The 72,089-nt window shown below is 38.0% G+C and overlaps 1 protein-coding gene across 1 annotated transcript; it reads left to right on the forward strand.

Moving 5' to 3' along the window:
* The first annotated feature begins 4,128 nt into the window (after positions 1-4,128).
* On the forward strand, positions 4,129-37,747 carry SLCO4C1 (solute carrier organic anion transporter family member 4C1). Its single transcript, XM_062513866.1, has 13 exons — positions 4,129-4,354; positions 15,810-16,073; positions 19,896-20,090; positions 22,661-22,757; positions 23,634-23,755; positions 24,579-24,694; positions 24,981-25,125; positions 27,009-27,204; positions 30,371-30,524; positions 32,042-32,229; positions 34,188-34,252; positions 35,972-36,109; positions 37,620-37,747. The coding sequence occupies exons 1-13, from the start codon at positions 4,129-4,131 to the stop codon at positions 37,745-37,747; spliced, it is 2,034 nt and encodes a 677-aa protein (XP_062369850.1).
* Positions 37,748-72,089: the final 34,342 nt, after the last annotated feature.

A 72,089-nucleotide genomic window follows, 5' to 3' on the forward strand; every position in this document is an offset into this window, starting at 1 on the left:
AGTGTTTCTGAAAAGAAATAATTCATTATTCTCTATTGATCTACTCATTAAATTTCAAGGGTAAGAAAAGTACATGGAACTTACTGTGTGAAAAATCATTTACTCTGATGGTATTAACTCTGAGTATGTTTACAGGTCAAACAACATGAAAGTTACAGAAAGCAGGTGAGGTTTGGCTGAACATAAAAGATTATGGCATTGAGGCAAAAACAGGAGAAGCCTTAAGTTTCCACCTTGAGGCATATTAGGCAGCTTAATAAATTATGGGAATAACTATAGGTATTAATTGTAGGGTATCACTTTAGCTTTCTTAGTACCACTAACCTAGTAATCAAACAAGCATAAAATTACATGTATTTAACTTCAGGATATGTTGGTTGGACGTCGCAAGAATTAAAATGGCATGCCTTAAAAAAGCTCATTATTCAAGAAAATACCTCCTTTGTCATATATTCAAAATAGGGGGAAGTTGATATTGATTCTTTAGGCCCATACTGGTGTCACAACTAGGCACAGTCCAAACTAAAAGCTATATTACTGTAATTTAAATAGATACAAAATTCTAAACAAGCACTACTGTGGTGACAAAAGAATGTGATTTCCCTGAGGTACAATGTAATTTAGAGATACCTTCTGCTAGTTAGATCCCACAGGAGAAGTGTACATAGCTGTAGGTTTGCTTTTTTAACTTTAAAAGATATTGATGTGTACAAAAGCAGACCAGAATTGATAATTTTTACATAAATAAGTAGAAAACCTCACATAGACAATAAAAATCCTGTTTTTACATTATTTCCAGAACAAACACACCATCAGGACTGAAACAGGATTAAGATCTTTCTAGTAATATAAAACAATGAAGATAGGCTAGAGAAAAAATAATTAATGCATGAAATTCCTAGTTCTACAAGCAAAAGGCAGGCTAATTTCTATTTTATTCTGATCTCTCTGCTAACTAACACTCCTCTTCAAAACAGAGAAATATGCTTGTTAAAAGTGCTAGTTGCATCTTTAAACAGCAAAAAGTATGTAAAAACTCAAGACCAATTTTCATAACTGGAAAAAAAATTAAAATAAAATACAAAAGGAGAGTCTTCATTTAAAAAAAAAAATAAGTAACATAGGCTTTCATAGTATTCTTTGCATGAATTCTGACCCAGCCAAAATAATGCAGAGACCTAGTAAATATGAAATAATGAAACAAGGAAGATTTTTGTTAGTGGCAAGGTATCAGAAATAAAATTGTGCAAACATTTGAAGTCTGAAACATGCAGTAAAAACTGAAAAGCTGTCTGGAAATTGTGTTCTAAGGGCTCCAGGTAATCTGCTTTGTGTTTTATTTTATAGCTGGCAGAGTCAAAGGGAATACTGCACTCGCAAAATCTTTTACTGAGAGATAATTTCTGGGAGATAATTTTCTTGCAACATGAAAGTGAGTCTGTGCTCCATTTGGCCCTTATATGAGAGGGGATTGCTTTGAGACCCTTGAAAAAAAAAAAAAAAAGAATATACATTTTCCCCCATCTGCCTTACCTGATTGCAAAAACACAATCACTCAAAATTCAGAGAATGGCAGTTCTGAAACTTTATGGTGCAACTCTATTTCTAAACAAAACCACAGCTATTATCTAGCATTCCCATGATTGCAAGAAATGTGACATGGTATGCAACTGGACAACAATGACTTGTGAGGCTGAAGACTCAATAGCTGATCAAACACAGTGAAGTTACAAGGGTCACAGTTTTATAATTCTTCCACAAATTTAGCATTTTTTTTCTTTAAAATAGTGTCTCTGCAAGGTATTCCAGTATTAATGTTGTTATATTCTTCTGTAATAAACATCCATTACTAGTTTGTTCCAAAAACTCATCTGGACTGAAGATTAAGAGCCTTCTAATGTCAAAGATAAAATTAATTTATTCAGTTTGCTCATTTGTTCTGAAAACTTCTGTTGCATTTTGTCTTTGTCCTTATGGTTGCATAAGTGGTACCATGCAAGGTATCACTTATAAGTGGTATAAGGTAAAAGGATAGAAGTGGTACACTATATAGAATAACAGAGAAAAGAAACTTTAGCAAGTACCTCTGACTGCAATACACGCATACACTCTTGGTCATATTAGCCCTTTTGATAAGCATCTTTGGTCAAGGCAAATACCTCACCAAATTCACCTCACAGCCTGTTACTAATTTTTATGTGAGATTTTAGATATTCCCTTAGAAACCACTTATATTTTGCCATTTTCAGGTAGGTTTTGTACCCAGTCTTAAATGCCAGGAACTTAAACTTCTATACTGTCTCAGAGTAAAGCAGTGTATAAAAACTGGTTAAATCTGCTGGATTTCTCTGCAAACAGTTTTTGGGGACATAACCAATGCAAAAACACATTTTATTCTCTGTCTCTCTCTTCCTGAACCTGTAGCTTTCTCCTAAAATCTGTACTCCACTAGCTTGGTATAAATTCTCAAAAATTCAATCCTATTTAATTTCCTTGATTATTCAATTCTCTATTTAATTACCAGATTAAACCTCCACTGGACACCATAATGCTACCCTCCTCCCCATTTCTCCCCAACAAAACTGTTGTTGGCTTCATCTGAACACACTTTTTTCCATACTAAGCTCCACTAGCTTCTCCTTTTGCCTTCCGTTCTGTCACCTTCCTGTGGTGATAAAACAAAACCACCAGTTGGGAGAGTGACAGCTAGATGAATACAACAACCAACCTAGCTGATCTGGCAGATCAAGGGAGGTTTTCATGTCTTCTTAGCAGTATAATAATTTAGCAATTTCATGGGTTTCTCTTATTATACAAGCATATAGGTACTTTAGCAAAGATCAGGATGTTATTTCAAATGGCATGTCCTACTTTACTATAATTAGGAGGATATAAAAGAAACCCAAAAAAATAAAAACACAAAAAGAATTTTCTACTATATTCTTCTTCTAAACAGACTGGTGTGCCAGCTGGTTTATACATATTCTTAGACCTCTCATGAAGCAGTTAACCGGGATACATCTTGATAGCCACTTGAGGAAACAACAAGATCTGGATTATAGCCTGAAATAATAATTAATTAGAGGGATTGGGATCATCACTGACCAACTTCACTGGGAAGCAGCTTTCTGCACTCCTGTGGGCTTGGGAAGGTCATTGCTAGCTGCGGGGGTGGGACAGCACCTAGGAGGGACCCTGAGATGGCCAAGAAGGAGGATGGAGAAAAGCCAGGGAAGTCCACAGCCCTCCAGGTCTAGCTACCACACACTGCCCCTGCAAGATGTCCCAGGAGCAGCAATAACAGCTGATTTTCCATTTTCAACCCTATTTGAATAAATAGCAACATATTCTCTCATCTAATGTACTTGTTTTCTTTTACAGAAAAATCTCTCAATTTAGTTTCTGTGTTGTCATATGAATATTGGAAAATGTATGCTTGTCTCTAAGGTCAGATGGTTGGGAATTCAAGATGATACCCTGGCTTTCACTGTGAAACCAAAGTCACTGCTGATGTTTCCTGTTTCAGTCCTCTTTCTCTTGACTCTAAAATGTCTTGAACTCTTTAAAGGGAAAAGACGTTTCAGGACTGTGTTGTACTGCCCAGATATGAACACCAGTGGTGACAGCTCTCCATCTGGATCCCCAGACTCTCTCGCAGGTACTCTTGGCAGAGGAGTCAAATAATTTATATTAAATGCCAGCAAACTCAGACTTTCTTATGCCCTTGACAAATTCTCATGATTGATGTCTGAAACTGGAGGTAGCATCTGCAAATGTCCAGAGTTTTTGTTGTGGGCAGATAATGTTGCCTGAAGTAGGAAACTACTATGTCAGGTACATTTTGCAATTTTTCTCTTTTAGCAACACTTGCACAGAATATATTAATTTTTTTTTCCAGTTTCTCAAAAGAAACATTCCTGATGACGTTTCTCAGGTACGTGATTTTTTTTTTATTACCTGCGGGGGTACGCCCGTGTGGGGCCGGCGGGGCAGGAGCGGGGCGGGCCGGGGAGGGGCGGGGGAAGCGCGGCCAGCGTGCCCGGCGGGGCCGTGCCGCCCTCGGGGCGTTTAGGGGAGCGTTGGGCGCGAGTGCCTTTGCAGCCGCGGCTGGCAACGGCCTTGGGCGCCATGAACAGCGGCGGCATCGAGAACCCGGCGTTCGAGGCGCCTTGCCCCGGCCCCGGCCGGCGCTGCCGCTCGGGCCCCGCCGGCGCAGGTGCTGCCCCCGCCGGGCCCGACCCCTGCCCCGAGGAAGGGCCCTGCGGGTGGGGCCCCTGCGCCCCCAGAGCTCTGCAGCTCTGCAACAATTCCGAGGGGTACTTGGCTGCCTACAGCCTGTTGGCCATCTTCCAAGGTAAGGTGTCCCTGCTGCCCCGGGAACGCGCTGTTTCCCGTCCCGGGGCTGAGGGGAACCGGGCGGGAGCCTGGTCTGGGCAAGGCGGGGAAGGAGTGGTGATGTTTTGGGTGGTGGGTGAGGAGAGAAAGGGCTCCTCTAGAGCTGTTGCTGAGCAGTAACTGTAATGGTTTGACTAGGGGAAGAAAGTACGCTTGTGCTCGGGACGTGGAAGTTGCACAGTATTACTCTTTGTACTTCACTCTGTTTCTCCTTTTTTCTCTTCCCACGTCCTTCATTGACCACCGCTGAGTCCACGGTCATGCCAGCTCTTTGCTTTGTGCACTTGTCAGTGCTGCATCCTCACTCACCACCGGGAAGTAGGGCTTCATGTGCACACACAGGCAGAGACTTACAAGCCAGGGATTAAATCACCAATATAAATATAAAACTGTAGTATCCCACTACTTTCTTAACTGCTTGCTAATTGAAACACTATTTTTGGGTGGAACTTTGGGTAATGATTTAAGCTGACACTGGGAGTAACCTAAAGTTTAGTTTGCCCTAAATTCGTGTTGTCCAGCTTCAGAGATGCTTGTCCATATTTTTGGGTTTCTGCAATGATTGGTTAGGGCCTTAGCAAGCCTTAGACTTAGAAAGTAGAAAGTGTTGACCAAGGGGAGGAGAAGAATTACTGTAAAAAATATTTAAAAAATTGAGGTTTTGGAACTTGGATACTGGTCTGCCAAAAGGAGTGGTTGGGTCCCTATTCATACCCTTTCAACTTTGTTTACTAGCTAGAGAAGAAAGGGTGTGTCCTGAACAATTTGCTTTAAAACTCCTTGTTGTTACTCAAAGGAATTTCTATAGAGGGGTGGGGGGAAACGTTGGGTATTCGGTATTGGATGAGAGAGTAGCCTACACCAAAGAAATGCAGGGTTTGGATGGATGGCTCCACTCCACCTAGAATCATACTGAGGTAACTGGACTGGTATGAGGAGAAGAGAATTGGAGGCTCTGCTTAAAACCTAGAACTACTACTAGAGCTGATTGTCATGCTTGGAGAGTCAGTGCATGAACTAGTGTCTTAGTAGGTGTTTCTGTGAACTTTTTCTGATTTTAGCCCCTTCAGATTATGATCTTGTTTCAGCATATAGGCTTACTGTTAGAAAAGAAGTATTTAGAAAGTTCTGGGACAAGCCTGTTGTTTCTTGCTTGATTTTGAAAGGTCATGCTACAGCTGGTAGGATCAGAAGATGATTGCTGTTGCAGTTGTCCTGCCAAATTTGTTTTCTCCATAAATAAAAGCAAGAAGGATGTGTCTGTGGAAGAACTTCTTGCATCATTAGATTTCAATACTATCTGAGTAGTAGAAGGCTTATATAAATTTTTTGAATGGCATAAGAATATGGATAGGCAATTAAAAATGCCCTGAATATGACACTGAAAAAACTGTTAAACTAAACGAAGTGTCCTGAATATTTTGAACATGTCTAAATTTCTTAAAATCAGTCCTGTTCTGATCTGATTGTTGAGCTGAATAACAAACTCAGCATACTTTAAAGTCTTGGTTGTAGTCTGGATAGGTTCCCAGCCATAAAAATAACTTGTATCATAAGAATCTCTGTCCCCTTAGCAGGCTACGGGTGTTGCTTGTGCCACTCAACCAGCTATTGCTTCTAATATTGTCATCTAACTGTATATGTATGCCAGGCACCTAATTAATCTAGTTCAGGTTTAGGGCCTTAAAGAAAGGAAAGTTATGATGTTTGTTTTGAAAGCTGGTGTAGGTATAGCTATTGCAGATCTTGTGACGTTTTGATGTGTTACCTGGATTTTCTGAGAGGATCCTTTCCTTAGGTTACAACATAGAGGAAACTGGGTGCTGAGGGCAAGCTGCAATTCTTTTTGAGATGTGGGAAAAACAAGGGTCATCAGCAAGAAATCCAGGCTTGTGCGTGGAACTTTGTGAAAATATTCAGGTCTTGCAGCTTCGGAGTTTAGATAAAAGCATACAAAACAGAACTAGGATTTTGAAGTTATGTGACCTAATACTGTACTCTAGTTTGGGTCTAATAATTTGATTTACCCACCAAATTACAGAAACCATCACTGAGGAAGATAAGATATATCTATTAAACTTACTTAATGCGCCTCTAGAAAAGATTATTTCTTAATGCGTTGAAGATTAATGAAGTAATCTGTAAGACACTTTTGATGAATATAAGTTATTACGCTAGACTTATTTTAAGTTAGTGAACATAGTGGATGATTATCTGCAGTGACCTTGTACGTTGTGAATCTTAACTGAAAGCATGTATTTGTCAAAAGATTTTCTAGCTGCTCTCTAAAATAGATTGTTATTATTAGCACCTGATGTGCTATATTGGAGCTTCATAGAAGATTTCAGGTGGAACTTGCTCTGTTTTCTGGCCTTTCTGAGTACCTGTGAAACCTGTATTTCAAGAATACGAAACACTTCTTTGCCTAGAACACTTTTTACATGACTAATACCTGCTTTCTGTATGGCCATTACAGTTGCTGAAATGTATGATTGCATCTAGTAACACAGTAACTAAATATGCTGTGGTAGTATGCATAGCTGTAGTAGAAAACCAGGTAGAGGTTATCTCACTGTTTTGAGTGCAAGAAGGACTGTTTATTTCTCATGTCATTAGTTATTTTAAGTCAATAAAACAACAGAACCACAGTTTGAGACTGGTCCAGTGTAATATACCCAAAATCTTTGAGTATCACTAATATTTTATACGCTGATCAGACCAGGTGCTTTTACCAAGACCTTTTAAATTGGTTTTATTTGGGTGCCTATTGTTAAAGCCACCATTCTTAAAACAACTACAAAACACATATTTTTGTTGAATGGATGAAAAAAAAATACCCTTGTGTTTAGTGATGGCAAATGCAGTTGGGGTTTATAATTAATCTGGATTTTATGTGTCAGTGCACACTGTACCTAAATCTCTAACAGATGTAGCAGGATGTCCTAGTTTGAAAGACAGGTGTTTGCTAAGGAAAGCAGAAGCTTCCCTTTGGACTGAAAAATGTGATCCTTCCTTCTTACAGATTATTATGATTTTAAAATTAAGGGAGCTCTCAGGCAAAGATATGGGGATAGGAATAACAGTTCTTTACTAGTATATCTAACAAGACAAACAAGAACAACAACAGCTATGAAATTACCCACAAACAGAACAGTAATTCAGTGTTTTTTGGCTGCAGGCACCTTTTCCCTGAGCTGCAGTTCCCGGTGCTGGGGGTAGGCAGGTCCCGCAGAGCTGCAGGAGGGCTGGGGGTGATGGCAGCGCTGTCCCAGGGGGAGAGAGAGATGGAGAGAGCCCTCCACTCACGGTGTCGGTCCTGGTGCTCAGCAGAGTGCTGGATGGTGGCAGGATAAGGCGAGAAGGCAGCAGTGCAGGGTCTGACAGCAGTTAGGATGGCTCCCGGGGCTGGCATGGCAGGGATGAGGCTGAGGCGGCGATCGTCCTCCTCCAAACCCCACGGGTGAAATGGGCCGAGCCAGAGCCTTCTGTTTCCTCTTCTGGCTGTTTGAATCTCATGGGTTTTCCCTCTCTTCTCTCCCCTCCCCCTTGCCACCATGGCCCAGTCAACAGGTATCTTAGCATGACAATGGGGAAAATTCCACAGAGGGAAAAGGGAAAGAGCCAACCCGCAACATTATCCACCCCGAATTTTCCCATACCATCATGCTACATCATATTAAAATCTTTAAATTATAGACATCCATACAGTTACAGATACAGGCACAGTATCATAGGTAGTTCACCCTAAAATGAGGTCTCCTTGGGGTATGCATCGGGTCTTTCCATCCCTTTGCTTCTCCCACAAGGTATGACCAGGTCCTTGAGCGGAAACCATCCCACGAATTGGATTGTCTTTGCTGGAGGCAGGGTTCACCCAAACAGTTTTTCCTAGCATACCTCTCATGTGCACCTTGGGAACCTTATCTCCATCTGGTGTTCTCAAGGGCTCAGACTGGGCAGGGCCTGCTCGATTAGTGGAACCTTGGGTGTTCACTAACCATGTTGCCTTTGGTAGATTAATCTCCCAGTTCTTGAAAGTTCCCCCACCCAGTGCCTTCAAAGTGGTTTAAGTAGTCCATTGCACCATTCCACTTTCCCAGCCGCTGGTGCGTGCTAAGGAATGTGGTACACCCACTCGATGCCGTGTTCTCTGGCCCAGGTGTTTATGAGGCTATTCTTGAAATGAGTCCCATTGTTTGACTCAGTTCTCTCAGGGGTACCATGTCTCCAAAGGACTTGCTTTTCCAGGTCCAGGATGGTGTTGCAGGCAGTGGCATGAGGCACAGGGTAGGTCTCCAACCATCCAGTGGTGGCTTCCACCATGGTCAGCACATAGCGCTTGCCTTGGCGTGTCTGAGGCAGTGTGATGTAGTCAATCTGCCAGGCCCCGCCATACTTATATTTGGACCACCGCTCCCCATACCAGAGGGGCTTCACTCACTTGGCTTGCTTGGTGGCAGCACACATCTCACAGTCATGGATAACCTGGGAAATACTGTCCATGGTGAGATCCACCACTTGGTCTCGTGCCCACTTATAGGCAGCATTTCTGCCTTGATGACCTGAGGCATCGTGGGCCCATCGAGCCAGGAACAACTCTCCCTTGTGTTGCCAGTCTATCTGTGACACCTCTATCCTTGCAGCCTGATCTACTTGCTCATTGTGTCGGTGCTCCTCATTAGCCCGACTCTTGGGGACATGGGCATCTACATGGGACTTTTACGGGTGGCTTCTCTACCTGACTGGCAATGTCTTTCCACTCATCAGCAGCCCAGATTGGTTTTCCCCTGCATTGCCATTTAGCTTTTTCCCATCTTTCCAGCCAACCCCACAGAGCATTGGCTACCATCCATGAATCAGTGTAAAGGTAGAGCTTTGGCCACTTCTCTCTTTTAGCAATGTCCAGGGCCAGCTGCACGGCTTTGAGTTCAGCAAGTTGACTTGATCCACCTTCACCTTTGGTAGCTTGTGCAACCTGTCATGTGGGGCTCCATACAGCTGCTTTTTACTTCCAGTTCATCCCCACCATGCGACAGGAACTGTCAGTGAAAAGAGTGTAGCGAGTTTCATCTGCTGGCAGTTGGTTGTATGGCAGGGCTTTATCAGCCCAGGTCATTTGTTCTTGCTCGTCTTCATCGGCAAGACCAAAATTTTCACCTTCTGGCCAGTTTGTAATTATTTCCAAAATCCCAGGGCGATTTGGGTTTCCGATACAGGTGCACTATGTGATGAGGGTGATCCACTTGCTCTATGTGGCATCGGTGGTGTGGTGGGTAGAGGGGACTTTCCCTTTAAACATCCACCACAGCACTGGTAGTCGGGGTGCCAGGAGGAGCTGTGCTTCTGTGCCAATCACCTCTGAGGCAGCTTGAACTCCCTTCATAAGCAGCCAAGATCTCCTTCTCTGTTGGGGTGTAGTTGGCTTCAGACCCTCTGTAACTTCGGCTCCAGAATCCCAGAGGTCGGCCTCGGGTCTCACCAGGTACCTTCTGCCAAAGGCTCCAGGACAAGCCCTTGTTCCCGGCTGCAGAGTAAAGCACATTCTTCACCTCTGGTCCCGTCCTGACTGGGCCAACGGCTACAGCATGAGCGATCTCCTGCTTGATCTGGGCAAAGGCTTGCTGCTGCTCAGGGCCCCAGTGCAATTCGTTCTTCTTCTGGGTGACCAGGTAGAGAGGGCTCACGATCTGGCTGTACTCAGGAATGTGCATTCTCCAAAAGCCTATGGCACCTAGGAAAGCTTGTGTTTCCTTCTTGTTGGTTGGTGGAGACATCGCGGTGATCTTACTGATGACCTCAGTGGGGATTTGGTGCCGCCCGTTTTGCCACTTTACTCCCAGGAACTGGATCTCTCGGGCAGGACCTTTGACTTTCCTCCTCTGGATGGCGAAACCGGCTCCCAGCAGAATCTGGAAGATCTCTCCTTTCTCAAATACTACCGCTGCCATGTTGCCCCACACAATGATGTCATCGATGTATTGCAGATGTTCTGGAGCTTCACCCTTTTCCAGTGCAGCCTGGATCAGTCCATGGCAGATGGTGGGGCTGTGTTTCCACCCCGGGGCAGTTGCTTCCAGGTGTACTGCACGCCCCTCCAGGTGAAAGCAAACTGGGGCCTGCACTCTGCTGCCAGAGGAATGGACAAAAATGCATTGGCAATGTCAGTGGTGGCGTACCACTTTGCTGCCTTGGACTCCAGCTTGTACTGGAGTTCCAGCATGTCTGGCACAGCAGCGCTCAGCGGTGGAGTCACTTCATTCAATGCACGATAGTCCACAGTCAATCTCCATTCTCCATCAGACTTGCGCACAGGCCAGATGGGGCTGTTGAAAGGTGATTGGGTTTTGCTGACCACCCCTTGGCCCTCCAGCTCACGGATCATCTTGTGGATAGGGATCACAGCATCTCGATTTGTCCTGTACTGCCGGTGGTGCACTGTCGAGGTTGCAATTGGCACTTGCTGCTCCTTCACCTTCAGGAGTCCCACGGCAGATGGGTTCTCTGACATTCCAAGCAAGGTGTTCAATTGCTTAATGCCTTCTGCCTCTACAGCAGCTATTCCAAAAGCCCACCTGAGTCCCTTTGGGTCTTTGTAATAGCCATTCCTGAGGAAATCTATGCCTAGAACACACGGTGCCTCTGTGCCAGTCACAATTGGAAGCTTCTGCCACTCCTTCTCAGTCTGGCTCACCTCAGCCTCCAGCAAAGTCAATTCCTGTGATCCCCCCGTCACCCCTGCAATAGAAACACGTTCTTCTCCCACATGTCTCGATGGTATTAGGGTGCACTGTGAAGCAGTATCAACTAATGCCCTATGTTTTTGTGGCTCTGATGTGCCAGGCCATCGGATCCACACCGTCCAAAAGACCCAGTTTTCCCGTACCTCTCCCTGGCTAGAGGCAGGGCCCCTCTAGCACTGGTTATTATTTCCTCACTGGGCATACATGTTGGAGGTTCCCTCAAGGGGATCTGACAAATCATCCTCCCTTTTGTAATACCCTGCTTCTTGGTTATGGGAAGTTGAGGCTACCTTCACTTTAGTGGAGCTCTCTTGGTTAGTGTTTCCCTCCCTGAGTTGACGCACCCGTGCTGCCAGGGCAGAAGTGGGTTTCCCTTCCCACCTTCTCATGTCTTCCCCATGGTCACGCAGAAAGAACCACAGATCAGCTCGTGGGGTGTATCCTCTCTCCCTAGCTGGGGGACATTGGGCTCCAACTCTGGAATCTGTGACTTGCACTGGTGCTGTATTGACCTTCCTCATCTCCTCCCTCACCCCTCTTATCTCCTGCTTAAACTCCTCTTTGAGTTCCCTAATCACAGCAGAGACCTGAGCCTGCATTGGGCCATTCATTATACTCTCAAAATTTCTGAGCTTATTGGCAACAGAACCCACTGTCTCTTGGCTGTTGTCAGCATTAATGGCTGCAATGAATGTGGTGTATTGAGATGGCCCCAGGTGTGCCAGATTCCACAACATCTGCCCTGTGCACCTGACCTTGTCGGGGTCATTGTCATGTTGTCCACCCCTCCCAAAGAGTACCTCCAGTACTGCCACTTCTCTCAGCTGTTGGATCCCCTCCTCAAGGGTCTTCCAGTGCATTCTATGCTGGTGCTCCTGCATTCTCTCTCTATGGACAAACCTCTCTCTTACACTCATTAAAAGACGCTCCCAGAGGGAACGGGGGCCTGGTTCCCTTACGAATATGTGATCCACACCTGAGTCCTGGGTCAGGGGTCCCAAATTCCTTTCCTCAGTACCATCCAGTTTACACCTGTACCTATAAGGTCCCAGACCCGCAGTAACCACGTTGTAAATGCCTCACGGCCCTGTCATACAACATCTTTACGCAGATTACGGAGACTCTCGTATGACAGGGACTCAGTGATGATCTCAACCTCTGGCTCCCCTGCTGGTTGTGAGGGCCCTGCTTTCTGATCCTTATTATCTAGGTGCTTTTGTTTTCACCCTAAACTTTATAGTTTTCACGGGGGCAACTGCTGCTGGCTGTGAGTGCCCTTGCAGTTTAGCTGGAACCTGGAGAGATGTAACCTTTGTGGGTTCCACTGTTGCACCATCAGATTCTCCCTCTTTAAGGCAAGGGGAGAGTTTCTCAAGAGCTGGGGAAAGGTACTCCTTCATTTGGCCCATCTCCTTTGCTAGAAACCCCACCCACTCTGGATGGTTCCTCTCTGAGGTGGGCTCTGGGGCAGAGTCAGGCTCAGGGGCAACATCCTTAGTCTCTGGGGCAGGGGCAGAGCCAGGCTCTGGGGCAGAATCCGTATTCCTTGGGGGACGTATCAGGGTTGTCATCCAAGTCAATCTCCCCTCATCTGTTAATGTTAAATAGAACAGGTTTACAAGGCCTATTAGCAATGTCAGCCACTGTATGATATCATTACCACTTAGAAGAGATTTGAACCCCTCAAAAACTGGTGGAGCAGACCCCAAAAACTGTGTAAGGGGTTGGGACAAAATTTTTCGCGGTGTCATATCGTCACAGTACGTACCATTATTTAAGTAACCCCAAAAACATACAGTTAGAGTGTGATAGCTCAGATAGAGCTATCATAAACATACAGATAGAGTGTGAATCCATGTGCCCACCTTCCAGAGGAAGTTAAAAATCCATGAATTTCTCATGTTATCAGCCCACAAAATGAACTGGATAACAGTTACAACAGCCTGAGTTATAGGACCCATGTTCAAGTAAGGGATTGCAAATGGGAGAGATAAAGCTGTGGCCACATGGAGCCCAAACCATGGTGAGCTGAACAACATGATGGCACCTAACACAAAACTGAGGTAACTCAAGAACTATTACTCCTTTTTCACCCTTTCCTCTCAATGCCCTCGGGCCTCATGTTGGGTGGCCATAATCTGTCCTGGTTTGAAAGACAGGTGTTTGCTAAGGAAAGCAGAAGCTTCCCTTTGGACTGAAAAATGTGATCCTTCCTTCCTACAGATTATTATGATTTTGAAATTAAGGGAGCTCTCAGGCAAAGATATGGGGATAGGAATAACAGTTCTTTACTAGTATATCTAACAAGACAAACAAGAACAACAACAGCTATGAAATTACCCACAAACAGAACAGTAACTCAGTCCCAGTGTTTTTTGGCTGCAGGCACCTTTTCCCTGAGCTGCAGTTCCCGGTGCTGGGGGTAGGCAGGTCCCGCAGAGCTGCAGGAGGGCTGGGGGTGATGGCAGCACTGTCCCAGGGGGAGAGAGAGATGGAGAGAGCCCTCCACTCACGGTGTCGGTCCTGGTGCTCAGCAGAGTGCTGGATGGTGGCAGGATAAGGTGAGAAGGCAGCAGTGCAGGGTCTGACAGCAGTTAGGATGGCTCCTGGTGCGGGGATTGTAGGGATGGGGCTCAGGAGGCGATCATCCTTTTCGTCTGAACTCCACAGGGGAAATGGGCCGAGCCAGAACCTTCTGTTTCCTCCTCTGGCTGTTTGAATCTCACGAGGTTCCCCTCTTCTCTCCCCTCCCCCTTGCCACCATGGCCCAGTCAACAGGTATCTTAGCATGACAATGGGGAAAATTCCACAGAGGGAAAAGGGAAAGAACAAACCCCCAACACAGGAAAACGAGGTTTTGTTTGAGAATAATTAGAAAATAATTTCTGTATTACAATTTTAAGTGTTGGGATGTCCTTAAGAATTTGTTTTTCAGATCAAGTTAGTATCAGCCAGGTTCTGTCTTTCTTGAAGAGGCTTTAGTGATTTATTACTAGATGATGTAATTGTAGAAGTTATGCTGCCATTCATCACATCTCCATTTTTACAGATGGAGTCTAATTATACGTTATAATTAAATGGACGGTTTTCTGGCTTTTAGGATGTCTATTAAAGGTTGTGACTTAAATTACATGTTTGTGTACTTAGACAATGCCTTCTAGCTCTGTAATCCACTTTCTGTGTAGCACATTTTCATACAAGTGTTTTAAAGCCTTAGTAAATGTTTGAAGTTCTGGCAGTTGGGAAAAGTTCGTTCATTCCTTCATGCTGATATTGTTCTTTGGTTATTGCTTCTTAAGAAGAAAATAAAGTTGCTGAATGTGTAATTAATGACACTGGAAGGACACCTGAATACTTGTGTCAACCCCATATGAATTAGTGTGTGATGACTAAACTGACAGGCGAAATTTTCAGCCTTAATAAAGAGGCCATAGTAGGGTATTGGTACTATGATTGTGCCAAGAGTTGCTTCCATATAGAAAACTGAAGTTTGGCCATTAGAAAACAGCTAGTTTATTTGGAGTATTTTTTTTTGTTTGTTTTTAATACATAGGAGTGCTCAAAGGAGATGTTGAAGCTTGGCTCAAGTAGTTGTACTTATGAATGGTGCAGTGCTTATTGAAAATTAACTGAAACACATTTCTGTTACTAGTCTTTTGTTCTCCTCTTAGAATGACAATAGAAAATAATATTTTAATTTTAGAGTAAGAGTAACTGTAGGGCCTGTGTCAGGAGAGATCCTCATCAGTTATCTGTAAGGTTACAGAACTCAAACATATTTGTACGTCTGACTCTAAGGCTTCACAAATTTTTTTCAGGTATGTATTTTATTATGGGCACAATGTAATTAGACTATGATAAAGTTGTCTGACATTGTTATAACTACAGCTATTTATCTTGTAACTGAATCCTATCTGGGACTGCTAAAACCAAGCTCCTGGAAATTTAACTACCTGGTCTTTTTCACAGAAACAGAATGTGAAGCAGGGTAGAAGATTCAAGTTAGTCTACAAACGATGCTTTTGTAAAAATGGACAGAGTGTTTAAGCATGCACTGGCAATTGTAGCTTAGTTCTAGTTTTAGTTAATTTTTTTGCTGTTCATCTGTGCTTCAGTAGGGCAGCTTGTGCAATGACTTTTTTCCAAGTTGTTTGATACTTTTGCTTCAGGGAAATTACAGATTCAAGGGGAAAAGCTTTTTTGCTCAGCTGCTCTGAAACAGTTATAAAGAATTTTTAAATAGCTTTACACTTTTTTATATTACACAGGATGCATGTTTGTTCAAAAGCCTTTTATTTTCCTTTTGTGTTGGCAGGGAGTTGGTTGTTTGCAATAATTTGGAAACTATGTCCTGAACTTGCTTCAGTCGTAGCATGTATTCTAATGCAAGTCATAACCTTGACTAAATTACCTTTAAAGTATCTTATGACATCGTAATGCATTCTGTTTGAAATCTGTGCTTCAGACAAATACATAGGTCCTATGCAATTTGGCTGGCTAAGCTGGCACTGTATGGATCTACTATGTACTTATATTTTGAAGCTAATACCTTATAAAGGAGCCTTGTATAAATATATATTAATTTTAACCTTTCCATCACACAAGGGTAAGTTTACCTCTGCACCTCTAAAAGTGTCTTTGACTAACTATCTCCTTTTTTTTAAATCTTTGTAGGTATTGTGGTAAATGGCCTGATTAACATTAGTATTTCAACCATTGAGAAGCGTTACGAGTTGAACAGTTCCCTCACTGGCTTAATCTCTGCAAGCTATGACATTGCCTTTTGTGTATTGTCACTGTTTGTATCTTACTTTGGAGAAAGAGGGCACAAGCCACGATGGCTTGCTTTCTCAGCATTTATGCTAGGACTGGGCTCACTTGTATATTCCTTACCACACTTCAGTAGTGGAAGCTACCAGTATGGAGGTAAAATTGAAGGTAAGCTTCTGGTTTTTTTTGAAAATTGCTATGAAAATTAAAATCTCTGTATCAGCTTGGTGCAACACAGTTAATCTGTCAATGTCCTAAAATAGAGTGCTGTCTGTAACTGAAAATTGTTTCTTTGAAATTCTTTAGTTCATGAGCTGCCTCTCTGCACAGTGAACTTTATTTTTCCAGTATCAGCTCTTGCTCTTAAGCAACATTTGAATAAAATGCTTTTTTTTCTTGCCTTGATGAATGCAATTAAAATTCACTTTAAAGAAAGAATTATCTGACATCGCTCTGTGACTAGGAATCAAATTAGGTCAGCAATATAGCAGAAATGTTAAAGCTTACTCTAACTTAGTAAAGCTTACTTACACTTACCATCTTACCTGAAAGGTGACTACTTATTGCATTTCTTTGTGGTTTTGAACTATTAAAGGCATGTTGATGGATTCATTAACAAGTTTCTCTAAGTTCTTTTAAAAAAGATGTTGATTTTAACTTGTGGATTTTTTTGCAATAAAGATGAAACAAGCTGTACTGAACAATGCAGTACTTCAATTACGGGTGTACTTATCTCTCAGTTCTTAAACTTTTCTCAGAAAACAAAACTTAGCACAGTGTGATTAATGCCAACTATTTGCATTTCAATTTGGTGGCACACCTATAAATCAGAAATGTTCACATATGTTTAAAGTAGGATGACTTAATCTTTTAGGATTTTATTATTGCAGTCTTTAATCAAAATCATGCCTTCAAAGACTAGGCATATTAGTGTCCTCAGTAAAAAAAAAAATAGTAGCTATTAAACAAGATGATGAAAGGTTATTGATTCTCATATTAATTTCTTTAGTAGTAATCATTTTGTCCACTTCTACAAACTACCTAGATGTTAGCTTAAATAGTTGGTCAAGCTATTTTTTTCATATCTAATAAATGAAGATCAATTTAAGTGAACAAGGTCAAAAGAAACTATCTTTAGTGTTTTGGGGGCTATGAGCAGATAATTACTTGTTAGCTCTTGGGAAAGGGACAGCTGGTTACTTGCTCCTGGCTCTGTTACTGTCCCATTTCCCTACAATTTTGATTTCAGTATTGACCCCTCTACTTCACTAAGATGAAAGGGAAGCTGAATTTAATACATAAAAATTTAAATCTGATTTTTTTTTTTCATTTGGAACAACGTAAGTGTGGGAGAGCAGGATTATCAACTATTGCAACTGATCCTTCTCCTTTCAAACAATTTTGGTTGAAATCCCAAAGAACATGTTACTGTTTTTCCAACATCCTTCATTGAAGATGACTGTAGATGTTGACACCTTTGTTAGGGACACTGTTCTACATGGACTTTTGAAATCTAAAAGCAGTAGGGAATTTGTGAATTGGACTGTGTTTCTTCACCATAGTGCTGTTAGCGAACAGCTTGCCTGCTGTTTTGAATGTTGTAATGCAGGTGTCTATGCTGTGCCTGTGGTGAGCACTTTTAAGAACTTAAGCTGACTTAAACAAAACACTATCAGAGATAAATTGCTAAGAGTGCAGGGAATGTCTGCACCGTGGCAGTCAACATAAATCTTCATGTCCAGTGCAACAGCATCTCCTAACTGTCAAGTAAACAACAGCATAGGAATATGGGGTGTCTTGTTTAGCTAGTTCAGAGATTGATGAAATATTTGAACTCCACAATTAATTGCAGAGTTTAATAGCACCACACCCCAGAAGCCTTTGTTTTTAATTACTTGTGTGAGTCGCTTATAGAGATCTTAATTTTTTTTAAATTAAGCTTGTATTTGATGCTTCATATTAAAATCTATCACGTAATTTATTTCTAAACAGGTCTTATTACTAGTTGGTTACTTGATTGTTAGTGTTTGTTATATGTCAGTACAGTGAGTTTTTCATGCAGGATAACTTGAAAGTGTAGTTTAATGCAATATTTAATGTGGCTGCCATATTAATTAGTAAGTCTACTCTGAAATACAAAATACATCTAGCCTCCAGCATAAGTCTTACAGAATTTCTGGAGCTTACTGCTTTATCTTGAGATAATAATTCACTTTTATTCTGAGTATGCACATATCCTAGTCTACAAATCTGTTTGATCATTTATTTATCATAATACCACTTCCTAGAAATAGTTGAATGCATTTAATATTGAAAGATTTTCTAATCAATGGTCTGCCTATTATTTTATTAAAGCCACTGTAAAGTGCGTTTTCTATTCTCCAGAAATGTTTGAGACTCAAATTTGTAATACAGATGCAACCAGCTGTTTGATCTGGTACCTTTCCAGATGGCTCCTGCATGTGCAGTCAGGGGCTCCCCCTGCTGGTGCATCCCTGACAGAATGAAATTAATTTGGTTAATCGGATGGCACAGAGGACTGTGAAAACTACAACTATTACGAGCAGTGTACTTCTAAACTTTACTTTCAGATTTTATATTAAAAATTAAACATGTCTCAATATGTCTGTGACAGCAAATGTGACTTGTAGGTTCTCACTTGGCACAAGGGAAGTAACTTCATTGTGAAGACATTGGGAACTACACTGGGATAGATTACTCAGGATCCTTCCTAAATTGAACGGAAGGAAAACTTTAAAGACTCTTCCTTTTGAAGTGAGGTTTTCTTATCCCACATGTTGGCCTGTTTCTGTGCAATGGCGCTGTATCACCTATTATGTGCTGCAGGAAGTAATGATTAAGATAAGTTTTCTTTAAGTACGTGGTGTGTGGCCAGCACTTCCTTACACTTGGTTTTGTAAGCCCATAGCATGGATTGATCTTGCGCCTTCTTTGTATAAGTAAAAACTGTTCTCCAATGTAAAATGACCTAGGGAAACTAAAGGCTATAATAATTCTGTGATGAAATGGTGTGAATCAATCAGTCTGTTTATCTAATCTGGAGGATATTTTAATGTATTTATTCAGTGGAGCTCATTACTACCAAACTGATGGGTTTATCTTCCTTCTTAGGGTTTTATGCTCTTATGTGGAGAAGCATGGAAATGTTTCTCCTGTATCTTGTCTCTTGGTATTCTGCTACCAAAAGTTCAATGCTAGCAAGAGAAAGGAGAAGACAACACAATACTCCCTGTTTTCAGTTCCTCTTTTCTGTTCCTTCCTTGTAATACCAAATACTACAGCAGCAGAAACAACCTTATGCTGCTGTACGACTACTTTCCTCTTTGTGTGTGTGCACGAGTACAGAGGCTTTAAATTAACTTCTCCTTCTTGGCACATTGCAGTGTGTGTTCTATGAAAGATAGTGGTGTAGGCTTTTAAGGATTTTCCCTTTTTTATAGGCAAATACTTCTCAAAAGAGTAAATGTAAAGGGAGGATTTTCTTTGCTAATGCCAGACTGCACTTTACATCAGGTCTGGATTTTCTCAGGTTGTTCAGGCTGCTCTTACTTTAGAGTGGAAGTTGGTGTTCCTCAACGTTTTTCTAAGGTACAAGAATACAATGAAGTGCCTGTTACATCGTATTCATAACCTGTGGAATGATCATTTGACAGGTGGTTGGTTGGTTGGTTTTTTCATACATCTCGTAAATAATACTTACAACAAGTCAAAGCATATTTATAAGGCTATTTCATTCCTGTTGCTTTCCTGGAGAGGAAAAAAAATAGCCCTACTAGTATTTCTCTTGGGGGTTATGTTACCACAGGAAGCTTGGCATATTGGATATATTAATAAGTGTGAAAATTAAAATGGGAGTCTGACATAACAGCATTCTTTTGTAGTTTAGCTTTCAATACAGATTATTCTTCAAGCTGGACTGTAATAAGGTAGGTAACAGAGTTGTAAAGTCTTGCTGTCTCTGTTTTTCAGACACGTGCCAAAATGCAGAAATCACCTTTGCTAATGCCACTTGCAGTGCCAGCACAAACTCTTCTCTTCACAAGTATCTGTATGTCTTTATCCTTGGACAGCTGCTGCTTGGAGTTGGAGGAACTCCTCTATATACTTTGGGGACAGCTTTTATTGATGACAGTGTCCCAAAACACAAGGCTTCCTTCTATATAGGTAACTTTAAAACTGTTTATAATACTTTGTCTGGATAGATCATAGACTGCAATGCATTCCAAGTGTTTATGAATTCCTCTAAGTAAACAATCCTCTAATTATTACTTCTGTGCATAAAGTATTTCGACATCAGTTACTGTGCAATTTAGGTATTAGAGTGCTTTAGTCTTTTCAATTTTTATTCTGTAGAGCACGGTTACTTTGAGCACCCCTCCTATCACCTTTTCATGTCAGTAACTGAAAATGGGTAAATGGTTAATGTGGCTGATTCTGTTAACAGCAGAACAAGTTGTAGCAAAAAACTTAAAAAGTTGAAAAATACCCTGTGTCAGTCAGATCACTAGGTAGATCATACTGTGTCCTTCAATAATTTTATTTACTTACCTTCTAATAGTAGGCTGTCCACTCAGTGCATAAACACTGGTGTGCCTTGTGATCAGTCCAGTTCTCTACCCACATACAAATTTGGCACTCGGCTGTACTGGCAGTACAGAGATTGCTTCACTGAGGTTTAAAAGCTAAGGTTTTTATCTTTTTCAGTCACCATTCTCTAGGTTATGTGCCATTTTGTTGCCAAGTTCATTGAAGTTTAAGTCTGTTTGCTATGAGTATGAAGGTATTTATTTCCCCCATTTCACTTGTAAGCAGATTAAAAAGACATTACCCATACATGTAACTTGCAGGAAGAATTCAAATCTTCAGATTCCAGGACTGTTTTCAGACTAAATCAATATTTTAAGGGGCAGAATTGAAGTAATTACCAGTTTGCATGCAATTTTTGCACAGTTTTTCCAGGCAAGTTATTTTTCATTTGATGCCAACAAATAAGATAGGTTCATATGATAAATCTTAGATGACAAAGACAAGTTTTGTTTTTGCTGTTTCTTTATTTTGAGATAATATTCCATTTTTTCTTCCTCCTCGGCCTCATCCCTTGAAACCGGTGAAATAAATAGAGCAGAATTAAGGTTTTCTGCATAATTGGGGTACAAGAAGTGACCTGAAAACTCAAGAGAATGGTGTAAGCGTTCATACTTTTAGAAAAAGCTCAGTACAATAAACTGATTCATGCATTGTCTTCAGGAAACTGAGTTGAGTTCAGAAGAGCAGTGTATTCTGCCTAATATATCAAAACTGGAATGCAAGTGAGTGCGTATGTAACTAAGCCTTGATTCTTCTTGCTTCATGCAATGTATTAAGTGTTAAAATATGTTGTGTTGCTTTACCTTATAAAAAAGGGCTTACACAATGCAGGAAAAAAAGCCAACATCCAAAATAACAACCCACAAAACAAAACCAGAATAAATCCAGGACACCCTCCTAAAATTGTCCATAAAGAGCTGCTAGCATCTTTTTATTTTAAGCCTGCAACTCATAAGTTGGTGTTTTCTTTCTTTTCTACGCTGGGTGCATTTTCATGAGGACTGGGACATCTACAACTAAAGCCACTGAAGTTAAACAATTTCAAACGGTATTTAAATTGAGTGTGTGGGAGAAAATAGGCACTTTCTAAGCTCAGTGTGAAATTCTGTAGGATGAATGTGAGCTTAACTCTTAAGTTCTTATGATCATGTCACTATTTCCAAAACGTGGGAAAACCTGGGACACATCTACTCTATTTTGTCTTACTTGACTGTCACATTTTGCATTGCTTTACCCTCTTGCACTCCTCTCATTCTCCTGACTCCCCCATCATTTTCTCTTACTAACTAGAGGAAAATTAAGTACTTCTGATCCAAGCACTTCAGAAAGAAATGAGAAATCCAGATTATTCCACTGGGGGAAACAGAAGTAATACATGTTTACGAATTAAAGATGGATCTAATAGCTATTAATTGCAAGACTTACCTGCAAAGACAATGTTCCTGGTATCAGTGAGTGATAAACTCCAATAGAAATTTGTCTGGTAGGCCAGGAACGCTGGTGCCACATTGTGACATCTTGTACTCTTTTGCAGGGTATGGTTACACCAGCAACTTTTTAGGTTGGTGTTTTCTTTTTTGGGGGGAGGGGGTCAGGGGGCTTGTTTGTTTTGTTGTTTGTTTGGGTTCTTTTCTTTAAAACTTTCATGAGCTCTTAAGAGCCTTGGCTTTGTATTTTAAGGCAGATATTACTCCTGTCAGATACTTTCATGTAACTGTCTTCTGGTTTCAGAAGATCTAGAAAACAACTTTAGATTAAAAAATATAAATAAGCAAGTTCTTAAAGATTTTAGTTAATACAGTTAATAACCAGTGTTCATAATTTCACTAAATTTTTTTTCACCAGTTATGTTTTAAAGGTAGGCATAAAATGGGAGAAAAGGAATCTAATAACCCTTAAAGGTGCAGTCAGTGAAGTGCCTTTTGCTGAACCTCTGACTTGAAGCTTCTGAGAAGTGCAAGTTTCCTTGTTGAGGCATAATTACAGATTTTGTCTTCTATATGCTATAACTGAAGTAGTGGCAGTGAAAGAACAGGTTGACTTATAGAAACCTTTTGACTTTTGAAGTTGACTTAAGAATTTTGTTGAAAGAAAGGTTAAAAAAATTTAAGGAAGTCATGGTGAACTTGCTGTATTTTCTCTTCTAGGAATTGGCTATGCCATGTCTCTGCTGGGTCCTGCTATTGGCTATGTCTTAGGAGGGCAGCTGCTTAAGATTTATATTGACATTCAGATCCCAAAAAGGCAAGATACAACTTAGTGTATTGCTTCCTATTTTCTTTTCCTAATATTTTTTGTTGAAATATTCAGTGTTTTTCCCTGTGAGGAGAAAATTTTTCAGAAAATACTGTATTTTCAAGAGCTTCATTAACATGGAAACAAGTTACCCTTGGGCTTCAAGTGAGTTACTTGCCAGAGTTAGTGACTCGGTTGTGTGAAAGTTTCTCTGTAGAACTAGCATTTAAATATTTGTTATTTTAAACCTCAGTAGCAAAAAATGCTTTTTCTTTTGCTTAGTCATTTATTCGGGGTTAAGCTGCACCTACTGATTTCTTGTGGAACTGTTTCCGTGAGTTGGATATGAGGGTTAGGATATTGCTCCTTAATTCCTAGGAAAAAGCTTGCTAGAAAATCTATCAGTTGAATAATTATCCATTTTTTAAAAAGAGTTTTGAATTGTACTAATGTCTAAACCAGCAGTTTAATTTACACTTTTATTTCCTGTGTTTTAAAGCTTTCAGATCCATGCAATGGCATTCTGAACTTCTGAATTGGTTTTGATATAACTCATTGATGATGGGGAGTCTTTCTAAATCCAGCATTTCCAGAATCTTCATAGTGCCTCAGAATCTTGAAGTCATGGCCAAATAATAGTCTTTAAATTGAAATGACAGTAACTAATGAGTTGAAGGCTATATTTGATAGAATTCAATACTTTTATAATTGCCCAGTGAAGTTGGTTTAAACAAGCAAAGAATAAACTTAATTTAACATGTCAAACTAAGAAAACAGCAACATTAAAAAGCTTTCTGTTAAATAAGTATTAAAAGGAAGTATTCAAGCTCACTGAAATCTGAAATTTAGAAAGGTAAACTTGCTTTTTCTTAATTTCTTTTCCAGTGCAAAGGTGGATCAAGATGACCCACGCTGGCTTGGAGCATGGTGGATAGGATTTCTTGCATGCTTTTTTGCAATTTGGCTTCTTATAATACCTTTTTCGTGCTTTCCAAAGCACCTACCAGGTAAAGGCTTAGTAATACTTAGCTACTTTAGAAGAGACATTTGTTCATGTTTGCGGGTTATAGACTACTGGACTGAATGTTTCCTCTATGATTTTGTTTCTCAGTTAACTGTCTTTGACTAAAATCTGAGGATGATTATTTTTTTTGTTTCCTCCTCCAGTATGCAGCCCTTAAAACAAAGTGAATCAGCTAGAGAGAGGATCGTGTGTATGGCGGTCTTGCATGTGGGCAGGGGCTTGGGAATCGATCTTCAAGATCCCCTTTCAACTCAATCCATTCCATGATTCTGTGATTCTCTATAATGATGTACAGTAGGACTGGAAACATATACCTAAGTGTGGAGACTAGTGGTCAAAGTTTCAAAGATGCTTGTAGCTAAGCACCCAGGACTATATTTAAAGCTTCTGTGTTACCCACCACGAATAATGTAGAAATTCCATGAGCATCCGAAGGGACTTACTATGGTAATAATGAAGGAGAAATGGTGGAGGAAAAGAAAATAAAGTAGGAAATGTGAGAATTCGAGGATGATTTACAAAAAAAAAGGTTTTAGCATACTCTGACATTTTTAGGATGTCCCTGATAATATCTTATTGTACCCAGGACCTTCCAATGGAAGTGATGCTTTCAACAAAAATCTTCTTTCAGTAATACATTACTGTTCTCTTTAAAAGTCTGCACCAATAAAATAGGCAAGAAGACCTTTAATATTTGAAATAGTTTTCCCAACTAAAGGAAACATAGATTTTTATAGTTTTTTTGACATTGTCTAAGAGTGCAGGTAGTCAGTGTTTTCATTGTTGATAAATATGACCATTTGTAGGAACTGCACAAATTCAGGCTGAAAAAATCTCTGAAACTCATGATGATGGAAGTCAGGTACTGGTTCAGATGAACAATATTGGACAAAGTTTTAAAGACTTTCCTATGGCTCTCCTGGTAAGAAAAATCTCAAATTTTCTGAAACTGAATATATTCTGAGAAATGAAATTCTTTTTCAGATGTTAGAGGTCTTTAGAAATGGCTTATAATGTTGTGGTAGGGAAGGCTTCAATGCTACTGATAATTTAATGCACATTCATTTTGTTGATGCTTGAGATTGCTAGAAAACCATATTACTGAAGTTCCATTTAAGAGTATCTACTTTTAAAATATAATGACTTCTACTTTAGTTGGCACCAAAATCAAATAATTTCCAGAGCATTATGATAATTTCTCCCCATAGATACTGTTGAGGAATCCAGTGCTTATGAGTCTAATAATAACCAGTTCCTCAGAAGCTTTAGTTGCTACTGGATTTGCCACATTTCTACCAAAGTTTATAGAAAATCAGTTTGGAAAGTCGTCAAGTTTTTCAGCAACTCTTGGAGGTAATATAGTTTTTTATTATTAAATCTTAAATATATTGTGTTGAACACTTCATTAACTTTATCAGTGGAAGATAATGAGTAGCTTTTTATATGAGATATTTGTGGATGTACATAGCTGGAATTCAGTAATCAGAACAGTATTTTTGTTATTCTTGCCTGCCCTTAAGTACTCTAGTACTTAATTCGTCAAGAGAATAACTCTGCTTGTTGTTTGGAGGTTCTGAAGACTTGATACTCATATTCAAAATAGACTGAGGATTTTGTGTGCTGATGAAACTGTAGTTTATTCCTTTCTTATTCTTGATGAAAAATGTTCCATTTTCCTTATTTAAAATCAGCTGAAGGAATATTGATATCCTATTCACTACTAAAACAAACAAAATGAAGGGCAGCTAGAAAAAAACATAGTTCTTATCACAAATAAGATGTTGACCTTACCTTTCTCTTGTTTAATTCCACACTGACATTACAATGACTTTGTAACAAAATGACTAACCAGAATATGTAATAAGTCCATTATGTAGCTAGTTCTATAGTTGTCTTACTGCCACCTATTTATTATCTGATATGCAGAAGTAATAGGTAGAACAGGAGAGAGCTATGAAAAATTGAGTGTTGGAGAAATAGAATCTAATGGAAGAGCTATACTCAGTAGCATAGCTCACATGATTAACTTTGACACAATGAATTCTGAAGAATAGCAACCAGATCATGGCAGAAATGTCCATAATGCCAGTACATGCTTGCAATATGCAGATTTAATATTTCTAGAAAGTGTCTTGCTAAGCTGTAGAGTGCTGCAATACGTAACTAGTAGTTGAGCTGCTCTTTCTCCAACAGAAATCTGTTTGGGAAAGACTTCTGAATTACTTCTCTGGGCAATACATGATAGTATTGTTACAGCAGAACAAAGCATCTGCAAGTTTTACATAAAAACATATTGAAATACATGCTCAGTTGTTAACCAAAACTAGGAGTAAAGTGGAAAACTGAGTGTTGCGGTTTTTTGCCTATAGAATTTATTTGAATGTCTTTGAGGTGAAAATATTGACAGTGCTTATTAAAAGTACAGCTTTAAAGAAATACCTACAGTAATGTTGAAAGCTGGCTGTACCTGGTTTGAACTAATTAGTCTGAGCATTACCAGTCACCATGAAAACTAAATTATCATTGACATTGATTCCTCACATGTTTGTGGAATGCCCAGGTCTGTGGCCTGGGAAGTTTTGTCACTGTACCTGAGCTGTCTCCAGAGTTAGCTGTCTTAAGTTAGTGCAAGTTATACTGAGTTCTGTGTTGTATTATAGATTAGCCATATCAAAATGCTCAGTTACTTATCTGGAATGCAAAAAGGATAAATCATTGTAGAGTATATGGACTATGACAGCAAAACTGACCCACTGATCTAGACTTCTACAAGTCTTTCAGTAGGTATCTTCTTGCATGTTGTGCTGTCTCTTGTATAATAGTGGTTATGTTCTCTTACTAAAAAGTTCATAATATATGTATAAGAAAGAACACAGACATGTCAAAAAAACACTGAAAGAATGAAAGAGGATTTTCTACTTTCCCGGAGATGCCTATGGATATTCAGAGAGTCCCAGCCCATAGTGCTTCTAAGGCATCCAGTTTGGCTGTGTTGAAGTTGGGTTTTGGATAGCTATAAATTACACTCTCCAGTTAAACCTCTGGAAAGGCTAAAGGTGATGTAACAGTAGAGGAACTTACTCAGATTCTGGTAGTATGGTTTGAAAACAATATCACATGGACTGCATTTTGCAGGTAACTTTTGATTTTTTCCTTAGTATAAATTGCACTCTTAATTGCTTCACAATTACGTCTTGCATTTTTAAGTAATTGCTCCTTGTCTTGTTTTCTTCTAGGAATTGTACTAATTCCAGCAGCAGCAATAGGCCAAGTCATAAGTGGTATCTTGGTTTCCAAGTGCAAAATGGATTGCAAAGGCATAATGAAGTTCACAATAAGGACCTATTCAGTGGCCCTAATATTAAACACGGTGTTTTTATTCGCTAAATGTGGGAATGAGGCTTTTGCAGGTGTCTCTGAAACATATAACGGGTAAATATATTTTAAAGAACTCTTGGGTTTAATATTAATAATTATTCAATTCCCATAGTTTCGAATATTACACATCATCACTGTTTAAAAGTGGAAAGAAGGCAACCATCTATTCCAAAAGTCTGCTCTGAAGTGGTGAGTTACCCAGTCATGAATTAACAGAGCCATAGGCAACACCAGCTGTTTGAGGGTCTGCCAGAGAGCCAGATGATGCTGTGCAAAATAATTCTAGTAGGCTGGTACTTAGGGATTGCTATATGCCATCTGAAAAAATCATAGGCATGAATTGTGTGCTGTGTAAGTTGCTAAAGAACTTGCCAATACATTTTTATTCTTTTCCCAAATCCCCCATTTTATGCAAAGGCTAGGTACCACTATCTTGAATAAAAGCATAATCTGATTGTTCTTCTCCAATGCATAAAAAGACATTTGAAACTAAATTAGATGAGGAAGAGGAGTGGTACACTTTACTAACACAATAGCATGATGTGTACCATGAAAACGCAGAAGATGGATGGGGAGGAAATTGTTTTTGTAGCCTCTAATGCCCATGCAAGGTGGTGGAAAATAAAAATTTACTCATATGCAAAGTGAATCAAGAAAGTTCGCTGCACTGGTGACTGGAAGAAAATAAAAATCCTTAAAGCCCAAGTTACCACTCATTCTGATTTAATCTTTACAACTTGCTATATGAATTGACAGTATATTTAAAGGCCAGCGTTGAAATCTGACTAAAATAAAGTTTTGTACGGTGTCTGAAAAAATTCTAATAGACAGATGACTTGGACAACTCAGAACTGTGAATCAGAATTCATATTTTGGTTGTAGAAAGCTTATAGTTACATATTGAGCAAAAGAATATGTATTCATCAATAAAATACTGAAGATACAGTATAGAAAATAGTATATGAAATTATCCATATTTTTATATCAGGTTCTGTGGTAAACAGCTGAGAAAAGTTACAGCTGAACTCATCTTCATCATAAGTTAAATACAGCTAACTTGTATTTTTCAGTTTTGTGTAACTTTATCAGTTAGGTAGCTTAACTGTTGCTTAAGACTACTTATCTACAGCAATTTGAAGTTAACCAGTCCTGACATATATCTCTTCCCTTGGTATCCATTATAAAATGTGGCTCAGTTCTACCTTATTCAGTGGTACATGTTGGTTTATACTTTACTGGACATGTGCATCAGAATAGTCAGTGGCACTAATACGGTGCCAGTTCTTAAATTGTTTTCTGTGGAAAAATAAAATATGTAGTAGTAACTTTAAAAAAAAATAATAAATTTATAAACTTGTGGAAGAACAAGGAGCCAAGTGTTGCCTCTTGCTTATGCTAGTGATCAAATGCTTCTGTAAGAATAAATTATGAGACTGCTCTGAGAGTTGACTTGGAATTTGATGTAGATTTTTGTGTAGTATTTCAAGAAATCCTTCATGGCAAGCATTATCTTCCTATTGAAAAACAGCCTGGAAAGGAAGGGGAGGCTTTTATAGGTTTAGTCTCAGAATTACATGAGTACAGGATCATTTGTTTCTGTTAATGAAAACAGTATCTTACTTTTAGTAGCACTGTTTATTACTAAATTAGGCTATCAGCAGAATTAATATTATTTATTTTGTCTAACAGGCACTTTAAAGAATTGGTTTTACCAAATTCTATTGCCCAGTGCTTCCCTGAAAACTTGAATGAACAGGAGTGCAGTGACTATTTCTGTACTTCTTTCATTTTCACATGTTTCTGGGACTCATGTTTAAAAACTCATACAGAGTTTTATAATGAGCAATTGATGACCTCATCTGCTAGATTTTTTAGAAAAGCCAGGGGTATTTTTTCTGTTATAATTTTCTGACTGTGCATAACTAAATATTCAGTCCCTCTTTGGATGTCAGGGCAAAGAGACACTGCACATGTAAATGGGACAAATGGCACCAAATTGATGAAATATTTCTAGGCTTTACATGCCTTATAAGCTAGCAAGGCACTGAATGTACAATTCCGTGATTAGTGGACTTGCTTATGGTGCAGTGTAGTTCATTCTTCATACTTAGAAGAATTGAAGTTAGTTTGCTTAGGATTAAATCACAAATTAATTTAGTGGGATTCTGCTGTACTACACCAAAATGTTTTTTATGTGTAATTATGATGTCCCTAATACCGCATTTGAAGTTTGAATGAGTGTAAGTTAATTCCTAGATAAACTATTTCTCATGTTAGTATTTTTGCCGTTTCAAATTTTCATGAAGAAACATGCCTTTCAGATAATTAATGTGGAACTTCCATTTTACAGTACAGTATTTAAACTTTCCTGGCAGTGTCAGTAACCTAGTTTTATCTGACTGAACTTCCACCCCATGAAAATTCTTTACTTATTAATGAACTACTGTTAGAAAATCAAAGGATGTTGTTATGCTCTTTTATTCTCTCCTGAGGCACTATGTTATGCCTTAGGACAGTCCTCATGCAAGCCAAAATGATTTTTCATGCTAATAATACAGTGGGACTACTTCAAATAAAACCATATGATGATGTGTATTGGAAGTAAATGCCTGAATTGAACGTAAATATAGTATGCGAGAGTTAAATTCTGTTAGTTTTTCCCTGAAAAGCCAGAGAAAATCTTTACGATCCTTTGGGGTGTGTCATTGCACTCTGCATTTAACGTGTGCAGTTGTCTGAGTGCTTATACAATTTAGATGTCTGCATGGCAGTGTTAAAAATAGTAAAAATGAGGTGGCTTTGCAACTGGTCTTAAATGAAAAAAGGGGGAAAATCTTCGCATATGATCAGTAGAATAAACAACTTAAAATACTGTTTTTAATCTTATATATTTTTTTAAATTATAAATCTAAGAAATTCAGATACCTAAGTGGAAAGGAGAAGATTATATAGAGTTGGGCTGAGATGCAGAATTTTGTCAACTCCTTTGTGAGAGGAAATTGGAGGAATAATCTTTGGATAGAAAATAAACTAGGTGTAAAATAAATGGAAAATCCGGAGCTCTCACTGCTATGCTTATTTTTAGACAACTAAGTACATAAATAACATGACTAGAGTATTTTAGAATTTATTATGCTATAAATATTGCATTACTTATTTACATATCTTCTGTTTTTCAATTGCTTTATTAAATTTTGCTAAATTTACTTCTGCTTTTTAGAACAGGCACTCTACGTAACTTAACAGCACCATGTAATGCTAACTGCAGGTGTTTGCGCTCCATGTACTACCCAGTTTGTGGCAGAGATGAAGTCCAGTACTTTTCTCCCTGTTTTGCAGGATGTGCCTCATACCGTTTTAATAACATGAAAAAGGTACTTTATGCAATGAAGATAGCTGACATAGTTTGTCTGGTTTCCTATAAAATGCAGTATATTTCAAAATGTCCTTCCCTACCATATAAATATAGGTTGTATTTAGCAAAATCCAGCAATTACAATATACAATTCACTTATGGTACCACTGTGATTCCCACTACTGGTTTCTTAACACAGTCACTGTCACAGTGCTAGGCCTCCCCAGTTTTTGGGAAGGCATACATGGGTTGAAGCCACATCAAGCGCATTGCTCTCTGAAATATTTCTGGTAGTTGTCTGGCTTTTTATACTCTGTGTTGGGGTGAGCCACACTCCATGCCCTTTAACCCCCCATGTTCATGCTGGTCTGGGTAACTTAGGAAAATGTTTCCACTCTCTTAATGAACTCAGAGAGAAGCATTTACACTGCTGTTGATTCACTGAAATGGCAGAGATGTTTCTTTTCTGTATAGTTTTCTTTCCAACAATTCTGATCATTCACAGCCTGAATGGTTCTCTAAGCTTTCTGGGCACATCAGGCTTTCCCAGCTCTGGGCCTTCTCTCCTTCTAAAGCTTTACTGGTTAGCCACAGTGTTTCTCACTTGTGTGATGCCATTGTGCAAATGTAATTCTACCAGACTTTCCAATGCTGAAAATAAGCTAAATCTAAATGTACTTTAAGTAGAATTGACAGTCAAAAAAGTCAGCAATTGTCTTGACATTACCTGAAGTTCTTATCTAGATCTTTAAGCAAGATAGAATGTTCATTGTATATGTGACAGCCTGCTTCCATTAATTTTGAAAACTTGAATGTCAGTAGCCCATGATGCAGGAATGGTAAGTCATGAAAGAGCCTAGGTTATTATCAAGCCTTCCTGGAACTAAGGGGCTTTCTGTGCTTCTCTCTACTAGTACAATAAACTCTTTGAGTGCAGGGATGTGGGAGCAGTGTAGGGAGATCTAAAAGGCAAGCTGATCCAGGAAAGGCTTTTGTAACTTTTTATATTGGAAAATGAGAGGAGGCTTTATCCATAAGAAAATGTAGGAGACTAACTACTTCTTATTGTCAAAACCTCACACTTCATTGATACATTCTATTTTTCTTTGAAAACAAACTTCTGTGGATTTATATGAAGACCGTATTCCATTTGTTCACCTGCTTATAGAAGTGGTTCTATATTGATTCTATTCTTTCCTGTTTAAGTTGTAAGAGTAGAACTTGCCTCTGCATATGGTTTGCTTCTGACATCTGCAATTTTTTTTATGCTTGTAGCTAAAAGCTTGCTCTGTGCAAAAAGTCAAAAAGCCAAAAATATCTTTTTGCTTAGGTGAGGTAGATCAGTCAAGTTCTGATGAACCAGTTTTAAAAATTAGTGTTAGAGTCATGTGCTCATCAGGAAATTGACTGTTTCCCATAAGGTAAAGTCGGTCTTTATTCTTCTCTTGTGTGATGCAAATACAATGAAAATTTACCAAAACAGTGTAATTTTTTGTCATTATTGGAGCTAAATTTTGTCTTATATATTATTTGTAGACATACCACAACTGCTCCTGTATTGGGAAACAAAAAAGAGAAAATGTTTTAGAAGACTTTCTATATGAAGCTGTCCCTGGGAAATGTCCAACACAATGCAAATTTCTACCTTTATTCCTGACCTTCTTCTTTCTTGCTGTTGTTTTTACATTTATGGCTACCACTCCAACAACTGTGGCCATTCTCAGGTATGTTTTTTGGTCTGAAAGAAGGGTAACATTCTTTTGAAAACTAATATCAATGGAATACTTCTTTTGTTTTGCTTTGCAACATGCTATTTGAATAAGGTTGTGTAGTAAGCAAGCAGTATTTTAAACAGACCACAGCATCGTTTGCTTTTGTTAGTAGATAAGTTTTGAATCTATTTTTAAAAAAACGTCTAACATGAAGCAAAATCCATTTCATGGGAGCACTTTTGACTGCTTTAGTTAAAGAAAAAAGGAATAAATGTGCCATGTGCTTTGATGAAGAAAATATTTGACTAGCCTCTCTATTGATAGTGTCAGCATTTCAAATTGTATCAGGAAAAGGACAAAACAACAATTAGTCTTGCATTCTCAACCTTAGATTCCTGTCTCACTTCAGACTTCTAGCTTGAAAAATTGTAGCCTACAAGAACTGTAGACTACCTCCCATGATATTCATGTTTATATATGGTGGTGATTAATGAAAAATGTAATAGCAAGTTGACCAGTGGTTTTGCTGCCTTTCAAATTGCTGACACTTACATGTGTGAAAGGTAGAATTTTTTTTTTTTTGGAGGTTTTCATTTTTAAAATGTGCTTCTCATTCTGAATTTGCAGCTGTTTTACTTTATGTTGAAGTTTGACTTGTTCTTTTAATAGTTCTAGTGAAAAGAGAACTATGATGTGTAAGCAAGTAGCTTTGTGAGGATGTGGCTAAGATGCCCTTTGGCAGGGGGCTGAGGAAGTCAGTAAAATCCTACAATACTGCTTTGAAGTAGCCTCCTTTCCAGGTTTGGTGTAACTCTGGAATTAACAGCTTTTCATATTGGTGTGGGGGCAGAATGATGTGACGTATTGCTTTACCTTAAAAATTGAGATGACACAGTTTTATTTCAATAATTCTAAGCTGCAGCATTTGCATATTTGAATCCTTATATAATTCATATGAAATAGTGGAACAGTTTTTATGGAAAAAATGACTTTAAGTGGTTTAATTTTTCAAAAAACTAATTTAAATAGCTAAATGTCAGTAAATTTTACAGTGTATTCTGACATCTTTTCAGTGAGCCTATTTTGTGCAATTTCAAACATAAACCCATACATTTATGACAGTATTCCAGTTTTAGAAATAATCACCTGATTGATGTGAAATTCCTTCTCTTAATTGCCTTTATGGGTAATAGAATTCTAACACTGCTGTAAAGTGCTCATCTTGGATGTTTTGATGTGGCTAATTTTCACACATACTCCAGACTGTGAGAATAACTTCTGAATGTGTAAATATGGTCCTTTTCAACACTGTTTTTCAATACAGTTTATTAAAGAAAATACTTCTGAAATGAAATCATATGAATTAAGCAAGTTAGATTGCATTTACTCTCTATGGTAGCATCTTTAAGACACTATAATGAGAATATGTTTTTTCCTGGAAAAATATCTTTAAAATATAGGTAAGAGGTAAGTAGATAAATTCTGCTACTTGTTAAATCATTATATTGGTTTTCATAGCATAGGCCAGCACAGTTTCTTTATGAGGTAAAGTGAATGTATGCAAAGATTGTGGAAACACATCATGTTGTGCTGTGCTGTAGTCTAGTCTTGATTCATATATTGCTTCTTTAGGTATAGTAGCTCAGGATTGCATCCTAGCACTTTTAATTTCCTTGGTTATTCTGTGAAAAAAATGTTCAACTATATCAGGGTGCTGGTAGGAAGCTTGCTTTTTGTTTTTACTGTTTTGTTAAACTAGTTTAATCTGAAATTTCTTGATGGGCTACTGGTATCTTTTATCTAAACACTACTTGAAATAGTTTGGTTAGTTGTCCTGCACACTGGATTTCTAAACCCCTCAGGAATTAACAGGTGAAAAGAGAATATAGAGAAGAAGCATATTCGCTGATGGACACAGCACAGAATTGGGACCTATTTACTCTGTCTTAAACTGCAAATCTTGTTTACAGGTGTGTGCCAGATAAACAGCGCTCATTTGCTCTTGGAGTACAGTCAGTGTTTCTGCGACTACTGGGTATGACTTTCTTGTTGAAACATTTGCCTCTGAATAATCTATTTATTTGACACTTTTTTCTAGACTTTTAAATAAATAATTAAAAAGCTTTCAGAGCAGCTTGAAGCAGTCTGTCATTGTCTCATAGGATATACTTGTTGTAAGGTACCATCTGGATTCAAACTCATTGCTAATAAGGAATTCATGCTTTCTGTAGCCTTTCTCATTCTTAAGAGCACAAACAAAATACAGGTAACTGTCACTCTTTCAGTAAAAGGCATCTGCTGCTGCTTTCCCCAGAAGAAGGCATACTCTGAAAGCTGAGACAAGAAGAACTGATGTAATAGAAAACAGTTTCACGTAACATCTGAAATCCAGAAGTTAAAACAAAAGTGAATATGAGGAGCCTTTTCTCCCCTTTTTCCTTTAAAATGTCTTTGACTAATTTTAGCATTTATTGAAATTACAGATAATTGTACATAAATAATTACAGAGTATAATGTCGGAAATATAATACTTAAATTCTAAATCTAAGCATCTCAGTAAGACAGATGAAGCTCCTTAAGTAAAACAAAGCCAGTCTGTAGGTGTTTTCTGATCCGTGTGCATTTGAATTTTCTCAGGCATAATTAAAATCCTTATTTTAGTAGTAGATGGTTTTTAAATGTCATATTTAATTTAAGACTGGGACAAGAGATAGTTGCTGTTTGGACTTATATGCCAATATTTAATACTTTAGCCATTCCCTCTCCTTTGAGACTGTATATCTAATAGTGTGGGTTCAGCATTGCTGTATTCAAACTGATTAATTGTCATTGTACTGATAAAGTGTAATAGAAGCAAACATTCTCACAGGTAGAAATTAGCTGGAAGACTGTGCTTAGTGTTGTATGAGGGTCTTTCTGTTTCACTTTATTCAGAGTTCAGATATTTGTGCTAGACCTCTAACTCCTGACTTCACTGTGTCATTACTTTACACAGCATTACTTGCAAGCGACATATTTTTGCTGTAGGCTTTAGGAATCATACAGGACTTTTAGGCTGAAGGCCTAGTGAGGGACATAGCTACTTGGTTAGCTCTAGGAGTTTAAACCCTGGGTAGGCTGGGTGTGCAGTGATATACCTGGTGTGTTTATTGTAAAATTTGCTATACCTGGATGCCAGACACTTGTACGTTATAACACACAAAAAATCACACAGTTAATAAAATCTGTGAAAGAATGATTTTAAACACTGGGGTTTTTTTGGTGAAATTTTTACTGGAAACTTTGCTACATCTGAGGAATGGGGAGAAATGTGTAACTGAACATTTAACATAATGATATTTTAGTTCTCTTAATTTGGAACAGATTGGTGTGTATGATCAGAAGACAGGAATTTTTTTACTTTCAGTTAAATTCCTGATTCTTTGATTAGTTGTTTTTACCACTAATTTTAACTACTTTTTTCCCCACGGAAGACAGAGGAAGTTAAGAAGTTCAAGTCTTTGAATAAACTTCTTGCTTAACAAAGTGAGAACTGTATAACGAATTAATTCTTTGCATCCTACCTATTAACTGAGAGCCATGTTAGGTGCAGACTTACTATGTAATATGAGGCCTGTAACTTTGATTAAAATATTTTGTTTAGTGTTTGGTTTTCCCATTTTATCTTCTCCACCAGCTTGGCATTTCACTGTATGCATGAACACCAAGTATGCCAAGTAACTCAAACTTTCTAATGTGTTACTGTGTTTTTTAGGTACTATTCCTGGACCAATTCTGTTTGGTGTTGCTATAGACAGCAGTTGTACTCTGTGGGATATTAATGAATGTGAAACTAAAGGAGCTTGCTGGGTATATGACAATGAAAGAATGGTTTATTTGCTGATGGGCATAAGTAAGTCTTTTATATTAAATGCATATACTAGGCAACTGCTAGATGGGAATTATTTTGAAATAAAACTTTACACTTCATTTTCAGCAGCAGTGTTTTTTAACTTTTTTCATAATTGATCAGCAAAATATTTTGGAAGGAGAAACACCACAGTACGTAAACCTTAAAGATTACTTTAAAAAGTCTTAAAAATAATAACACAAAATAGTTTTTGGTCTTTGATATTGCTTCATTGTCATACTTTATCTACTAGATTTTTAAGGGACTGGCTCACACTTCAGTCTGTCTTCAGGGCAATTAACATAATGAGGAGTGTGAAGATAAGAGGCATGGAGCACCTATCCTATAAAGAAAAGGCTGAGAGAATTGGGTTTGTTCAGCCTGGGAAAGAGAGGTCTCCAACTGACCTTATTGAGGCCTTTAGGTACCTGAAGGGGGCCTGCAAGAAAGATAAGAAAAGGGCTCTCTGTAAGAGAGCATCATAATGGAACAAGGGGTAATGGATTGAAACTCAGAGGGTAGATTTTGATTTGATATTAGGAAGAAGCTGTTGACTGAGAGAGTGGCCAGGCACTGAAATAGGTTGCACAGACAAGTTATGGATGGCCCATGCCTGGAAGTGTTCAAGGTATGGGATCCTGAGGAAGGTGTCCCTGCCCCCAGCAGAGAGTTGGAAGTAGAGAGTCTTTAGGTTCCCTTCCAAATCAAACCATTCTGTGATTATCTGGGTTGGTGTGTTGGAAGTTAAGATCTGGTGAACTTCCTCTTTTTGTATTTTAGTTATTTTCCATAATTTATATAAAATTCTTGAAAGTATCTCTGAACACTAGTCAGAAAAATTCCTGACTTGTTTAACAATCTGTTCCCTTCAAATGTGAGGTGCATATGCCAGTGGGAGAGAGGGTAGGCTAAACTTGCATCTGAGGTGAGTGCTATTGTTGTGTCTTCTAGCAACAATGATATTTACAGTGTGTAAACTGAAGTACTGATGTATAATCCCAAAACTGAAGAAGCAGGAGTCACAATTTTAATCTCATGGTGTATTTGTGATCAGATACAATCGCTCCTGTTTTACCCTTCTCCTTGGCCTTCCAAGTTGCACAAACACCTTTCTGCAACCTTTTAAGAGAGCTGATGAGAGAATACTTAACAGGTATTCTTCATGGGAAGTTTTAGTTTCTGGAAAAGAGAATATTGATATAATAAATGACAGTACTGAAATAAGAAAGACTTGCACTTTAATCTAGAATGGGGTGAAGAAGTACAGAACTGGAGTAAAGGTAATAGCTGCTGCAAGCAAAAATTTGCAGGCAGGTGAGGGGTCTGAATTCAGCTGGATGATTGTCCTTATCTGCCCTTTGTCATTCATGTAAAATGTATTTAAATTGAGGCTATGAATTTCGGTCTTACAGGGTGTATATAACTCACCATATGAAGTTTTATAAATCTGTGGAACACTGTGTCTGCTACTGTAAGTGAGTGCGATAAAGACTCTCCTGTTCTTTGCATTCAGGTGCTGCTTGCAAAATTATCACAATCATCTTTGCATTCATGGCAGTGTATTTCTACAAGCCTCCACAATTAACTAACGCCTTGCCACGAAAGACTTCAGGAAGGATATCTGCTATACACAAAAAATGATAAGCAAATCAGGGACTTCGGAAAGAAAACTAAAAATAGGTATTATTACAACACTTGTACCAAAGTTCTTGTACACTGTTGCCTAAATATAAAAGATCATATTCAACATTTGAACAACTTGAAATATTTTGAATCTGTACTATGCTCTAATTTGCTAAACATTGTATAGGATTAGATTGTGGCTGTCCAAAGAAGTTACACTGAAATTTGCAGTCTAATTAAAAGTCTAGTATGTAGCTTAATTGAAACAAGATGGAATACTCTGATCATAAAACAGGAAAAATAAACTGAATTGAGCTGACTGAGCCCCATTTATCCCTATATGTTATTGTAGTGGGAGAAAACATGTAGCTTGGTGTATTGAAGGGAACTGTGTATGTTTTAAAAAGGACTTAATATGCACATATTCTGGGCTAGTGCCTTTGGGGATTTGTCTATAGGAGCACTTGGGAATGTGTGAGTTTGGCTATGTTTTAGAAATACTTTTACATATTATCTCAATGGCATAAGTTCACTTTTTAATATTTGTAGGAAAGTGTAAAGAGTTAAGATAGAATAGCTGAGTTGCAAAATCAAACTATTTGTTAATTTAAGTACTTAAGTTTCTATCAGGAATATATACAGAAACTTGCTGTCCAGCTGCTTTATTTAAGCACTCTTAAAATGTTTCTATAAAATTTTAAAATAAAACCTATTTTCTTGCTACATCTGTGTATGCTTTGTCATTTCCAAATGTGATGGAGTTATTCTCAACTCCGACAAACACAATGCAAGCAAGAATGTGTGTATAGAAGCTTCAAAACTAAAATACAGCTTTATTTTCTTTTTGATTAATGTTATATTTTATTTTATGAGTCATGTTATTAAAGTCATATTTGTATAGCAAAATGCAAGTGGTCACAAGTTCAGCCACTGTTACCAGACATTAATATATATTGCCTACTACTGAAATATTATTCAATATTGACAATAAAATTTTAGAGTAAGATACCCTCTACACTTGCTTTACTTCGGTAATTTTTTTTTCTGTTGCATTGGCTGTTCATGTCACTCTTGTGAAGCTGCGTGCCCTATTCCTTGGGTTACAAGGACTGTGCTCAGTGACTGCCAAGATTTTTAAACAAGTGCTAGAACAAGGGATTATGGTGTATGGCTAAAGTTTAACCTAATTCTTTAAATGTACCGGTTAAATTAGGTGGAGGTTAAGTATTCAACTCAAGAAGATCCTCTATTGGTAAATATTGGTAAATTTCCTTTATTCAGGAAATAAAGCAAAATAGACTACACCCTGTGAAAGCACAAGACTTGATGGCTTTTGAGGGAGAGAAGGAAAGGGGCAGAATTTGCTTGCTTCATATAGATAAATGTTCCCTGGTAAGTTTTGTGCTTGTTTCCTGATGACTGGGCTCATAGCAAGAGATTCACTATCCCTGAAAGAATGAAATATTGATCCTCCTTAATGTTTGACCATATGACCTAAAGCTCTGAATTGATTTTCCAGCTCTGACATGGTTTGTGTGGGGTGTAGCAGATCATTAAAAGACACATAGTATCGTAGCTCAACTGCTTCTTTTGTTCTTGTAGACTGATGTAATAGAGTTTCTGCTGCTTAATGTGATTGCATAGATTACAAAATTTGTGGGGCAGAATAATGAGAGCTTTCTCTTCTGAAGAAATTAGCAGCAGTCTTTCCTTCACTGGAGTGGTTATTTGGGGAGAGAAGGAAAGAAGAATTACTGTTGTAATTTATAATATAGCTTTATGACTCATTAAAGATTTCCCTCAGTAGTTTAGGAGTATCACAGTGACTAGAAAACAGACCAAGTAGAAGTTGATCCATTTACCTTGTATCATAGCAGTACATAGTGGAGGCAAGTAGATTTTGTGTCAAACGTTTTACAAAGTAAAGGTAAACATCACAGACAAGTGTGCTGTATATATCTGGACAGGGAGGATGAGCTAAAAACTGGCTGAATAACTGTTCCCAGACTGTGAAAGCACGAAGTCCAGGTTGAGTCAAATCACTAGTGCTGAACCCCACAGATCAGTACTGGGGCTGGGAAAATTCAAATCTTTTATAATGACCTGAATGATGGGCAAGTAGCTCTGGACAAGTGGCTGATAGACTGGCTGGTTGCTGCCACTGAGAGGGACATTTACAAGATTGAGAAAGAGTCAAACAGTAACCTCAACAAAGTACAAAAGCCTGCACCCAGAGGGAAAATCCCATGCATCAGTAATACGTATGGAACCACCCAGCTGGAAAGCAACCCTTCAGAGAAGGAGCAAGAACTAACAGTGGACAAGCTGGCCACAAGGCAGCAATACATACTTTCTGCAAAAAAGGCCAGGAGTGTCTTTAATCTTCATTAGGCAAAGCACTGACAGCAGGTCCAGGGAAGTGATGCTGTCCTTACTCAGTGCTAGTGCAATCACATCTGGACTGCTAGGACCAGTTTTGGGCTCTCCAGAACAAGGGTGTTACAGACTCACTGGAATGGGTGTAGTGCAGGACTACAGAGAATTAAGGGACACGAGTATCATTCAGACTGAGAGCTAGGGAAGTTCCCTCTGCCCTGCAGATAAGGTTAAAGGGAGTTCTAAGCCTTGAAGTGGAAACCTCACTTATTAATTCCCACCTTTCTGGACAGTTGGGAGACAATGCACACAAAGTGAAGACCTGGAATTTCCTCTGAGCGCAAGAACATTTTTTTTAACTACAAACATTTTTTTAACTACATGGTCAAACATGGGAATAACTTTCTCAGAAGTTTGTTTACGTGTTCTTGGTGATTTTTAAAATCTCACTGTACAAAATCCTGAATGATCTATTCTGTCTGACGTTCCTTGAGCAGAGGGTTTGGACTAGATGATCTCAGGTGTTCGACCCTAAGTGGCTGTATGTTTCTGTGAGATGGTCCTCAGTGGGATGTTTGCCCCATTCATAATTTGATGTGTAGCTTTTACACATGTTTTTACAAGGACAGACTTAACCTGGTTTTGCAGAGTGTTTTTTTTGTTTCTTGGGTTTTGTTGCTATTTTGTTTGTTTGTTTACTATCAGCTCATATCTCAATATTAAATAACATTTAGCAACTAATATTGTCTATGTCTCACTGGGTGATTATAGTTCTTTTCATTATAAAAGTGGTAAAAACATTTCAAATAGAAGTGATTTTTATATGCTCTATGAACTGCTGTGTAGAGTGGTTGGACTGCTAAATTCATGGGCTCTTATCTTTGAGGTTTACTATGGATTAGGGGTTTAAGAAATTCAAGTATTGTCCAAAATAAGGATGATTTAAAACTTCTTGAAAGTTACATCTTCTAACTAGCATGAATACTTATAGCAAAATATCCTGCTGTAAACAAGACTGTCCAAACTAAACATTGTAGTAGAAGAGATGTTGTAATTCATCTGTGAACCAGAAGTAAGCTTTTAAAGCTAAGTGTATTGCCATATATGGCTAGTGCAAATGAATTATTCAAAACTTTACTGGAGCCTCTGCCCAGTAAATATATAGGATTCCATGAGTCTTACAAGGGAGTGACTGTAATTAACTGTTACAGGTGAGACTAAACTGATCTAAACTTTCTTAGTTGTATGTTTTTTTAATCTCAAAACCAAGATTGCAAACTGTATTTTCTCTCATTTGAAGGGGAAGGATGATGATAAGGTAACCTCAACTTTTGTATAGTGGAAGTGAGCCGCTGTTAAAAAAGTTAATTATTTTTGTTTGAGAACTCCAAATCTAATAGCTTAACCAAAATTTTTGCAATGGCAAGAGTACATTCTTTCTAGTCATGAGAAAGGGGAAAATAGGAATTGTGTTTTGCATGTGGCTACCATAAATATCATTACTTAAAACTTCAAAATATTTTGTATACACACCTGGTTTGTGAGGTCTGTTTGCACATGATGAGAAATATCTGAACAAAATGACCTGAAATATGTTGGTTATAAACAGAGTAGACCAAAGTACATCTCTTGACAGATTATGGACAGAAACATGGGAACCTTAGAAATGCTGAAGCGTATTAGTTTTTTTTCCTTGTTTGTCCATTGCTTGCTATTACTGAGATGATGGCAGGTTCAAACAACTGTAAGAAAGTTACTGAAAAACATCTGAGTCTGAAAGCCTTCTGTTGGGGGTTGGTTCTTTCCCTTTTCCCTCTGTGGAATTTTCCCCATTGTCATGCTAAGATACCTGTTGACTGGGCCCTGGTGGCAAGGGGGAGGGAAGAGGGGAACCCAACGAGATTCAGACATCCAGAAGAGGAAACAGAAGTCTCTGGCTCTCCCCATTTCCCCTGCGGAGTTTGGACGAGAATGACAATTGCTGCCTGAGCCCCATGTCTGCCATCCAGGGCCGTGGACCATCCTCACTGCTGTCAGACCCTGCACTGCTGCCTTCTCGCTGTAACCTGCCACCATCCAGCGCTCTCCTCTGAGCACTGGAACCCACACCGTGAGTGGAGGGCTCTCTCCATCTTTCTCTCCCCCTGGGACAGCGCTGCTATCACCCCCAGCCCTCCTGCAGCTCTGTGGGACTTGCCTGCCCCCAGCACCGGGAACTGCAGCTCAGGGAAAAGGCGCCTGCAGCCAGAAAGGGAGTGGGACTGAGTTACTGTTCTGTTTGTGAGTAATTTCATAGTTGTTGTTGTAGTTTGTCTTGTTAGATATACTAGTGAAGAACTGTTATTCCTACCCCCATATCTTTGCCTGAGAGCTCCCTTAATTTCAGAATCATAATAATCTGTAGGAAGGAAGGATCATTTCCTTAGCAAACACCTGTCTTTCAAACCAGGACAAGCTGGCAGGCCACAGATGTAAATACAGGTTTATTTTGTAAAAAGGTAACAGAACTGTTAACAATAACTTCTTTGTCTTAGTAATGGTTTGCATGGCTGAATTCATGCACCAGATTCTCAGCCTCATTCAACAGGTATTTCTTGAAGCATTCTGGTAAGAAGCAGTGATATCTTTTCACTGTGTTTGTAATGACTAAAGAGCCAAGATCGCAAGTCAGCAGACCAACTGATGTTCTATCTTATGTGTAAGAAAATTGATTCTTCAATTCTGTGTTAGCTCCAGTGTGATACTGAGAACCACTAGCAGACTTTATATTTCTGCTTTGTGTTTTGCTACTGCACCAGCATGTATCAAGAAATCACCAGATCAGTGCCAGGAGTTATGAAATATAGAAACAAAACACCCAGCTCCCTGCAAGCACCCCCACAAATTCCATCACCAGGTTTTGCTTTATTTGAGGACAAATTTTGGGAGAGCCTGGATACAGAATTTTTCTATGCAATCATGGTGATTCATTGAAATTTTGAATGTTTTAGAGAGTATGGTGGCTGTTTTTTTGTTTATTTTTTTGTTTGGTTGGGGATTTTTTTGTATAGGGTTGTTTTTTGGTTTTGGTTGGGTTTTTGTTTTGTTTTGGCTTGGTTTTCTGTTTTTTGTTGGAGTTTTTTTTTTTTTTTTTTATTTATTAAAATAAACTGCCCTTAAGTACCAAGCAGTATTTTGATAAATGCTGGAAAGGGTGATATATACTCACTGAAAAGCTCTAATAAATCCCTGACCACTTGGTAGCCTTTGAGTTTTGCCCTGTATCACATCCTCTTCATCTCTAGGTATTTTCACATCCTTCCTAGGGACTGTTAAGGGTTGAGCTCTGAAGTGCTCAGGATTCATAACATGTGCATCTCAGGAACAGCCAGCAGAAGACTATCCTGAGATCTGAAGTTCTGGTCTGCCGCCACTTGAGTATTGCTGGTGTAGGCTAAACTGATTCTGGAAAAGTAAGATCACATTGTTTTAATTTATGTGCAGAACTTCTGGAACTGGTATTTCCTGGGCATGGAGTGTTGTCTGATCTAGAGCTGAACCTCTGCCTTGTGATTCTATTTTTCCTGATACAGACAAAAGACCATTTAAAGAATATGGGAATATTGCTTAGAAAACAGCTGTGGTGGGAAAATGCTGTTTTCAGATGTATGGACAGGTGTCCTCCCAGTTCCTTGTTGTGATGCTACAACTTAAAACAATGCCCTGTTTTTCACACAAATTTGCTAAAAAATTGGGATATTTTAGGATTAAAACATACATATATGTGTATTTTTTCCCCCACCAAAGCCATAGTGATGGTAGAACTAGTTGTCTAAAACCATGACAGCTGTATCTACCAGTTTCATCTACCTTTTTACAGGGACTGAGATACTACACTGTCTTTAAGAATGCGTGAACTGTCAGAGCACACTGGAGGTGAAAGCTGCCCATTCTTATCATATATGTCATAATGAGCAGGCTTGTCCTTTTTAAACTATCATCAGGTATGTTCTTTAGTAGCCTGACCCACCTTGTGACAGAAGATTATCTGTGACTTGGAGAAAGCTTGTAAATATCTGCTGCAACAAATAAAACAGAGAGCTCCATTTTGCTGCCATTTTACCTTCTGAAAAGAAATAGGTCTTTTGTCTAGACCCATTACCTTAATAAAAGATCAAAAAAAGGATGTCTTTCCATCTCAGCAGTAGAACTGAGGTTTGAGATGACAGTCTAAGGTTTGTTTTGAAAATTTTGATTTGCAGTAATTGTTCCCTAATTAGCCTGTTGAAAGACAGCAGAAAAAAGTTAACGATCAGAAAATCTCTTCTCTAGTAACTAAAACTTGATATATATCTACCTCCTACCTTCAAAAAGTACCATGCAAATCTATTGTATTTTTCATTCTATGTTCTTACAAGCAGGCAATATACCAATTTAGTACATAAATCAAGTACACAGTTAGTGTAAGCTCTAGTATAAATTTATCACACCTTGACTTTCTGAAATTTCTCATTAACCTCTTAGTAATACATTTTACTGTATCTGGAGTGTAGGCTTGTTCTCTTTTTTTGACTTTCACTTTTGTTCAGCACTGTGGCAGCTGCATCACACAAAACACATTATGCCCTACTGTTTACCATTTATGTTCCACAGATTCTGTAGCTGTAAAATTACTAAAATCAGTGGAAACAAAGATTATGCATCTTGAGATTTAAACTCAGCTTTTCATTATTTTCAAGAATAAAATATGGATAATCCCTAGAAACTAAGCAATCACTTGTTATGCACCTTCCACATGCCATTCGTGGTTTTATGAAGCTGTCTTAACCATCCTGAGTCATCTTTTTTCTAGGTTGATGAAGACTATGTTTCTTAGTCTTTCCCCTCAACAGATGTGACTGTCCTCTGAATTTCTTCTAGCTACCCTTTCAGGGCATATGAACACCATCTCTGCAATCTACCAATAGCAGAGCAAAAAAAAAAAAAATACACATGCACCAGCAAGAAAACATTCAGAAGTTTTTTTTGAATATCCCAATTATGGGTGTTACAACATGAATTTACTTTGTAATACAGCACAGAGATACTAGTATTTGAAGGAGATTTTGACACATAAGTTTACTGCCAACAACGAGATTCAATGATATATGCTTCTGTGACTTTTGAAATCTCTTTTGGACAAAGAACATTTCATTTAGTTGATGCTCTTCTGAGAAGTTTTCAAAAATAAATTAATATTACTGGTATGAGTTCCATTCAGTGTTAATTCATTCCACTATATTTTCCTCCTGCTGATGTGATGCCTGCGCTACAGTGTAAGGAACCAATTTATTTTTTATTAATTATTTAGTTAACTTTCCCGAATGGTGGGTTAAAAATCCATTTTCTTTTGCATCAGGAGGAAAGTTCGTAGAGATGTACACATGCTGGCAGTCCTAACACGTAATCACACGCAGAGGGTGGCCAGCACTCGTCAGGGGGAGGAGATGGCCAACATTATGGTCTCTGGCAGGCACCCCCTTTAGAAAAAAAGTGGGAAGATCTGTCTCTGGGGAGACTTAGCCCGACAATATAAGGAGAGAGAACACCACTGGGCTGCAAACGACTGTCCCTAGAGTCAGGAAACCACTGTTGCTGGGGAAAACTTCCCTGAGTAACCCACAGTCACTCTCAAGGGATTGGACTACGGGAGAAGCATTGGGATATAAAAGCAATTTACTACCTCACAACTGGCCTAGCTCGCTCATTTATTGTAAGCTGCTCCTGTCCTTGCTCAGTCTGGCTTGTCCCGCTTGTTCTCCCTGCGGTGTACCCTGTTTTATTCATTCCTTCCTGCCTGCTGACCGTGCTTTCTCCCCTTCTTCGCTCCCGCAGCAGCCGGTGGCGGCCCTGCAGCCCGTCCTGCCGCCGCTGCGCCGCCTCCCGAGCGCCGCCTCACCGCTCGCCGCGCCGCTTGTCGCTGAAGGCCGCCCTGTGCCCCTCTCCCGTCCCCCTCTCCCGTCCCCCTCGCCGCGGCCGACCGGATGCTGAGGGCGCACCCCGGAGTCTCGGCGGTAACGCGCTCTCTTTGTCTCTCTCCCTCTGATTGTTACTTTCCCTCCTTCGCTTTTATTTCTTCTGTCCTCCTCTGGTAGGGATACACAGTTTCTGTCATCAATAAACTGTTCTCGGGTATAATCTTGGCCTCGTTTGTACTTAATTTTGTCTGAGGTGGCCGTTTAAAAGAATCCCTTGCAGTTCCCCGTAGTGGAGCGTGACATAGCTAGCTTGGTGTAGCCTTCAGAGTTAGTGCATGCCTCCAGTAATGCACCTCCCAAGTACAGCAGAATACTTCCATGGAAACGTATGGCCTTCATGACTTGCACTGTGTGGAATGAACCAGCATTCCAGTTTGTTTTCTAGACTTGTTACGTACTCAGGTCCCAGTTAAGTGCTTATCAGTATACTCTCAACTAGCAGTAAAAATAAATACATATAGTAACCTTGGCTCATTTTTTGACTATAAACATCTTGCCTAACTACATGTACTGCATCTTTTAATCAGTAAAACAGGAGGGGAAAAAAATAAAACCACAGTGAATTAATACAAAAATGCAAAATTTTTACAGTATTTACTCTGTATTTACAATACCAAAGGCCTTTAATTTACAGTTGTTGACATAATAACATCAAGTACCATGTTTATAAAAACTGTGTTTATGAAAACTATGAATATTATTATAATTTGAATATTCTGGGACTGATTGAGAGAAATCTCATTTGTTTTTTCCTTGCTATGACTTTACTAATTGTAGAATCATAGCATAGCTTGGGTAGGAAGGGACCTCAAAGTTCATCTCATTCCAACCCACTGACGGGGAAAGGGACACATTCCACCAGGCCAGGTTGCTGATAGCCTCATCCAATATGACCTCAAACACTTCCAGAGATGGGGTAGCCACAGCTTCTCTGGGTAACCTGTGCCAGTGCCTCACTATCTGCATCGTAAAAAGTTTCTTCCCAGCATCTAATCTAAACCTACTGACTTTCAGTTTGAAGCTTTCTCTAAACAGTTTAGGGACAAGTTTAGAAGAACAGCACTCTGGAAAGAGTTTCTGGTAGCAAAAAGAAATTTCTCATTTTTGCCAGTGAGAAAACGAACACTAGTGGATGAAACCATAAAAACCACAACCATTTACTGACAAACCATTTGTCCACAATGCATGGAGAAAAAAAATAATAAATGCTAGATACTGAATTGTCAGAACCTTAGCCCTCACACACATGCATACTTCCCCATCAGAAAAAATAACCCCAAAATGCCAAGGGAAAGAAAAACAATGACTGGCCATGTGGCACAGAGGAACAAAATGGCACTGGCTTTTGTATCAGGGAAAGAAAAAGTCCACACAGCAGCTTGGGAAAAAAAAAACAGATGGGAACCTGGTGAATCTCCGATATTGGTCTTGTCCTCACAGAAGACAAAGCTGGTGGATGCAGGGTCCTTACTTTTACTGGGATGGCCACTCCTCAGTTCTGGGCACCAGAAGAAGCTCCTCCTCAGGTCCCTGCCAGTCCACAGCAGGTGCTTCCCCTGTGGAGCTGTCGTCTCTGATCTCGGACCAAAACCAGGCTGAATGGTTTAAGAAAAAGCAAAAGCTGCTGGAGAGGTGCATTCTTCAAGACCAGGGAAAGGATGAAAAAAACCTTCCTGCCTAAGCAAAGGTGAGAGCCCTAAGGATCCTCTCCCAGACCCATCTTAAAGCTACAGCAACCATTTCTGACCACAGACCAGACAATTAGTGAACAGAGGATAATCATAAAATCACCCCAGGACAGAAGCCATTCCTCCTTGTCCTATCACTAAATACTCTTGTAAAGAGTCCCCTCCTGTTATGGGGCTCCCTTCAGGCACTGAAAGGTCACAGTTAGATCACCCAGAAGCCTTCTCTTTTCAGGCTGAACAATCCTAATTCTCTTAGCCTTTCCCCATAGCAGAGGAGCTCCATCCCTCTGACCACCTTGGTGTCTCTTCTCTGGACTCTCTTCAACAGCTCCATGGCAGCAGTACTTGGTATAATAAAATATTTGAGATACCTATGGGCTCCCTACCTTCTGTATGTGACCACCAAACCAATTTCTTATCCTCCCACCAGTTGATCCACTGTATCCATCTTTCTCTAATTTTTGGAGCAGAAAACTACTAATGTAGTTAGCAATTGAATTAAAAAAAAAAAAAAAACAAAAAAAAAACAAAAAAAAACCCCCCAAAAAAACAAAAAAAAACCCAGTTAAAGCCAGAAGAAGCTTTTCTGAGGTGTTGAAAGATTCGGTACTGTTTACTTCTGACAAGATGAAGGGTGCTGGAAATGTTCACAGTGCAATTACTCTTCCTATTAAATTACATTTTCCTTAAATTTATTTAGGTCTGCATGCTGTGCATGTATTTTTTGTGACTTTCATAATTTCTGCCATTTGAAAATATCAGTATTCATGTTTATACAAAATATCACTAATGGGAATACTTGTTTGACTGATGAATTTTTCCAGGTCTTTATACTGTTATCTTGTTGCAAAGATGTGAGAAAAACAAGGCAACACAATTTCAAAAGGCTACAAAATTTTACAAGGAAACAAAATTAAAATGTTAAAGGGTTAGAAGAAAAAGCACTAGCTTGGCTTTGCATCTGTAATCTCATGAGAGCACCTAGAATAAAAGTCAGCTACAGAAACATCTGATCTGTCTTGAATTTACAAGGTTTATCAGCAAGGAGAGAATAGCACCTCACAGTTGGTGGTAATACCTTCACTATGCGCCCAGGAGGGTAAAGGAAGAGGCAAGTTCAGCTCTGCCTACCTTAGGGCTGTGTATCTCTTGGCTTTGAACCATTTGCTGTATGAGAGTTAAAGTGGCCTTCAGGACATGCTAGAAAAGGCAAGGAAATAAGTCATCCTTGTGGTCTTCATTATTTCCCAGACTTGTGCAAACAATTTACAGAGGAAACAGAACCTATCCTGGAAGAATTAGCTGCACCAGGTTGACTGTGAAAGTGTTTTTGGGTTGACAGTTCCCTGATGCTTTAGTGGTGTGGAATTCCTGCAAATTTCAGTCCTCTAGTATCAAAAATAGTTGTCTTACTTCTCTCCAGCTACACTGTTAATCTTGACTAGGTGTTACAGAGCCAGTTTCAGTTTTGTCTGTTACTGACCATCTCACTAATGTGAAATGTCTTGTGCTGGGTGCATCTTGTTTGACAAAGTTAATCAGCAGATGAAAGATGAAGTGTAAACCTCAATTATTTATGTTTAATTTCTTGATCAGGGTCAGCATCCTAATCACTAGGGTTGAGAGTAGCTTGTTTTTGTTGTAGGATCGAAACTGATAGTATTCATGATGTTTACATTGCTTTATCACAACTCATGGAATCTTTTAAAAAAAGACAATTATGTATCACTCAGAGCAGTAATTGTTAGCTGATTAACTTTTAATAAGGAGCTTCATATGATGCCTGGAATTTTTATTGTTGTTCAAAACAACAATTTTAAAGTACTCCTAGTCCTTTTTTTCCTCCCCATTGCATTCCATGCTTTAAAATGTCTTACAGGGGCAAAAAATATTTTTCCGATGTGCAATCATTTAACAGTCTATGATTTTTGTTTGCTAATAGTTTGTTTTTATTTTGGTTGTTATTGTCGACTGATCACAATAAAAGATCAGTTCAAATAAACTTAAAATACCATGTCTGCAGCAGGATTATGATGACAAATATGTAGATGTGAAATTCAGTTTGGACTGCTACTTTGACCCATTCTCTTTCACTGCCAGAGTATGTACTTCATGCTCCTTGTTGAAAGTATAATTTGTGAGTGACCATTGGGTGTCACTGCTGTTGCTGCTGCTACATATATACAGATATATACAGATCTTTTACCACCACTATCAAAAAAACAGGCACGAGCATTCATTTAGGGAAAAGAGGGACTCATGATTTAAGGTCTGATTGTTTTTTTCTTCTTGCAACATAGAAAAGGGTCAGTCAGAAGTGTTGTGACTGACACTTCTAAGGGAGAAAATGTAATTTCCACAGATATTCTGCAAGGTCTAATGTGTATAATAAGATGCAATTGCTCTGGGGCAATATTGCCTAAAATATGATAAACTTTTCCATTTAGGAACAAATTTCTGCTAAGTGAAATCAGAGATGCCTTTCTTTATTCAGGGAATAAAAGTACTGTACTGTTGCTGTTGTTAAAACAAAGAGAGTTATGGTTGCAAAAAAAAGTAAAAATGAAAATCCTGGAACTGCAAAACAGAATTACAATTAGAACTCTTCACATATTTACTGATGACTGAGAGCCTTACATCACCAACAAGCACAGCAGGTGGCCTGTGATCCTTGAAAGGCTGCTATGTTTCATATGGTTGTCAAAATCAAATGTGGTTTCATATGGTGTTGAAAATATGCCTTCTGGTATATAACACACACACATTGTTATCTTTAGACTCTTATGTGTTGGAAGTTCCGTATCTTCTCAGAAGCACAGTGACTTTCACAGTACTCGTTTCAGGCACAGTAATCTGTTTACACAGAAATGCTGTTTGTAAAAAATGTATACTACAGATCAGGAAGAATGTACTGCTTTAATATCCTTGGTATTTGAGAAATCAAATCAGCTGTATACACGACAAATATCTGAAAAATATATACAAAGTGTTTCTAAAAATGAATGTGATTGGACTTTTTTTACTGCACTTTGTGCTTATGCATTTTTTTTTCCTCAGTAATATTTATGACCTTTTTTCTTGCTAGGAGTAAACTATTAGCAGAGAAGATCAACACTGCAATTTTATCATACTTTTTTAGATCAAAGACATGAATTTCTTATATAATTCTAATATTACCAGTTTGCAAGTAATTCAGATGTTTGTAGACTTCAGCAAAATATCTTTTTCTTAGCCATTTAAATGTTCAAGATTTTTCTCTTCCTTTCATGAAGTCATGTAATTTTGTGTAGGCATCTATGGATATGTCTTGCATGGATAATGTTATGTTTAAATTAGCACAATATGTCCTAGAACATTTTTATAATGCCCTTGTATTATATTGTGATTCAGGGTATTGCTACTATCCTTGTTTTCAATTTCAAAGAATTTAGTAAGAAATGCACCTTAATTCTATTCACATAAGATGTTTTAAATGGAACAAGGAATTGACCCTAAGAGTACACAGTACAGTGACTTTGTAGTTGCTAGATATTCCCACAAATTATATAAACAGCAAAGACAAAGGGGGAAAAAAGCAAATTTATTTTACTTTTGAAGTGGGGGGAAGGGATTAACTTTGAACATAGACAAGAATTGCAGACTTGTAAAATAAATCAGACTGGATGGGACCTATGGGAGCTCTCTATTCTGAACACTAGCTTAGACTATGGCTGTCAAAGCTACTATAGGTGGCATGATTATCACATTCCTTTGATTTTTAGGTATTTCTAGAAAGGGGATAGCATGATTTCCCTTGGCCACATACTCTGTACTTGCATACTGCCGCAATAATAACTCTTACCTCTGAACAGAATGTATCCTTGCTGGGCTGGAAGTACAAAATGCCATGAAAAGGTGCTCGTGGGTACATAAACTGATGCAACAGTTGTAAGACACAATAAATTCCACAAGCTCTAAATGCTGGGAAGTATTTTTTAAAAAGTGTTTGTCTTCTATAAGCTGTCTGATACTTCACTGAAATTAATGTTCTACTCAGAAAACTCCTGGTCCCAGAACTTGTACAGTTTTCCAGCTTCAGGGTCATGATTGCTTCATTATTCTTACTAAAAGGTAAAATCAGCTAAAAAATAAGGGGTTTCTTTTCCTCAGTTTTCAGTTTTGCCTCTATTATCACATAGGATGTCTCAGTTCTTCAGCGCACTATGTTCTTGTGGGATTTTGCTATGCCCAGGAAGGTTTGAATGATGAATTGCATTTTTCAGTAATTCAGAGATAGATAACAGGTGGCAATGATTTTTCTTTACGATCATATGAATATGAGAAGGTAAACTGGTGTCAGATACATTATTTAAAAGTTGCAGGATCTAAAGGGGATTATATAAAATTTGTGATTTCTAATGAGATGGGAAGTTGTCCTACCTCCTGTACTTTAGAAAAGTGTACACTCCCTGGCCTGATCTTGTTTAAAAAGCCCAAAAACAATTCAAATCTTTCCTATTACTAAATTGTGAACCCCCGTGTCATCAAAATCTAGTAATAATCAAAATCCTTTTGCATTTTCATGTTTCTTGTGGAGATAGTCTGTAATCCAGGATGCCTTAAATTTTAAAATGGTGTTCCATGGTTCAAGTTAAAATGATGATGATACCTTGATGACAAGTTATGATCAGTGTTTCTTTATAAGAAATAGGCTGTAGATACCTCGATTTGATTACTGCTGGCAGGGAGTTGCAGCATCCTTCTGCTTCCTTAGCCTTTTTGCATCGGTTTTATTACACTTCTTAAATTAACTTGCAAAACTGGCAAAATCTTTCCTATTGGTTACTCAGTATGGGGCCTACTGGCATATAATGCCACATCCTGAATGTCTGGGGTTACTTCTCACAAGCAAAATCAGTACAAGATGCTGATCCCTGGATGAAGGAAGATGTGCTGCCCACAGTTGTGGTCTGTACAGATTCTGGTGCCTACCTTGCTTGGAAACTTAGTTGTGCAGTGCTAGTTTCCTCTTTCCTTTTATGATATGCTCCCCTAATCTGATCTCAAAATGTTTGGTTTTGAAGCAAATATCACTTTAGAACTTCTGAATATGTCCCTATTTGTTTCAAAGCAGGTCTACTATGACATACTTTCAAGGAGCTAGTTTCAATAATGATCTGTTAGGAGAAGAATTTGAAGGATTCTTTTACTAAATTGATTATTTTCCTCCTTCCTCCCTCACACACATTGTTCTCTGCCATTTCACTCCTTGCCTTAAAAGCAGGAAGAAAAGTGACTTTTTCTTTCTGCTACTTTGTCCATAGAGATCAGTGTAAGTACACTACATGAAAAATGTATCTCCAGGCAAGGCTGCTTCTACATGGCTGAGAAAAATAACTAGTTTCCTAAATGGCCACTTACAATGAGAAGGACTCTTTATTTACTTATGTCAGTCTCACAAACTCTTTTTCCTCAATAGCTCCAATCACAATGGAAAAATATATAATTAGGAGGCAGAAAGTCAGCTAGGAGCACAAATATGAAAGTCTAAAAAAGGCAGGAGTCTTTGCAAGGAGGCTGATGACTAAAGATGTCTAGATGCAGGAAGAATACCTCAATGACAAAGCAATACAAAAGTTCAATAAAATGTAATATAAGAGATTAGGAGAACTACCTTCTGGTATTTCAGGATTAGAAGTGAAGACTTTATGAAGCAGTATCAGCTGTCCTGAGAAAATATACAAAATTTTCTTGAGGGTTTTTTTTTTTCTTACAAGGAGAAGATCTTAATTAGGAGAAAGTTGGCTACAGTCTTGTTAAAATTTAAGTCTGTAGCTATTCCTAAAGAATTACCAACTCATAGTCACTTAAAAATCCAGTAAATTTGATTTTGAAAGAAATACCCTTTTACAAGGTGTAGGCTTTTGTAATTTAATCCTATCTAAAATCTCTAGTCCAGTAAGTAGAGTTTAGTGTTTTAAGAGAGTGTACATGGGCACACAAGCTCTGAGCTGTGGTCAGAGTTATGCCAATAGTTCTGCATTATCTATATTTGAATAGTTTTCCTACTAGCTCACCCACAGTTTTCCTTCCACTGAGACTCTGTAAGGTGGTACTAACTGTCCTTTATTCTTTGCTTCTGGAGGCTACCCAAAGCAGAGGAGGGATGTACATCTTTGTGGTGCTCACAGTGCATTGGTTTGGTGGGAGAATGGTGCTGTTTAACACCAGTGAAGGGTACTATGCAAGCTGAGCACTGACCACCATTCCCACTGAAAATCATTCCGTGTGAGTCATATAGTTTTTCCTTGGCAGCACTGTCCCGCAAGCCCTTTATGGCTGCAAGCAGGGCCATCTCCTTGTGGCTTATTTCTGTGGTCAGCATGGCGTCTGTTGCCATTTTACCTGTTACCATTTTACATTTTTCTGTTGCTGTGTTTAAATTGTTTGCTGACTTCTGATAGACTAAAAATAACACATGAGCTGTCTAACCCAAAATTTCCAGCAAACTCAGTACAAGGTCAGATTAAAGTAAAACAGATTTGTCATTACTAGTTGTGTGGTTTACCTACAAAATCTACATATACTTTTGTTCTCTGCTTTGAAATCAAGAGGATTAGTATTTTATGCTTTCATGGTAGAAGTTTATCTCATTGCTTCAAATATTAGTTTCAGCTCTGTCAATATGTTTAATAAACAAAACCTTTTGTGTGTTTTGATTTTGTAAATACAAGCTAAACAATAGTAACTATACATTCCTTCAATTAAAATATATAGCCTTACCTATACATGGATCACTACCAAGCCCAGTAGTAGAAAGTAACACACTGATGGTGCTACTTATAAGTTTGGACAATGTGAAACTGGAACTAAAAACCTCACTTCAGTGATAAACCAACTGTAAAATCCAGCTGTTGAGCTTGGAATCTTTGAAGTATTTGTTTCCTTATTTTAAAATGTTCAGATAAAACACAGCATTTCAAATGTCATATGCAGCAATATAAAAGATAATGAAATAGCAGGTGTTTCCATTTGGCAGTTTGATCACAAATGTACATATGTGCAATTATGTCCTGTAATAGAGTGGGAAGAAAATGGAAATATATGATAATTGCAACATCTTTATAATAGTTATTTTAATGTACATTTTCCAGTCTCTATTGTGAATGTCTTACCTGGTGAAAAATGAAAGATACGTTGGGGGGTTTTCCCTCTTGAAGCAGGTATCAAACAAATTTAGATTCAGATTTTTTTTCTCCCTAACAAAATATATTCAGTGACTTGTTTTTCGAGGTGACAAAAGAAACCTGACACACTGGAACTGCAGCAATTGTACAACTATAGTTTTTGATTATTTTTAAATATGTATAATTCTTCTTTTGTTACTACACCTTAACAAATACATTCATGACTCTTCCATGGTTGTTGTTTATCTCAAGGTTAGCTAGTATAATATGCAGTTAAAATTTTTCTGAAGGCTTGAATCTCCAAAATTCTAATTGCACCATTTTACTGGTCATAGGGTAGTATTCCTAGAGTGTTAAGACCTGATATATTTATTCCAAGTCACTGAAGTGGTGAGCAAGAAAGAATATTTAAAAATCTTATTAAACTGACTTATAATTAAGACCATTAGTCCTGCACTGTCATTTGGAGTGACAGATCTATATACAGTTTTTCTGTCAAGAAAAAGAAAATAAAAAACCTCAGACCACAGAATTCCTGCAGTGTTAAGGGCACTTCTCTAGGGTGTGGGATGACATTCAGGTCAATTTGTTTCTACAGCCTGTCCAAATTCCCTTAAAAGGTAGCACTGTTTGCTTCTCACAATAATTTGCTGTGATCCACAGGCCTGCTGGGGGAGACCAACAAGCAAAAAGTCTCCTGAGATTTCAGATGGGTGTCAGAGTAGGGTTTCTGGCACCTGCAGGAGGGAGTTTCCTACAGAATTCTTGTGACCTTCCTCTTCCCTGAAGACATTAATTCAGACTCAGCTGATACTGGCATTCCTCACTCTTGACCAGGGAACTGAAATTACTCTAAAGTTGAAATTGTGGGGATGAAACAGGGACAGGCGTCCAGCCTTTCCCACCCTCCTAATTGCTGCCCTTGATACCTCAACACTTTCTCCTCTGCATCTGGACTCTGCTCTGCTCTGCTACCCTCATAAACTCCTACTCATTCTCTGGGGAAGTACATTCCACTCACCACCCTACACATTCTTTGCAAGCACAGAAATATGTGTATCTCAATTTGCTGCTTATGGAAGTCATAAACACCATGGCTTTACATGTACTCTCTGTAGTATGAGTTTTTATTAGAGCAAAGGTCTCCTAATGGTTTCCTCTGCACTGTTTCTTCCTCCTGCCCAGGGGCATACTGTTTGTTTCTGAGGAGATTTTTCTAATTTTGCCACAGACAATTAAGTTGGTGTTTTGCATCTCTGCTTTTTCCAAAGTATTTTGAACCTTCTAACTCTTGTAACAAAATGCTTGTTTTCTGAAGCAGCTGCTTGGTAAAATAGATTTGCAGGAAAGTGGAATATAATTCTGGAGATCATGAGCTGTAGTAAACATTGCACAAAATCAGCAAACTATTAATGAAAGACAAATGGAGCTTTTGTAAAAGGTAAGTGTTGAGAGAAACGAAGCCCACTCTTCTAAAATTTTAAGAGTTTAAAGAGGGATAATAAGGGACAGATCAATAAAACAGAAGTAACAGCACTGGGTGTGTGGCAGCAGCCAAGAGGCGCACCCACTTCTTCAGCAAGCAGTCCTTTATACTATTACAATTGCATTACTTCCTCAAATGTCTTGGCACATTTTCAGAGCCCGTTGACCACAGCTCTGCCTAAGGATGCCACAGCATCACAGAAGTCCACATGAGGATCTCTCAGGGATGCAGTCTAGGGTGGTCTTCTGATGCCACTTTTGATTTGATATTTTCCTTTTGTGATACTTTGTTCTTTGCCTGTACTCTCTTGGTTACACACTTCACAAGACCAGCCATACCTTATGAAATTATTGCTCTTGCAAAATGTATACCCTGAGACAGCATTTTGCCAAAGCAATCATATCCTGTGATACATCTTTTGCAAGCCTGCTTATATCTTATGAGAGCCTTGCTTTATGCCTTGCTAATTCTAGTTACACAATCCACAAAAGTGATTAAAAATTTGCACTATATCTAAAAACAGCAACAATTTATAATAATCTACAAGCAATTGCAATTTACAACAACTTGCAAAAGCAAATACATTATAGTGAAGGCCAGCTGATTATAATAGTGTGAATGAGGTGGTTTAGTAACTCTCTTCACTGTCATTTATTGTTATCACAGATCAGGATTTCATCACAGTTTATAGCTTTCAGCTCTTGGAGGGAACGGAAGGTACATAAAATACAGATTCACCCTTTTAAAAGGGGTGAAGGCGCATCTGAAGATGGAGATGAAATACAAAACCCTGTTACTGACTGCAGTAGATGGCTGGTGGAATTAATGAAAGGGTTGTATGTAACCTTTTGAGTCTGATATTAAAAGAAATAGCAGAAATTCAAGGTAAGATAGCAGTCTTGGAAAGACCAGAGCTTTCCAATTAAAGGCAGAGGTACAGTGTTTAAGGTGCAATAGATTTCAAAGATACAAGAATGGTACAAAAAGATTTTCCTGCAAAAATGACTCCAAGAAATGTATGGTAATATTCATTAAAAATATTTTTGGGATTGTGCCAGGTTTGGATGTTGTTCAGACTTCTGTCATTCTACTATTAGTTGCATGGTTTTGATAGCTGGGAGTTTGAAATTTATCTTATGAAGACCAGAAAATAAGCATACTGCCAGGTATATCTGCAGATGTGATAGCTAACATTTCTCCAAATTCTCATAAAATACAAATGATACCTTCAGATTTATCTTTGATTAACAACAACAGTCATTAAAGACTGGTTCAGTGTGAATAAAGAAAAAAACAGAGGAAAGTATGGCAGCTGCAAAATAGCAACAACTCAGATATTAGAGGTTAACTTCATAAAGTCAAATGAATGAATTTAAGCACATTGGAAAGTAATCAGATCAAATATACAAAATAACTAGAACTTGTATATTAAACAAAGGAGAAAGCCTAAAGTACTTGCTGTAGTAAAGCCAGGGAATGACCAAAGTCTTGAAAAATGCAAAAATATTTTCTCCGTTTTCTGGGCTTAATTTTTAACTCTTAGATATACGGAAGAATTAAGAGTAAGGGTTGCTGAAAATTTGGTCTAGTTTTGTAAAACAAGTAACTCAAAACCCCCAGTGTTCTTCAACCTCACCAGGTTAAAAAAGAAAAAAAAAAAGGTGAAGAAACAAAGATAGAATCTTGTGAAACTAGACATTTGGAGAAGTCTAAGTAGAGCCCTTAAACTGGGTTTTCAATTTTCATAGAGGGTAATAGAACTTACAATTGAAGGTAAACTAAACAGTGGTGAAGGAAAGGCTAGAATATGACAACTTCTTCCCTTAGGATGGAAGTGAAAATCTAATGTTTTCAAACCAGGTTTGAAGTCTAATCTTTTCCTTTGAATAATGAAGAAAGTGTCCCATGTTTCTTCATTACATGTGTAAGAAGTTTCATTGTAAGTGGTAGAATTTTTTAAAAAAACATGGCCCACACTTCATGGATTAAGCAAAGATAATTCATCAGGAAATAATTTGAAACAGTTATTTGAGAATACATTTTATAAAGGCTTTAAAGTGCTTGGGGAGGAAATTGCATTAGCCTGCTCAGTTTGGAGGAAAGTAACAGAGATTCAGAGATCAGTCTTTGGACCAAAACAATTTAGTGTTTCCATTGAAGTCTTTGGCAGAAGACTGAGGAGAATAAGGCCTGCTGATAAAACAAAGTTGCTCAGCATCATCAAAAAGACGGATGAAAAACTGGGTCACCTTGTGAAACAGCCTGCAAAGTATGAGATAAAATTTAATGGTACAGCTACTTAGTCCTATCCTTAGGGAGTGGTAATAAGAAAATTCATTATTAACTGAAAACTGTTTAGTTAGAAACTACAAAAGATTAGGGGAATTAAATGTAACAGTTGATAAGAGAAAAAGTACAAGTCAAGAGTTATGAAAAAAGATGTTTCCAAGGAAAGGGATGATGAGATCCCAGGATTTCTTGCTTGCATGCTATATTCTTTTACAGTAGGAGTGCTTCTAATATAGTGTTTAGGAAATAGGATACAGGCAGGGGCCAATATGCAGCCTATTGTGAGCAAAAATGAAGTAAACGATGGTTTGTTTGTCATAGCAAAATGAAAACGTGACCTCTAGAAAAGGAAAAGGACTAGTTTAGCTATATAACAATACTGATAAAACACCAAATAAAGTAACATTTACATTTAGAATACCAGGAAAAATGTTCAATTACCAGAAATAGTGGGAAGTTCAGAAAAAAAATCTAATAAGGGTAGTGGAACTTGACAGTCTAAGTACTTTTAAGGCACTTTGATGAGCTTGTCACCCAGCAGAAAGTATAAAAAGCTTCCTAAATGTGATGAAACACCACAAGCAATTTTCTTTCAGCCTTTGCATCTATTAATTGATTTGAGATTTATTGAATACCTAAATATTCTCCTTAGAGCTTCACTGCACTTGTTTCTATATTTACATATATTCTTTAATGGTCATTGACTTACTAGCTTCTTTGGTGCTTATGAATGGATTGCTTTTATTGCCCCTAAAAACTAAATCCAAAAAGTTGGCAAGCAAACATATGGCCTGGGCTACCTTTATCAGTGCTCTTGATTCTTCTTTATCTTTTCAATTTTTCCTATTTCCCTGCTCCTTCTTTTTCAGTGAGATTCTTCTCACCTTTCCTTACACTCATCTGGTTGCTGTGCTGACACATTAACACTTCCATTTTTATCACCTCCTTCTAACAAATCAGGAGTTAAATTGCTAAAGCCTCAGGTTTTGCAGATTTCATGCTGAGGGGAAGCTAGGCAACTTATACCTTAAAACAGTGTTTTTCAGCCTGTCTGTGCCAGTTCATATCTGGTTTCAATCAATATTTTTTTTTTTATGGGAACATTAGGAATTTTATTTTGCAAGAAATCCTTCAGTTTTCAAAAAATTTTGTGATGTGCATCAAGTCCATATGAACTTGTGGCAGTTTGTTGACAATAGAGATTCATGAACCTACACTGCATGATACCATTAGATCATTCCTAGACAAATCAAAAGGAGTAAGGTTTTCAAACATCCCTAAAGTTTAGTACAAATCCATGAGAGATGGAATCTTGACCCCTGTGCAAGTCACATTCAGGATATAAGGAGTCTCAGAGTGGTGACCATTTTACTGTATGAACAGTCCTAACAGATATCCCTATCTTCCCATCAGGCATTTTTAAAACTAATCTGCTTTAGATTGAGCATAATTCTTAGCCTGTGTTTTTTAGGGTTGCAGTACCAATCCAAGACCTTTCAAATACTTGGCAGAATACTTTTTTGGTTCAGGGAATTAGGGCTGCAGTGATTGACAAGAACTACATTTAAGCAGTGTTTTCTGTCTACCTTGACATGCTGAGCTAATAAAGACAAATATGGACCACTAGATTAAAGGGAGTTAAGAGCTACGTGCCAATTCAGAAAGCACAAAAGATTTATACTGGCCACCCACAACCATTAAGTTTGGTGGGTAATATCTAGTTTTCATTCATATGGACAAAAATATATCTCCCTCAAAAAGCTGTGGTTCTATATTTTACAGCTTAATTTTAAAAGCAAAAAACATGCTAACAGAGCTTCAGAGAATCACAGAATTAACTAGGTTGGAAAAAGTCTTTGAGGTCATCAAGTCCAACCTATAACCTAACACTAACTACCTTTTTAATTAAACCATAACACTGAGGCTTGGTGCTGAAAGCAATGATGTAAAATATGATCAGCATTTAGAAAGAGGAAATTACAAAAAAAATAAATTTTTCCACTTTTCTATTATAAGCTACTGTATCTCAGATGTATGTGGCCATGATTGCATTTAAATTTGGGTTGTTTGAGTATTTTTTCATGCCCTAGACATATGCAGGGGTTTTTATCCTAGAAAGAGTACTTATATGTATTTTGAATTTTTCACTTCCTGCAGAGATTTTGCTAATAATACACTGGCTTAAATTTTATAAGAGTTACTATAAATCTTTACTGACATACTGTACCAAGCTTGTGGGAAATTGGTTAGAAGCAAGAGGCCATAGGTCTCTTACAGGTCTGCACAATCCTAACATCGAGCTCAAATAAGTCTGTGAACAACCTTGATAGTAGCAAAAGAGGGAAGCAATGTACTGGAGACTGATAAACAGGTTGCCTTAACAGGATGTTGGAAAAACTGAAAGGCTGACCAAGCAGAAGCTTGATGCAGTTATGTCAACCAATGAAATATATCACGTTGTTGGTGTTAAGACAGCTTTGTCCAATAATAAGTTTAAGCTGCTACACATGATTATTGCATGTCAGATAATCAACTCTATAAAGAAGTACAATATTTGGCTAATAAATGGAACAAAATGCTAACTCATATTGAGTTATCTCTTGATTCCTGATCCCGTTCCCAACATAAGCTCTGTAAGTTCATGGACTCTAGGCAATGAATTTGTTAGTGAGACTAAAGGTGAATGACAGCACATTCTAGTGCTATTTGGAATTTTGAATCAGGGTAGTATGTTGACACAGGCTTGAGACCATTGAATAATCCAAAATTCTGCTGGTGTGAATGTAATTTATTCTGAAAATCTAGAACAGTTTCTGGGAATCTCACTTTCTGGCCTAATATACCACCCGAAGATACCCAGGAAGCATCTCCTTCCTCTTGTTGTCAGTCAGCCTGTATTAACTGCAACTCTGAGTATCACCTAAATTTAATGGGAATTTTGCTATTGATTTCAGTTGTTAAAATACAGAGTAAAATACAGAGAAGAAAACTTTAGAAATGTCTTACTCTGCTGCATTATCCCAGCTGTTATTCATTTAAGGAGGGCATGTTTTTCAGAGCTTAGGTCTTTTGGAGAGTTGCAGAAGTGAAACCTAAGTTGTTTTTGACTTTGTAGAAGTGTGGTCATCCTCAGTAGTACTCACTAACTCAGTAGAGTTTTTTAATAAACTTTTCCTATAAGTGAAGTTAGTGCAGAGTTTTCAATTTTTAATAAACTATGTGGTTGAATAGCATATTCTTGCATGTTGCATAGCTGTTTATGATAATGTAGTGATAGCTAACTAGCTATTTAGAAAAAAGTACTCTATCATTGGTTTATAGAAAATGGATTACAAAATACATTCCTTATTTTGTTTGGTGTTCTTTCAATAGAAACATCAACAAGAAAACGTCGGGGTTGGTTTGTTTTTGGTTTGTTGGCTTTTTTGTTGGTTGGTTTGGTTGGTTTGGTTTGGTCTCATCTGGTTTGGTCTGGTGTCGTCTGGTTTGTTTCTTTTTGATGAGCAGACATATAAATAAATCCTTTGTTTTGCTTGGAATTTGCTCTCCTCCTGAATCAAGATTCATAAAACATTTGAACACACTAAGTTGCTCAGGCTGCAAAAACAATAACTCTAAAAATATGTTGGGTTTTTTGCCATCTTTCTTTCTTGTCTTTAGATTGAAACTTGATGTGTTGGTTTCTCTAGGGAACAGGCAAGACCTACTTCTTACTTTTCAGTGATTTCTTTTCCCCCCGAAATCTGTTGAAGTTTTCTTGGCTTTTTGCAGGCTTTCATTATGTTATTGGAAAAGGGATACCTTTTTTTAAGCTGATTGATATCTTGTTCCACAGTAAGAACAAGATCATGTTATTTGCGTTGGTGCAAATGAAGACAAATTGGACGAGATTACAATTATTACTGCCTAGTACTTGGAGAATGTGCTCACAAAAGTGAATATAAACAATTTGTGAAGAAAGATACAGGCAACAAATATTTCAACTTCAAGAGTGGTGCATCAAATTTTACAGTTGTATTTGGACAAGGGGGACATGTGGTGTCCTGATGTGATTTTATCTGATCTGACAGCCATTAACTAAGTCCATGAAATTTTTTTTTTACTTTTTTTGTCCTTTAATATTCATTAAAATTAATTTTAAAAGGGAGAAAAATAAAGTTAGTTTGGACTCTTATTTAAGGAGAATAATTGAATAATAATATATGATAATGTGGGTCTGGGTACTGCATGTCCTTTTTTCATTTGTTTCTTATCTTTCAGAAAAGAGTGAACATGCATTTAGAAGTAAATATAACTTTCAATTTAAAAGTGTTAGTCTCAATGTTCTCCCAGTCTTGATTCAAAAGGGAAAGTATGGTTAAATATTGACTGAAATTTTGTGATAAAATATGCATACATGTTTATTAATTTTGCATTGTCTTGTTTTGAAATTGCATAGGAAAATGTCCTTAGCCAGTAAATTTTAGTTTTTCTTCAGGGTTTCAACTTCCATGAGTGTTTGAGGGAAAGAGATAAGGTGGAATGTAGGACTGTGACTTGACCTTTAAAGCATGTTCTCTGTGAGGCTTTTGGCATTTTTCCCTCCTGTCCAGGGTTTGTGTTCATAGTTTTATTAAATAAAAGGTTTGTTTCTCATTAGTCCAACCATGTAGACACCGTTTTTTGTTTAATCATTTTTGACTTTGTCCTTTGCTCCATTCTTGTTTAGGAAGGGGTAGTAAACAGCAGTTCAGCTGTGGGGACTGTCAGATCATTTAAAATCTTCCTGATAGAAAAGAGTAATGCCTGGTTCAGTAGAGATTTATTGGTTTTGAGCAAATCTACAAATTATCATAGTATATATGAGAAAGAATCTATAGAAACAAACAATGAACAGTTCAGCTTTGTTGAATAAAAGGAAGGCTTTGCTTTTTAAGCTGAATGGCATCCTGATTATAAAATTAGTGGCCACATAAAACATTTTTTATTTCATTTCTGCATGCTTTAAAATCCAGTTCTTAAAGAGGTTTGTCAACTTTCAGGAATAAATTTTATGAATAATCCTCTAAAAGGCATTTTGAAAATAGAATCATAACTAGATTTTAGGTTTTGGTAGAGAGTAGAGCCTTTCGCAAGCATTGCAACTGCATCTTTAATCACACTCAAAATTATGCATTGGTCTTTTCATATTTATGACTGGCACTATTATGGATTTGCATTATATATTACTTGTGTGCATCCTGCAGTAATTCATAAAAGATACTTCACCAAGGGCACATTCTGCCTGACCAAACTAGTTTCCTTTGATGATGGAGTGACTACATCAGTGGACAAGAGAAGAGCTGTGGGTAGCATCTACTGGCACTTCCTTAAGGCTTTTGACATGGTCCTTTGCAATGTCATTCTCTCTAAAATGAAGAGATATGGATTTCATGGATGGATAATTAGGTGGGTAAGGAACTGGCTAGGTGATTTCATGTAGAGTATTTAAACCACATTTGACATTTTAAGTTGTCAAAGCATTTATTTAAGTAACTTCTATGTGATTGGAGTGGAAAAAAGGGGCATGGAGTCACACATCATTTTGGATAGGCTTGACAGGCCAAATAGCTAACTGCTGCTCAATATTCCTTTCTCCTTCATTTTGAAGGTATAATTCTACCAAGAAAGCAGTCTTCTGATTCCTGACTGTTTAATGACCAGTCTTATTATTAACAGTTAGTCTTTGAGTTTTCCTTTCTTAATTGGCAGATGAGATGCTCCTTATATTGCCTGTTCCTTGTCTCCTCCATGGAAGTACTACTGTAATTCTATGGGAAGATTTTATGAATTAGCAGATATTTTTCGTATTTTGTGTGCACAGATTTTTTTTCTTTATGATTAACCACAGGTACTCAAAGTACTCAAATTCTTTTCCTTTTTTCCTGGAACCACTAACACTGATTCTGAAACTTGTTCTTACTGACACACAGTCTTTTTATGTAAGAACATTGTACTTTTTATAATATGCACAATGGGAGCAACATTGGATGAAGCCAAATTTCCCTGGAGGTAATAACACATCACTGAGCAAGTATAAGACTTATGTATCACTTACCTCTTATTTGTGCTGCATTTTGAATGGTTTATAAGCATAGTGATGATTTGTTGCATGGGTAGATCTCATTATATTTGAGGAATGGAACTCCATACTTGAGAATTAATTATATGATAGCTCAGTAAGGTACTTTGTTCTGAGTGACACTGCTTTGAAAACTAGTTACTTATGTGTCCTGCACTCCCTTTCACCATTTATTTTCAGATCAAGATTTCAGTTTGAAGGAGTTACACTTCTCTGTACTTGAGGAATATCTCCTACCTTGGAGATCCTCCTTTAAACAAGAACTTGTGTTCCCAATCCTCAGGGTTATAGGGATAAACTGGAAAAAGCTGCCAAAGTTATTAGTGCCCAAGGGCACCTGCTGAAATAATCCTGAGAATTAGCTATGTCATTCTCTTGCCTTCCAGGGTGCTTTCATGTCTTCCTAATAAAGCTATATACTTCAAGATACATGGAGACAAGGGAAGTGGGGAGGGAAGTAAGAACATTTCACAGTTGCTTTTGTAAAGGAATGTTCATGCCAGGGCAAAAGTGTAGGTCCAGGGGGCCTATACCATGAAAACCCAACAATATGCTATTTCCTTTTCTGAAAATTTTCGTAATCAGTCCTATGCAAAATGTCAGTGATCTAGTTATAGAAGCTGTTTGGATGTTTGTTGTTCACATTAGTCATGACTGGAAAATTTTCATTCCTCAGTGATAACAATGGAACTATTTAATAACTTCTGCTGTCTTCATTTAAGGTATGGGTAAGAAGAAAATTAGTATGATTTTTTAGGTTTGTCATCTTTGGAATGATGTGATTCATTTAGCATTTAGAAGAAGAGAAGTTGACATGTAGTTTTTTTCCCTATCAGTCTTTCAAAGTGTGAACTCTAGTAAGTATCAGCATTCCCTACTTTTTCTCCGATACAGAGGTAATAAATGTTTCATCTATGTGGAGTTGCTGTGATGAAATAGTCAATGACTTTGAGACATAAGTTCTTGTATTTTGCTGTAGGAAAACAGTATGTCTTAAACAATAAATTTTCTAAGGCAGCACTGGATATGGGTAGAATGTAAAAAATATTGATATTGTTTTGTTATAACTAGACATTATCTTAGTTACCACTTGAGAAGTTTGTACTGTGAAACATCGTGTTCTTTTCTATAGTAAATTATTTTCAAAATATGTCCTTCCTTTCTTTAAATGCATATTTGTAAAGTTAGCACATATCTCTGGAGGTGCTTAGTGCACTGTCATAATGAAAAATGTATGTCCATAAGGTACAACTCAATGTCACATCAAGCCTCACACTCACTTTTTAAAAATTTGCATTACTTATACCAATATTACCCATCTTTATTATGAAGTATGCTATAGAAAACTTGATTAATAATTCAGCTAAGTATCATATTTTGTACTTAATAAAAGTTTCAGAAATATAATTTCAGCACTGTGCAAATGCCACATATTTTGGCTAGATGTCTTAAGTCGCTTACACACTATAAAGCAAAAAAATCCCAGCAATTATCATTGAAAAATGAGAAAATGAGAATGAGTTTCTCATTCTCAACCAGAAAATGAGTTTCTTTTTGCTTGTAAAGAGAAAATGATAAGCAATTATTTTTAGGAGCATTTAAAAATCAATCTGTAGGAGCAGTAAAATATAGAATAAGAAGCTGGGAAAAGCATGAGATGTGAAGAGGTTATCAAAGCTGTTTTGATCATACTATACTATCAATGAATGTTTTAAATATAAAATTGAAATATAAAGTTGTCAAGAATTTCCTAGTGAAATGTGACTTTCTCAATTTCAAAGCTCTTGGCAGAAAGAGATACCTTTAACATTTTCTCAAATAAGAAAGAAATTAAATATCAAATATTAATGATTCTGTATTTAGATGTAACAGTTTAAAATGACATTTTATTTCTTAATCTGAAGATTACTTTCATTTTTACCTTCATTATTTTACATTCAAATTCATAACAATTTAAAATTAATTATGACAAATTGGAGTTTTTAAATCAAATTCCTGTTTACTTTGATTCTTATGAAGTTTTAAAAGTTTTAAATTAAACCATGTCTTTCTTTTAAAAATAATTGGAACATGTCATGGATAAAAAATGTTTAGAATGGCAAATCTGCTCCCTTAAAAGATCTAATTCGTAATCTAATACTCTGATACTTTGTGCTCTGCACTGGTGAAGTCACATCACAAATTCTATGTCCACTTTTTGGGCCCCTCATAGCAAGAAAGACATTAAATGTTGGAGCATGTCCAGAGAGAGCAGCAGAGTCAGAGAAAGTTCTGGAGCTCAAGTGTGATGAGAAACAGCTGTGGGGGCTCAGCCTGGGGAAAAAGGAGAGTCAAAGGGAATCTTATTACTCTCTACAACTCCCTGAGTGGAAGTTGTGGCCAGGTAGATATTGGTGTCTTCTCCCAAGTCAGCAGCAATGAGGCAAAAGGAAACAGCCTCAAGTTGTACCACAGCAGGTTAAGATTGGATATAAGGAAAAAATGTATTCACTGAAAGAATTATGAAGTCCTGGAACAGGCTTCCCAGGGAAGTGGTAGAATCCCTCTCCATAGAGCTGTTGAACACTTAGGGTCATGGTCTAGTGGTGGTCTAGGTAGTGCTGTACTTAATGATCCTACAGGTCTTTTCCAACCTAAATGATTTTGTGATATAAAATTGTACTCAGCAATAGAGAGTTGTCAGAACTTCATGCCATACTCATCGTGATACCTAATATGAATTTCCTCATCATCACAATAGGAATATGGAATGAGAGGCCTGTGACTTCAATCATAAATACAGAAGTCTTGAAAATTATTTTGAGAGGCTATTGCAGTTCATAATGACATAACACTGATACAACACCATCATGAGGGCAGTATCATTAAACACAAATACTCAATATCTGCACTTACAATATGTCTAAAGAGCCCCATCTGAGAATTTTGGGAAAAAGGAATAAAGCAAAAATATACAGTAAAATGTGCAACACAAGAAAGAAGAAGTAAATTGCCAAGCACTACGAGGGTATACCAGACTGAATATCTTGCAACTTCATCATCTAATCAGTGGTAATCTATCATGTATGACATCCTATTACAAATCTAAGTCTGACTTGCCTATAGTTTCCATGGTTCCTTTTAACTTTTATTAAAAATTTTAATTCAAAATTGTGTTCAGAGAACACAATCAAAAGTACATGGTTGAATACATTAAAGAGAGCTAGTGGTTTCACTAATCTCTACAGCCAAGCTCATATTACATTGGGAATAGAATGGTGAAAGAAGAAAATTTAGACTAGTTCTTAGCAAGAACTAGCAAGAAAAGGTGATTTGAAACATTAAAGCCATTTCTGATATAATTAAAAGGGAGCTTCCCATCAGAGGAAGAAATTTCTGTGGTCCAAGAGAGTTTCTTTTACACCTTACTTTAGAGAGACATGCTCTTAAACCAGGCACATATTTGACTCAAAAGTGATTGAAAATAATATAAAATGTGTGTAAGCATCTTCGCTTTTTGACAGAGCTGTGTAAAACTGTGGTCTAAAGTGAGCTTGTAAATGTCCCTCAAATCTAATGAGTGTCAGCTACTGGGGGCACTGACAGAAGTGGACTGGGTACCAGATGCTGGAGTCAGAGTGGAGATTTGGGAACTCCTGGCCTGAGAGCTGATGTGAGTGGAGGGTTCTCAGTGCTGGTGACTAGAGTTAATCGTGGGGTGGAAACAGTATATGCCACAGAAAACAGGCTGCCAGGGGCACCAGTATCAGTGAGGTGTCACTGCTGGCAGGTGCTGGGCTGGACTGTCTGTGTCCTCCCCAAACCTGCTGTAGATTAGGTCTCATGGTCATCACCAGCAAATTCTAACCTGGGCCAGCCAGGCAAGGGGCTCTGGGATCAGGGCAAGAGCACCATGAAGGCAGTGGGGGATCCATGAATGTGAGTGTGCCAGTGAACCTGGGGAGTGTCTCCAGAGTTTTGTATGAGGGACTTGCTGCCTGCCAGCTGAAAAGAAGGAGCACACTGGACTGGTAGCCCTCCATGGCATGCTGTTGGAGGCAAAGCATCCTTGCTGCCACCATGAGTGACCAGTCATGTCAGAGTCCTCTCTGTCCGTATTCCCTGTGTGTCCATGTCTGTGTGTCTGTGTGCCCATGTCCACAGAGGACACTGGGGTGGGCTCCATCAGCTCCATCTAATTGATGGCCAGAGGAACTTCTAGGCCAGAGCTGCTGGAGAAAGTGGTTGTTCATAATGTACCTTAACAGACAGGACCGAAATGAAGAGTCAGGGACACTATGTCTTCATGGGATCTTAATTTTTAACAGCAAAACTCACTCAAGAAATTTCCTCCCAATTTACCAGGACTTCACCAGTCACTGCATTGGACCCTAAAATTATATACTCAAGTGTGTCACTGAAATTTTCTGGGTAAAAAAAAATGTTTGTTACACACAAACAAAGAAAAGTGATTACTTTTAATGCAAGTCATGATGCTGAAACCTCACAAATGGGTGTACCTCTACAATTGCTGAAGTGATTACAGGAGAGAGGAATATACTTATGCTTAAAATCTGTTTAATTTAACTGCAACTAAAGTAAAGGTCTTCCAGTAGAATTTCTTCTTCTTACTGACAGCCATTTCCAGTGCCATTTCAATCATCTTTGAGGAAGAAAAAAAAAATGTTATGAATCAATAAAACTCAAAAAACACCAAACAGATAAGAAACAATAATTTTTAAAGCTTTTAATAATTTTAATAATTTGCTGGCATGCATCTTCTGATATAGATTGTTATTTAGTAAAAGGGAAAAGAGGAAAGCTGAAGCTGATCAGTATTTCCACCATGCTGCTTGATAGGGGAGATTCTGTTTCTTTAGTCCTCATCCTATGATCCCTCAAAACATAGAGGGATGCTTTGAATACCTTTACGGAGTTGTTTTAACTACTGCCAGCTGAGTATGAAACTCTGGATCTGAAATATCACCTATCAACCAACTCCTCACATGATTTTAGCCACTTGCCTAAGGAGTCTTTGGGATCAATGGAAGTTATTGTTTTGGTTACCTTGTACTTCCAATGAAATACAAACATCATGACCTGCTTTTCTTTTGATGAGCCAAGTTGCTGCAACAGACAGAGGGTGTTATTCTTTTTGGAAAACTTGCAAAACTCTCTACAACATATGTACACAGTAAGATAGAGGTATGGGTGTTTTTTCATTCCTTTTCCCACTAAAGTATGAAACAAGGAAACGGAAACTGAGTTTGACAGTTTACACTCCTTGCTTAGGTTGCTGAAACTTTTAGGATGTGATGTATTTCAGAAATTCAACAAAATGCAATAAATCCAATCCAAAATCCAATTAATCCAAAATCCAATATTTATAGAAGTTAAAGGGATAAAAAATTAAATGTGTGTCCAGCTAAACAATACAGGTTTCAAGTTAATGAAGGAAATAGATTTTCTTAAACTTTTGAAAAAAAGGAAATACAAGAAAATAAATTCTTAATTTCAAATTAGAACAGACAGGCAGGTCAGACGGAAATATAAATTTATCACTATGAGACTGCAGGTCTTTTGCCCACATCCATGCTTATTCTGTTTAATAAATTCTATGCCTTGGGAACAGGAAATCAAAAGGCCTACCTTGGTTGAGATCAGCACTTTGTCCTCATCGCTGTGCCAGGTCCTACAAGTATCTTGGTTATACAAATTAGTCAATTGTCCATTCACTTGGAAGACAATGATGTTTTCAATATCAAAATTGTTGTATTTATCCAGAGTATCTAAACTGCTGGAGGAGTGAATATAAACAGATTATTGGAAACAGGTCTTTAAAGGTATATGCTGCTTAACAAGAGGACCAGTGAGACTTCAAAGATTCTGCCTGCTCAGATTTTTGGTGTTTTCATATTTCTTTTTTTTTCTTTTTTTTTTTTATTTCAGCTGTAAAATCAATAGACATTTCCTCTATTAGAAAATAAATTATTTTTACTCTTAATTGAAAGTGTTCTTAGTGCAATTACAAAGAAATAAAAATCATAGTCAGTGCTCTTCAACCAGCAGGCTGAGATTCTGCCAACCACACATAAATCATAATGTGTGAGCCAGTCTCTGAGGAATCAGGACAAAGTGCAAGATTAAGGATCCAGCTGCCATGGGCGTCAGTTTAAAGGAAGAATTCCTTCTACAACAGCAAAATTGTTAGAACAACAAAAAAGTCTCTGAATCAGTCACTTAGGAAGAGGGAAGACAGTTTGCAACCTAAGGAGTGATCATGTTTTGGGAATCTCTCCTGTAATTACAGTAAATCAGCTCATCAGCACCAAACATTGACCCTCTGTAGTGAATGAGTTAAAAGTAAGGAATGTTTCTCCATTGTATCTTCAAAGATAAAGGTTTAAATATTAGATTTTTGAGTTGCTTCTAAGAAAAACTTTAGAAACTGCTTTATTATAGAAAATGTGGCACCCTGTTGAAATCTATTAATAACACTTGTAGATAATACATTGAAGGGGCTTGTAGCTGATACACCAAGTGAGCGAGCTGCAAATTTTTGACTTTTAATATACCTGTAATATACCTTTGACTTTCAATATACCAACTGAGCAAGCACTAAAATTTTGATACATCAGGCAAGCAAGCCAATTAACTTTATGAAGTGGACATGACAACTGCCACTCTCAAAATCCTCTATCAGCAGGTGCCTAACTTGTCACAAGGGGCTGTGCCACCAAAATCTACACAGTGCCACAGTCTTTGGTCTCTCAGCTGTCCTTTAGTGTCCTAGCTGCTCCTACAAGGCTGTTCACATTCCCACACCCTGCTGGTCTGGCTGCCTGGCTCTGCTCCCTTGCTGGACCACTGGCCCACTTTCAAAGGGATTTCACCATGGATAGACCCATCGCACCTGACAGTGTTGGAGCCATGGCAATAGTAACCCTTTTTTTTGCTTCTCATAATTATTCTGGCAGTTTCCTATTTTTTTCTGATTTCCTCCCTTTCTTTCCTCTTCTATAAAAAAGAAAGTTGCATTATATATTTGTATACCAACCTTAAACCTTGTTTGTGTTTTAGTCTTTATTTTGGGTATATTTAAACCTAAATACTCTCTGCAGCTCTGGATTGAGGCAAGCTTACCTCTCCTCCCTTTAAGCCAATCAGAACACCTCCTAGGAACTCAACTACATGTATAAGATGGAATTTATTATGACATAATTCTAAAAGCATATAATATACAATAATGTACCTTCAGTGGAGCAGGAGCTTTCACTTTA

The sequence above is a fragment of the Cinclus cinclus genome, chromosome Z (assembly GCF_963662255.1).
Source record: "Cinclus cinclus chromosome Z, bCinCin1.1, whole genome shotgun sequence".
Classification (NCBI taxonomy): Eukaryota; Metazoa; Chordata; class Aves; order Passeriformes; family Cinclidae; genus Cinclus; species Cinclus cinclus.

Excerpts from the sequence above, each read along its gene's own strand:
- SLCO4C1 (XM_062513866.1), top strand. The coding sequence starts at position 4,129 with ATGAACAGCGGCGGCATCGAGAACCCGGCGTTCGAGGCGCCTTGCCCC. Across the intron at positions 4,355-15,809 it reads CCTGTTGGCCATCTTCCAAG|GTATTGTGGTAAATGGCCTG; the intron begins GTAAGGTGTCCC and ends AAATCTTTGTAG. Across the intron at positions 36,110-37,619 it reads TTATTTGCTGATGGGCATAA|GTGCTGCTTGCAAAATTATC; the intron begins GTAAGTCTTTTA and ends CTTTGCATTCAG.